This window comes from Borostomias antarcticus (assembly GCF_949987555.1).
Source record: "Borostomias antarcticus genome assembly, chromosome: 20".
Classification (NCBI taxonomy): Eukaryota; Metazoa; Chordata; class Actinopteri; order Stomiiformes; family Stomiidae; genus Borostomias; species Borostomias antarcticus.
In genome coordinates, this window is record NC_140253.1 from 17,858,390 (window position 1) to 17,930,478 (window position 72,089).

The 72,089-nt window shown below is 48.1% G+C and overlaps 1 protein-coding gene across 1 annotated transcript; it reads left to right on the forward strand.

The window, feature by feature from the left end:
* Positions 1-5,326: 5,326 nt before the first annotated feature.
* LOC311322285 (uncharacterized protein) lies at positions 5,327-60,584 on the forward strand (the record flags this gene model as incomplete). The annotated part of the gene is given in 13 exon segments (XM_084454352.1): positions 5,327-6,884; positions 11,107-11,280; positions 12,532-12,705; positions 13,947-14,120; positions 14,946-15,119; positions 15,945-16,118; positions 34,135-34,308; positions 35,561-35,734; positions 36,987-37,160; positions 41,683-41,856; positions 42,612-42,658; positions 60,479-60,531; positions 60,537-60,584. Coding segments are annotated over 13 exon segments (3,156 nt in total). The 5' UTR covers positions 5,327-5,442.
* Positions 60,585-72,089: the final 11,505 nt, after the last annotated feature.

The window sequence follows — 72,089 nt, forward strand, 5'->3', positions numbered from 1 at the left end:
GACATGTTAGTTATTCACTAAAGTGAAGTTAACAGGAAGATTTACATCAAACTCTTGAGTCATGTTTATCATAAAAATGAAGTGTGACAGATCTAGGGTGCAACCAATCCCTTTCAGAGAAAGAGTATAGCAGCTAATGTCATAAACTACCAATGATGTAATACTGTAGCTACCAATATTGTAATAATTTTAGCATTTGTAACGTACTAAAATGATCAGATGTCACGTCAGTTACACTCTTACTGATAAATCTAATCTAATCTATCTATCTATCTATCTATCTATCTATCTATCTATCTATCTATCTATCTATCTATCTATCTATCTATCTATCTATCTATCTATCTATGTCTCTGTCTATCTGTCTGTGTCTCTGTCTATCTGTCTGTCAGTGTCTATCTCTATATCTTTCTATATACGGATCTATCTATATATCTGTCTATCTATTTACGGATCTATATCTGTCTACAGCATCTGTCTGTCTGTCTGTCTGTCTGTCTATCTGTATATCTGTCTATCTATCTATTTACGGATATATCTATCCATCCATTCCTCTATCCATCCATCCATCCATCCATCACTCTCTCTCTCTCTCTCTCTCTCTCTCTCTCTCTGTATGTCTCTAAATCTGTTTCTGTGTGACTCCTTGTGTCTCTCTCTCTCAGAGCTGTTCAGCTGACTATACACCAAACCTGACTTCTGAATCCTAGCCCCATCTCTAGCAGCGCGTGCACACACACACACACACACACACACACACACACACACACACACACACACACACACACACACACACACCACTAGATGGCGCTTGATAGAGATATTCATAAATCCTTTTCACATGAGTCCAAAACCCCACCAACACCCACTCACGTGTGTTTAGTCTTCAGTGGTAAAGGGAACACTCATCATTCAGTCTCATGTCTGCTGACTCTGCAGTAGACACGGGTATTTCTCAGCTCCAGCTCTGATCAGCAGTGATGTAAACACCAACCCCGGGTAGACACGCTGATTTACACCCCTTGTCCTGAGCGGTGATGACCTGCGTTGTTGTTGTATGTGTCCTTGTCCAGATGAGCAGCTTTTGCCTCCTGCTACTTTGTAGATTGCAAGTGACCGTTTTGTTCATTTAATCACGTGTGGGCTGATGTCATCATGTGTAGGCTTGTATGGGGTGAAGTTACTTTCATATGGGCGTCTTTTTCATGGTTCATATTGATTTACATTTTCACTCCAACAAACACAGCAGTTCCAGCTGATAATACTCTGGTGATGTCTCTGTGTCTTTGACAGGATCAAACAGCAGAGACCAGCCTCACCTGGACCCAGCTGTGTGTCCATGAAGAGTGACAGGTCTATGGATCTTCCTCTCACGTTCAGTGATGGAAAGAACCCTGATGAGAAAAGGTAAATATGAACCACTGATGTTATTTAATAAAGGTGACATGTTAGTTATTCACTAAAGTGAAGTTAACAGGAAGATTTACATCAAACTCTTGAGTCATGTTTATCATAAAAATGAAGTGTGACAGATCTAGGGTGCAACCAATCCCTTTCAGAGAAAGAGTATAGCAGCTAATGTCATAAACTACCAATGATGTAATACTGTAGCTACCAATATTGTAATAATTTTAGCATTTGTAACGTACTAAAATGATCAGATGTCACGTCAGTTACACTCTTACTGATAAATCTAATCTATCTATCTATCTATCTATCTATCTATCTATCTATCTATCTATCTATCTATGTCTCTGTCTATCTGTCTGTGTCTCTGTCTATCTGTCTGTCAGTGTCTATCTCTATATCTTTCTATATACGGATCTATCTATATATCTGTCTATCTATTTACGGATCTATATCTGTCTACAGCATCTGTCTGTCTGTCTGTCTGTCTGTCTGTCTGTCTGTCTGTCTGTCTGTCTGTCTGTCTGTCTGTCTGTCTGTCTATCTGTATATCTGTCTATCTATCTATTTACGGATATATCTATCCATCCATTCCTCTATCCATCCATCCATCCATCCATCCATCCATCCATCCATCCATCCATCCATCCATCCATCACTCTCTCTCTCTCTCTCTCTCTCTCTCTGTATGTCTCTAAATCTGTTTCTGTGTGACTCCTTGTGTCTCTCTCTCTCAGAGCTGTTCAGCTGACTATACACCAAACCTGACTTCTGAATCCTAGCCCCATCTCTAGCAGCGCGTGCACACACACACACACACACACACACACACACACACACACACACACACACACACACACACACACACACACACACACACACACACCACTAGATGGCCCTTGATAGAGATATTCATAAATCCTTTTTACATGAGTCCAAACCCCCACCAACACCCACTAACGTGTGTTTAGTCTTCAGTGGTGAAGGGAACACTCATCATTCAGTCTCATGTCTGCTGACTCTGCAGTAGACACGGGTATTTCTCAGCTCCAGCTCTGATCAGCAGTGATGTAAACACCAACCCCGGGTAGACACGCTGATTTACACCCCTTGTCCGGAGCGGTGATGACCTTCGTTGTTGTTGCATGTGTCCTTGTCCAGATGAGCAGCTTTTGCCTCCTGCTACTTTATAGATTGCAAGTGACCGTTTTGTTAATTTAATCACGTGTGGGCTGATGTCATCATGTGTAGGCTTGTATGGGGTGAAGTTACTTTCATATGGGCGTCTTTTTCATGGTTCATATTGATTTACATTTTCACTCCAACAAACACAGCAGTTCCAGCTGATAATACTCTGGTGATGTCTCTGTGTCTTTGACAGGATCAAACAGCAGAGACCAGCCTCACCTGGACCCAGCTGTGTGTCCATGAAGAGTGACAGGTCTATGGATCTTCCTCTCACGTTCAGTGATGGAAAGAACCCTGATGAGAAAAGGTAAATATGAACCACTGATGTTATTTAATAAAGGTGACATGTTAGTTATTCACTAAAGTGAAGTTAACAGGAAGATTTACATCAAACTCTTGAGTCATGTTTATCATAAAAATGAAGTGTGACAGATCTAGGGTGCAACCAATCCCTTTCAGAGAAAGAGTATAGCAGCTAATGTCATAAACTACCAATGATGTAATACTGTAGCTACCAATATTGTAATAATTTTAGCATTTGTAACGTACTAAAATGATCAGATGTCACGTCAGTTACACTCTTACTGATAAATCTAATCTATCTATCTATATCTATCTATCTATCTATCTATCTATCTATCTATCTATCTATCTATCTATCTATCTATCTATCTATCTATCTATCTATCTATCTATCTATCTATGTCTCTGTCTATCTGTCTGTCAGTGTCTATCTCTATATCTTTCTATATACGGATCTATCTATATATCTGTCTATCTATTTACGGATCTATATCTGTCTACAGCATCTGTCTGTCTGTCTGTCTGTCTGTCTGTCTGTCTGTCTATCTGTATATCTGTCTATCTATCTATTTACGGATATATCTATCCATCCATTCCTCTATCCATCCATCCATCCATCCATCCATCCATCACTCTCTCTCTCTCTCTCTCTCTGTATGTCTCTAAATCTGTTTCTGTGTGACTCCTTGTGTCTCTCTCTCTCAGAGCTGTTCAGCTGACTATACACCAAACCTGACTTCTGAATCCTAGTCCCATCTCTAGCAGCGCGTGCACACACACACACACACACACACACACACACACACCACTAGATGGCGCTTGATAGAGATATTCATAAATCCTTTTCACATGAGTCCAAAACCCCACCAACACCCACTCACGTGTGTTTAGTCTTCAGTGGTAAAGGGAACACTCATCATTCAGTCTCATGTCTGCTGACTCTGCAGTAGACACGGGTATTTCTCAGCTCCAGCTCTGATCAGCAGTGATGTAAACACCAACCCCGGGTAGACACGCTGATTTACACCCCTTGTCCTGAGCGGTGATGACCTGCGTTGTTGTTACATGTGTCCTTGTCCAGATGAGCAGCTTTTGCCTCCTGCTACTTTGTAGATTGCAAGTGACCGTTTTGTTCATTTAATTACGTGTGGGCTGATGTCATCATGTGTAGGCTTGTATGGGGTGAAGTTACTTTCATATGGGCGTCTTTTTCATGGTTCATATTGATTTACATTTCCACTCCAACAAACACAACAGTTCCAGCTGATAATACTCTGGTGATGTCTCTGTGTCTTTGACAGGATCAAACAGCAGAGACCAGCCTCACCTGGACCCAGCTGTGTGTCCATGAAGAGTGACTGGTCTATGGGTCTTCCTCCCACGTTCAGTGATGGAAAGACCCTCAATGAGAAAAGGTGAATATGAACCACTGATGTTATTTAACAAAGGTGACATGTTAGAGCTATTCTGTTAAATGAAGTAAACATTAAGATTTACATCATAACATGTTCATCACAAAAGGATCTATCAATCCTTTTCAGAGTACTGGAGTATAGCAGCTAATAATGTCATAAACTACCAATGATGTAATACTGTAGCAAACAATACTGTAATAATTGTAGCTTTTTTATCATACTAAAAACTATCAATTAGTTACTTCAGTAACACTCTTACCGGTTAATCTAATCTACAGTATCTATTTTATCTATACTGTATCTATCTATCTAATCTAATCTACTGTATCTATCTATCCTTCTCCCTCTCTTTCTTCTCTTTCTCTGTCTCTCTGTATGTCTCAAACTATCTCTGTGACTCCTTGTGTTTCTCTCTCTCTCTCTCTCGTCTCTCTCTCTCGTCTCTCTCTCTCTCTCTCTCTCTCTCTCTCTCTCTCTCTCTCTCTCTTCTCTCTCTCAAAGCTCCCTGTCTCATAAAGCCACTTTGAAGAAGAGGTTTGAACATGTGATTGAAGGAATCATAAAAACAGGGAATGCAACCCTCCTCAACAGCATCTACACTGAGCTCTACATCACAGAGGGACAGAGTCAAGGGGTTAATAATGAACATGAGGTTTGGCAACTTGAGAGAGCATCCAGGAAACAAATCACCAGTGACACACCCATCAACTACAATGACATCTCCAAACCCCTGCCTGGTCAAGAGAGACCCATCACACCCCTGCCTGGTCAAGAGAGACCCATCAAACCCCTGCCTGGTCAAGAGAGACCCATCAAACCCCTGCCTGGTAAAGAGAGACCCATCAAACCCCTGCCTGGTCAAGAGAGACTCATCAAATCCCTGCCTGGTCAAGAGAGACCCATCACACCCCTGCCTGGTCAAGAGAGACCCATCACACCCCTGCCTGGTCAAGAGAGAACCATCAAACCCTTGCCTGGTCAAGAGAGACCCATCACACCCCTGCCTGGTCAAGAGAGACCCATCAGAACTGTGCTGACTGTGGGCGTCCCTGGTATTGGAAAAACCGTCTGTGTGCAGAAGTCAATCTTAGATTGGGCTGAAGGAAAGGCAAATCAAGATGTGGATGTCATGTTTGTGCTTCCTTTCCGGGAGCTGAATTTGATTAGAAATGTCCGGTACAGTTTACTCCAACTGCTGAATGTTTTCCACCCAGAACTACACATGGAAGATGCAGAGCAACTTGCTGTCTCTAAAGCCACGTTCATCTTTGATGGTCTGGATGAGAGCAGACTGCCCCTAGACTTCAGAAAGAACCAGACCTGCTGTCATGTCACAGAGTCAACCTCAGTGGATGTGCTGCTGACCAACCTCATCCAGGGGAGTCTGCTCCCCTCTGCTCTCCTCTGGATAACCTCCCGACCTGCAGCAGCCAATCAGATCCCTTCTGAGTGTGTTGACCGGGTGACAGAGGTACGAGGGTTCAATGACGCACAGAAGGAGGAGTACTTCATGAAGAGAATCAGTGATGAGAACCTGGCCAGAAGAATCATCTCACACATCAAGACATCAAGGAGCCTCTACATCATGTGCCACATACCAGTCTTCTCTTGGATTTCTTCCACAGTCCTTGAGCACATGCTGAGTACAGAGAAGCAGGGAGAGATGCCCAAGACCTTGACTGAGATGTACACACACTTCCTGCTCATTCAGACGAAGCTGAAGAATCAGAAGTATCGAGGGAAAAACGAGTCCAACCAAAAGCTCTTGAGGGCCGACAGGAAAGTTCTCCTGAAGCTGGCAAAGCTGGCATTTGACCATCTGGAGAAGGGCAACCTCATGTTCTATGAAGAAGACCTGAAAGAGTGTGGCCTCGATGTCCAAGAGGCAGCAGTGTTCTCAGGGGTTTGCACAGCAATCTTCAAAGAAGAGTCAGTGCTTTTTCAGAGGGCAGTCTACTGCTTTGTGCATCTGAGCATTCAGGAGTTTTTCTCAGCTGTCTACATTTACCATTGTTACGCAACCAAGAACATGGAGGCACTGGAGCCCTTCCTTGATGCTGATCCGTGGAGGAGGAGGAGGAGGAGGAGGAGGAGTGAGAAGCCGTCTCTGAATGAGCTGCTGAGGGGGGCGGTACACAAAGCTTTGCAGAGTGAGAACGGACACCTGGACCTTTTTGTCCGCTTCCTCCACGGCCTCTCTCTGGAGTCCAATCAGAGACTCTTACGAGGCCAGCTGCCTCAGATTGAGAGGAGTCCAGAGAGCATCCAGGAAACAAGCAGATTCCTCAAGAACAGGGGGGATGAGGAGGAGAACATCTCCCCAGAGAGGTGCATCAATCTCTTCCAATGCTTGATGGAGATGAATGACCATTCAGTTCAGCAGGACATCCAAGCTTACATGCAGAAGAAGACATCAACCCAATCCCTGAGTCCAATACAGTGCTCAGCGCTGGCCTACATGCTGCAGATGTCAGAGGGGGTTCTGGATGAGCTTGACCTGAACAAATACAACACATCACAGGAGGGGCGGAGGAGACTGATCCCAGCTGTGCAGGTCTGCAGAAAGGCTATGTAAGTATTCATCTTTCTATACAATTTGATCAATCTATTTAACCTTGTCTGTCCCATTGACCCAGAGGTATCTTCTGGAAGGGAGCCCTCCAAACAAAACATGATATAAAACTATAAACACAAAAATACAATTATAGATACAAAATACAATAATACAAAAAATCTAATACAAATTAATATAAAATACAGTATACAGAATGCACAGTGCTGAGTAAGGTGCTAAACACTTAATGAAAGCAATGATCAGAAAAGATCTGTCCTTTGAATTGGTCCCTGATCTGTCCTTTGAATTGTCCTAATGGACAAAGCTGTCTAATGGACAATTCAAAGCTGCCCTCCTTGTCTCTGTATGTGCAGTCTAACCAGAAATGTGTTACAATTCCCTGTTACTAAAACCCCTTACCCCTTACTAAAACAGTTCCCTGTGTTACTAAAACCCCTTACCCCTTACTAAAACAGTTCCCTGTGTTACTAAACCCCTTACCCCTTACTAAAACAGTTCCCTGTGTTACTAAAACCCCTTACCCCTTACTAAAACAGTTCCCTGTTTTACTAAACCCCCTTACCCCTTACTAAAACAGTTCCCTGTTACTAAACCCCTTACCCCTTACTAAAACAGTTCCCTGTGTTACTAAAACCCCTTACCCCTTACTAAAACAGTTCCCTGTGTTACTAAAACCCCTTACTAAAACAGTTCCCTGTGTTACTAAAACCCCTTACTAAAACAGTTCCCTGTGTTACTAAAACCCCTTACCCCTTACTAAAACAGTTCCCTGTGTTACTAAACCCTCTTACCCCTTACTAAAACAGTTTCCTGTGTTACTAAAACCCCTTACCCCTTACTAAAACAGTTCCCTGTGTTACTAAAACCCCTTACCCCTTACTAAAACAGTTCCCTGTGTTACTAAAACCCCTTACACCTTACTAAAACAGTTCCCTGTGTTACTAAACCCCCTTACCCCTTACTAAAACAGTTCCCTGTGTTACTTAAACCCCTTACCCCTTACTAAAACAGTTCCCTGTGTTACTTAAACCCCTTACCCCTTACTAAAACAGTTCCCTGTGTTACTAAAACCCCTTACCCCTTACTAAAACAGTTCCCTGTGTTACTAAAACCTCTTAACCCTTACTAAAACAGTTCCCTGTGTTACTAAAACCCCTTACCCCTTACTAAAACAGTTCCCTGTGTTACTAAACCTCTTACCCCTTACTAAAACAGTTCCCTGTTACTAAAATCCCTTACCCCTTACTAAAACAGTTCCCTGAGTTACTAAAACCCCTTACCCCTTACTAAAACAGTTCCCTGTGTTACTAAACCCTCTTACCCCTTACTAAAACAGTTCCCTGTTACTAAAACCCCATTGAAATGATCTCATCTTCACTACTTTGTCCCTCATCCATCTACAATATTTACTACTATTCTGAATTTATGACTGACTGAATAAGCCACAATTAAGTTACAAACACAATTTAATATACATATAAAGAGTACTTGCCTATGCTCTACAGCATGATATTTTAGGCAGAGTACTTTTCTCGCCGTCGGCTAGAAATATTGATGTATGCTTCACGCAACTCCTTAACTCTTCATGTCATATAGGAATGCTGTCATATAGGAATGCTATCATATAGGAATGCTATCATGCTATCATATAGGAATGCTATCATATAGGAATGCTGTCATATAGGAATGCTGTCATATAGGAATGCTATCAGATAGGAATGTTTTCATATAGGAATGCTGTCATATAGGAATGCTATCAGATAGGAATGCTATCATATAGGAATGCTATCATATAGGAATGCTGTCATGCTATCATATAGGAATGCTGTCATATAGGAATGTTATCATATAGGAATGCTGTCATGCTATCATATAGGAATGCTATCATATAGGAATGCTATCATATAGGAATGCTGTCATGCTATCATATAGGAATGCTATCATGCTATCATATAGGAATGCTATCATGCTATCATATAGGAATGCTGTCATATAGGAATGCTTTCATATAGGAATGCTATCGGTCAGTGTGTCATTAATGCCGTCCACCAGGAGAGCTGGAAAACACGTCTAGCCCGCTGACAACAGATTAAAGTTAAAGTCCCACTGATTGTCACACACCTGAGTGTGTGAAATTTGTTCTCCGCATTTGATCCATCTCCCGGGAGAGCAGTGAGCAGCAGCGGTGCCGCGCTCGGGAATCATTTGGTGATCTAACCCCCCAATTCCAACCCTTGATGCTGAGTGCCAAGCAGGGAGGCAATGTGTCCCATTTTTAGTCTTAGGTATGACCCGGCCGGGGATTGAACCCACAACCTCCCAGTCTCTGGGAGGACACTCTACCACTAGAATGAATGAATTCACTGAATGCCTCGCCCCGCTCTGTCAGGCCCACAGTTATTTACCTTTAGTCAGAGGAGGGAGGAAAGAACAAATATATAGAAGTATCAGACTCAAAATATATCCCAGCTACTGATGAGCCCCACACAATGCTCATTTAAGTTCTGTTATCATCCAAGGTTTTTTGGTTGAGTTGCCTACACAGCTTGAATGTTTACTCCCTGTCTAAAGCAGCGCTTATCTTGTTAGCTGACACTATGTGGACTTCACCGTGTCAGCATCTGGGAGAGCTGTGTGGTAGTTTCTCAGTGCTCTCGTGTTCTCCCGTGCTCTGGGAGAGCTGTGTGGTAGTTTCTCAGTGCTCTCGTGTTCTCCCGTGCTCTGGGAGAGCTGTGTGGTAGTTTCTCAGTGCTCTCGTGTTCTCCCGTGCTCTGGGAGAGCTGGGTGGTAGTTTCTCAGTGCTCTCGTGTTCTCCCGTGCTCTGGGAGAGCTGGGTGGTAGTTTCTCAGTGCTCTCGTGTTCTCCCGTGCTCTGGGAGAGCTGTGTGGTAGTTTCTCAGTGCTCTCGTGTTCTCCCGTGCTCTGGGAGAGCTGTGTGGTAGTTTCTCAGTGCTCTCGTGTTCTCCCGTGCTCTGGGAGAGCTGTGTGGTAGTTTCTCAGTGCTCTCGTGTTCTCCCGTGCTCTGCTGCTCTGTTGTTGCGTGTGATCACGCGTGCACCTCGCTCTGCACGAATGCTCTTTACTGAGCTCTGTGTGTCTCCCCTATATGTTATGTGTAATGAGTTTTATTCAGTGAGGCATTCTTATGCCCATCTATTCTCTGATCTTCTAAAATAGATTTTTGGTCTTTAACTGGTCAGAACCAGCTGGAGCTGACCCCCCTATAACTTTTAAAAACTGCTACCTCAGCGCTTGGCATGTTTCCACCTCCTCACATTGCACCATACATACATCCAGTGAGGAGTAACACGTTAGAAAGTACCCGTGCGCAATGCATCAACAATCCCTCGCCTACACGGCTGGCAGCTCTGTCTATGGCTCTGACAACGGGAGCTCTCTGCCATGGAAACACCGACACTATTTCTCCCTCCTCAAGATCAAGGACTAAATACTGGTCAAGTGTAATCTATGTATAGAGGCCCATAAGGTGTGAACCTGAATCAGTTATTCTGAAAGCACAAATGCCATGGAAACTGGTATTTTTCCTACCCTCATTCCTCGTTATTATTCTGGAAAAGGTGCAAATGCAGTCACCTCTGTCGTGGTGCAGCAAACTAGCCCAAACTAGCCTACTCCTGATTTCTCTAAATCGTATGCTACCAACGGACACATCACCTAGAAGCAGCGTCAGTTATCGATTCATATCATTGTGGATGGCCACAAGTTAAAAATGCCCTTTTTTGCAACATAGGACTTTAATTTCACTATTAATTTCATTTAGGCTCCTACACATGATTGAAAAGTGATCAGTAGTGACTATATTCTGTATTGGTCCATGTAGCCTACAGCATGCAGCGGGCTGAGAGCTGACTGTTCTATCATCCTCTAGGCCTGTACATCAACAGTGAGCTTAAAACCTGTAATTTTAGCTATGTTTTCATTTCCCCCATATCAAAATATAACATGCTGTAAACTGTAGGCTATCAAATTAAAAGTTTGAGAAGCTTCTCCTCTTGAGGTTGGCGTATTGGTTTGAAGGCTAGGAATGTTGTAGGTCGCTGGCCAGAGATGAGGTAGCCTACGAGTTATTGAAAGCTGGGTACCCTTTATTAAGCCTATATGATGTGGATATTAATGTGTATATTATACAAATCATATCATTAAGATTAACATGTCATTAAGGAACAAAAAGTCATACATGTTTACTTTGTAATTTCAGACTCTCTGGATATGTCCTCAACAAAGCCTCATATGAAGTGGTGGCCTCAGCTCTAAGCTCAAACCCCTCCCACCTGAGAGAGTTAGACCTGAGTAACAATGGCCTGCAGGATTCAGGAGTGAAGCTGCTCTCTGCTGGACTGGGGAGTCCACACTGCAAACTGGAGAAACTGAGGTCTGTATCCCTGAGCATATTCACATGTTAAATGATGGGATTTAAATGTCTAAGTAATTGTACATCTCTGTCCTTGAAGAGGGATATTTTGAGCATCAACATTCAGGTTGAGAAATTATCTTTGGACTACAGTACATACAGTAGAGTTGACAAAATAGGGAATATCATCTCAAAGCTTACATACAGACATATACAGACTGTAGGTGGTGGGTGGGTCCTTTATTGAAGGAACAAAGACACAATCAAGATGAAATACAAATGTAAATTGGGTACAAAATATACACAAAATCCCAATACACAAGAGTGCAAATAAACAAAGTGTATAAAAGTTTATTCCTTAGCATGCCTAGATGTGTAAAACATGCCCAGGTGTACATGATGAAGTATCAAGTAGTAAGAAGGCTATAGCATGTTGGTAAATGTACATGTCCTGTCCAAAGAGCCTTAGCACCCTCCAAGCTGACTCAGGTCCATAGTGTCCATCCAATCAGGACGCTGATTGGATGCTGAGTATTCATTAGAGCATGGGTTCCCAAACTCCATCAATGTGGTTCTCCCCTCTGAACACAGTGACACACCCACGCCCCCCCAACCCCCCAAATTTCTCCATTTTGCAAGGCAGCGTCAGCTAGCCCATAACGTTACACAGCTAAGTTAGCTCGGTGGCACCTGCTGCTAGTTAACGTTATGACGTTTTCACACAATATATTCATGCCTACAGGGGGAGGCTCTCTCTGCACTATCCACACATTTAGTATAATATTATAGTATCTCTCACATTATTTATTTCAATCTTCTGACCTTTAAAATCCCGTTTCATTCATAAAAACCATAGACATTTAAAAAATGAATAACATGTTTTTCCTTCTTTTTTTTCTAACCATCCCTCCGCGCCTCCCCTGACTTTCTTTGGGGCCCCCTGGGGGAGGCCCGCCTCACAGTTTGGGAATGCCTGCATAAGAGGAATTAAAAACCTGCTCATGACTAAAACATATTAGATGCAGCAGCACTCTCGCTCCTAGCTCCAGAATGAGTCAGTCTGTTTATAATTCAGTCTGAGAGAGGAAGACAATATAGCTGTCATTCCTCCTTTTCACCACTAGTGTAGCAGTGTTTGTCAGAAGGCTGAAGTGAAGAGTGAAGTTACGCCTTTAGTCAGAAAAAATGTTTTGCCTGCCAATGCAAACACGCTTTGTCAATACACTGATTACTGGTGAAAATGTTTGCTAATACTTGTCCTTGTCTCCTCAGGCTGAGTGGATGCAGATTAACAGAGACGTGCTGTTCTCTGCTGGCCTCATCTCTCAGCTCAAACTCCTCCCACCTGAGAGAGTTAGACCTGAGTAACAATGACCTGCAGGATTCAGGAGTGAAGCGGCTCTCTGCTGGACTGGGGAGTCCACACTGCAAACTGGAGAAACTGAGGTCTGTACCCCTGAGCATATTCACATGTTAAATGATGGGATTTAAATGTCTACATCTCTGTCCTTGAAGAGGGATGTTTTGAGCATCAACATTCAACTTGAGAAATTATCTTTGGACTACAGTACAAACAGTAGAGTTGACAAAATAGGGACTATCATCTCAAAGCATACATACAGACATATACAGACTGTAGGTGGTGGGTGGGTCCTTTATTGAAGGAACAAAGACACAATCAAGACTAAATACAAATGTAAATTGGGTACAAAATATACACAAAATCCCAATACACAAGAGTGCAAATAAACAAAGTGTATAAAAGTTGACTCCTTAGCATGCCTAGATGTGTAAAACATGCCCAGGTGTACATGATGAAGTATCAAGTAGTAAGAAGGCTATAGCATGTTGGTAAATGTACATGTCCTGTCCAAAGAGCCTTAGCACCCTCCAAGCTGACTCAGGTCCATAGTGTCCATCCAATCAGGACGCTGATTGGATGCTGAGTATTCATTAGAGCATGGGTTCCCAAACTCCATCAATGTGGTTCTCCCCTCTGAAAACAGTGACACACCCACGCCCCCCCAACCCCCCAAATTTCTCCATTTTGCAAGGCAGCGTCAGCTAGCCCATAACGTTACACAGCTAAGTTAGCTCGGTGGCACCTGCTGCTAGTTAACGTTATGACGTTTTCACACAATATATTCATGCCTACAGGGGGAGGCTCTCTCTGCACTATCCACACATTTAGTATAATATTATAGTATCTCTCACATTATTTATTTCAATCTTCTGACCTTTAAAATCCCGTTTCATTCATAAAAACCATAGACATTTAAAAAATGAATAACATGTTTTTCCTTCTTTTTTTTCTAACCATCCCTCCGCGCCTCCCCTGACTTTCTTTGGGGCCCCCTGGGGGAGGCCCGCCTCACAGTTTGGGAATGCCTGCATTAGAGGAATTAAAAACCTGCTCATGACTAAAACATATTAGATGCAGCAGCACTCTCTCTCCTAGCTCCAGAATGAGTCACTCTGTTTATAATTCAGTCTGAGAGAGGAAGACAATATAGCTGTCATTCCTCCTTTTCACCACTAGTGTAGCAGTGTTTGTCAGAAGGCTGAAGTGAAGAGTGAAGTTACGCCTTTAGTCAGAAAAAATGTTTTGCCTGCCAATGAAAACACGCTTTGTCAATACACTGATTACTGGTGAAAATGTTTGCTAATACTTGTCCTTGTCTCCTCAGCCTGAGTGGATGCAGATTAACAGGGACATGCTGTTCTCTGCTGGCCTCATCTCTCAGCTCAAACTCCTCCCACCTGAGAGAGTTAGACCTGAGTAACAATGACCTGCAGGATTCAGGAGTGAAGCTGCTCTCTGCTGGACTGGGGAGTCCACACTGCAAACTGGAGAAACTGAGGTCTGTACCCCTGAGCATATTCACATGTTAAATGATGGGATTTAAATGTCTAAGTAATTGAACATCTCTGTCCTTGAAGAGGGATGTTTTGAGCATCAACATTCAACTTGAGAAATTATCTTTGGACTACAGTACATACAGTAGAGTTGACAAAATAGGGACTATCATCTCAAAGCATACATACAGACATATACAGACTGTAGGTGGTGGGTGGGTCCTTTATTGAAGGAACAAAGACACAATCAAGACTAAATACAAATGTAAATTGGGTACAAAATATACACAAAATCCCAATACACAAGAGTGCAAATAAACAAAGTGTATAAAAGTTGACTCCTTAGCATGCCTAGATGTGTAAAACATGCCCAGGTGTACATGATGAAGTATCAAGTAGTAACTAGGCTATAGCATGTTGGTAAATGTACATGTCCTGTCCAAAGAGCCTCAGCACCCTCCAAGCTGACTCAGGTCCATAGTGTCCAGCCAATCAGGAAAGGCCTTACATACATTTCTATGGATGCTGAGTATTCATTAGAGGAATTAAAAACCTGCTCATGACTAAAACATATTAGATGCAGCAGCACTCTCTCTCCTAGCTCCAGAGTGAGTCAGTCTGTTTATAATTCAGTCTGAGAGAGCAAGACAATATAGCTGTCATTCCTCCTTTTCACCACTAGTGTAGCAGTGTTTGTCAGAAGGCTGAAGTGAAGAGTGAAGTTACGCCTTTAGTCAGAAAAAAAATTTTGCCTGCCAATGAAAACACGCTTTGTCAATACACTGATTACTGGTGAAAATGTTTGCTAATACTTGTCCTTGTCTCCTCAGCCTGAGTGGATGCAGATTAACAGGGACATGCTGTTCTCTGCTGGCCTCATCGCTCAGCTATAACTCCTCCCACCTGAGAGAGTTAGACCTGAGTAACAATGACCTGCAGGATTCAGGAGTGAAGCGGCTCTCTGCTGGACTGGGGCGTCCACACTGCAAACTGGAGAAACTGAGGTCTGTATCCCTGAGCATATTCAAATGTTAAATGATGGGATTTAAATGTCTAAGTAATTGTACATCTCTGTCCTTGAAGAGGGATGTTTTGAGCCTCAACATTCAACTTGAGAAATTATCTTTGGACTACAGTACATACAGTAGAGTTGACAAAATAGGGACTATCATCTCAAAGCATACATACAGACATATACAGACTGTAGGTGGTGGGTGGGTCCTTTATTGAAGGAACAAAGACACAATCAAGATGAAATACAAATGTAAATTGGGTACAAAATATACACAAAATCCCAATACACAAGAGTGCAAATAAACAAGGTGTATAAAAGTTGACTCCTTAGCATGCCTAGATGTGTAAAACATGCCCAGGTGTACATGATGAAGTATCAAGTAGTAACTAGGCTATAGCATGTTGGTAAATGTACATGTCCTGTCCAAAGAGCCTTAGCACCCTCCAAGCTGACTCAGGTCCATAGTGTCCAGCCAATCAGGAAAGGCCTTACATACATTTCTATGGATGCTGAGTATTCATTAGAGGATTTAAAAACCTGCTCATGACTTAAACATATTAGATGCAGCAGCACTCTCTCTCCTAGCTCCAGAATGAGTCAGTCTGTTTATAATTCAGTCTGAGAGAGGAAGACAATATAGCTGTCATTCCTCCTTTTCACCACTAGTGTAGCAGTGTTTGTCAGAAGGCTGAAGTGAAGAGTGAAGTTACGCCTTTAGTCAGAAAAAATGTTTTGCCTGCCAATGAAAACACGCTTTGTCAATACACTGATTACTGGTGAAAATGTTTGCTAATACTTGTCCTTGTCTCCTCAGCCTGAGTGGATGCAGATTAACAGGGACATGCTGTTCTCTGCTGGCCTCATCTCTCAGCTCAAACTCCTCCCACCTGAGAGAGTTAGACCTGAGTAACAATGACCTGCAGGATTCAGGAGTGAAGCTGCTCTCTGCTGGACTGGGGAGTCCACACTGCAAACTGGAGAAACTGAGGTCTGTACCCCTGAGCATATTCACATGTTAAATGATGGGATTTAAATGTCTAAGTAATTGAACATCTCTGTCCTTGAAGAGGGATGTTTTGAGCATCAACATTCAACGTGAGAAATTATCTTTGGACTACAGTACATACAGTAGAGTTGACAAAATAGGGACTATCATCTCAAAGCTTACATACAGACATATACAGACTGTAGGTGGTGGGTGGGTCCTTTATTGAAGGAACAAAGACACAATCAAGACTAAATTCAAATGTAAATTGGGTACAAAATATACACAAAATCCCAATACACAAGAGTGCGAATAAACAAAGTGTATAAAAGTTGACTCCTTAGCATGCCTAGATGTGTAAAACATGCCCAGGTGTACATGATGAAGTATCAAGTAGTAAGAAGGCTATAGCATGTTGGTAAATGTACATGTCCTGTCCAAAGAGCCTTAGCACCCTCCAAGCTGACTCAGGTCCATAGTGTCCATCCAATCAGGACGCTGATTGGTTGCTGAGTATTCATTAGAGCATTGGTTCCCAAACTCCATCAATGTGGGCCTCCCCTCTGAAAACAGTGACACACCCACGCCCCCCCAACCCCCCAAATTTCTCCATTTTGCAAGGCAGCGTCAGCTAGCCCATAACGTTACACAGCTAAGTTAGCTCGGTGGCACCTGCTGCTAGTTAACGTTATGACGTTTTCGCACAATATATTCATGCCTACGGGGGGAGGCTCTCTCTGCACTATCCACACATTTAGTATAATATTATAGTATCTCTCACATTATTTATTTCAATATTCTGACCTTTAAAATCCCGTTTCATTCATAAAAACCATAGACATTTAACAAATGAATAACATGTTTTCCTTCTTTTTTTTCTAACCATCCCTCCGCGCCTCCCCTGACTTTCTTTGGGGCCCCCTGGGGGAGGTGACGTGGGGGACGCCTTCGGTTCTGTTACAATCTTCAAATGGTCTTTGTTCAGTAAGCTGAGGTCGAATCAAACAGGCACTGGTAACTGGATTAAATGCAACAGGCTTTATTTGTTTGTACAATCAGTAACAGACAATTAAAACCGGTAAGCTCTCGAGAGATAATACACACGACTGATGTTTGACTGGGTCTTATATACCTTATCTGATGAGCAGTTTTGAGAACACCTGCTTTCTCACGCTATGTTGTTTCTTAGCCTGACCCGTTATCTGGTGTATAGCACCTGGCTCTTATGCTTTGTAGTTTCTTGGCCTCTTGGCTCGTTAACTGATACCGTTTCAACGTTCCTTTTGGGCCACAGCTGGTTTCCCACGGGAGCCACTGCTCTCGCCCCTCCCTTACAGAACAAACCTCGTGATAGCTGCTTTTCTGGCCTACTGTCTCGTCATGAAATGCTGCTTCTGGCCTAAACTGACTCTAAGAATAGACACATATCATATAATCTGGATTAGAACAAAGGGTCAAGCTTAATTAGGCAAATTAATACACGACATTTCCCCCCTTTGTGACTATAGAGTCACAGATCAATATTCATACAACAGAATGATTCAAAAAACATAATAACAAAGTTAAGTATAAGAGTTACCAAACTAGAGGCCAGATAAAACTTCATTCACAATGATTTATATAGTCTAAAAACAATCACATAGTAATAGTATTGGCCTCAAAATATCAAAGATACAAACTAATATGATATAGCTTACTTTTAGATGCTCATCAGTTACTTTGTAGGCAAAAAATGGTTTATTCTAGCACGCCTTCTGGCCACACTTAATGCCATTAGGCAGATTAATGATCCTCCATTGCCCAAAAACAATCACTCCTTACCATCAAGCGTTTCACTGACGGAGCCGCGCGGGTTTGATTCCTAAGAACCCACCATTGCCCGGAAACCCCAGACAGCTACGGCAACCTTTCAGCGAGAAGCCTCATAAACCACAAAGTAACTGAAGTTACAGTGCTTACATTGTAACCTCCAGTGTGAATACAAGATTAAACAGTGTAATACCAAACAGCCTTAACGGCAATCACAGTACGCTCTTAATGCATGTCATGTATTATAGTAGGCACAACATCATTGGCAGTGTTTTACTTAATGATTGACAAACTTATTGTAAACAACTTAAAAAACATTGTGCACTAAAAATGACTCATGTGTGGTGGTGGAACTGCCACGCTATAATACACATTGAATACTGAAGTGGGGTGTAGTGAGGTTACATGAATATAGTCCCACAATTACCCATTACTGGGTGATGCTCTTCAGATTGGGCCGATTTTGCCCTTCAGCCGACCATCTCTCGTCTGGATGACCCGCTTGATTGACTGGACGTCCCCCTTGATTGACTGAACGTCCCCCTTCATTGACTGAAAGCCCCCCATGATTGACTCGACCCCCTTCACCGAGGTGATGAGCTCTTTGAGGACTTCAATCACTCTGTAAGTCTCTCTGGCTGGCTGCGCTCGATAATTTTGACGTGCCTTCCCTCGGCCACGCATATAACGCACCTTTTTCTTGCCTGCTTCACCAGGGATCCTCCTAGTGAACTCGACGAACCTGGATTTTGGCAACTCGGCCAAGGCCTCTCTGACTTCCCAGGTGTCGGGAAAGTCATCCATATCCACTTCCCCTTCTGACATAAGTGCTGTGTGCACCCCATACTCAGATTCGTCATCTGTGTCAGAGTGGTGTGGAGTTGTGGGAACTGGTGAAGTGACGGGGCTTGTGGGGGTCCAGATGGGAGAGGGAGGGGTCTGAGTTGGCGCTGGGGTCTCAGATGGCGCTGGGGTCTCAGATGGCGCTGGGGTCTTCCTGAAGTCCCCCCCCCCTCTTCCCTGCAGTGCAGTGTAGTTACGAGCTCTCTGTTGAGTTGAACCGCTCCCAGCGGTCGGGACCTCCTTAGTCAGCAGTTGGTACAGGATGGACTCCGTCTCTCTTTGGCCCAGACGGGACGGGTAAGGGGCCATCCTTGATGGACCTGGTGCAGATCTCGGGCTGGTTGAACCGGTGCCACCAGCGCTCCATGTGGTTCTCCCTGTAACGGTGTAGGAATGCCTACCATACACTGCTTCTATCTGGACTGGGGGCGTTACACCAGGACCGACAGGTGCTGGTGTGTGTGGCAGGAATTCTCCCTGAACTGGGGAAAACTGACCCGTAGAACCCTGAGCTCGGGCTTGGTAATAGCTATTCTGACTCATGTCTGGCAGATATTGGCCTATACTAGGAAATGTGGGGATTGGCCAGAACTGCGGATCTTCCTGGGGAGCAAAGCTAGATGTAGAAGTGGGGTATTCTATTTTGCGCACTGGCGGCAGGTTGTGGTAGACAGCCGGTGTTAAGGATACAGTTTGGGGCCTGATCGGACTGATATCTATCTTGGGTGCTGGTAGGGGTTGGGTCTGCATGGCCTGGGACTGGACCGGCTGGCCAAAGGGCTGCTGGGGTAAGCCAACGTTGTCCCTCCAGTAGTTGCCCTGGTCCATGATTTTCTATCAAACAATTACTCAGAGATTACTCAGAGTTAGATTTGCAGTCATTGGTCATACACAGATATATCCATCATTCTGACCCATTAATCTAAGCCCACCATTGGTCGAGCTCTTCCATATTGGAATACAAATGGTCACATTCTTGTGGTTGGACTATAGCATCGTCTGATTGTAAGATTGACATTTGATCTATTTGGCTTTCTTCCTCCAACCTAGCTCTGCGCTGTTGGACCTGTACCATAAATTGACCAATGGTTATTTTTGATACCTGTTTAAACGCTAGGCTAGCAACAGGCACTACGCAACATGCTGTTATTAATATAATCAAAAGGATACAGGCTACCACTATCCCTACACCCCTCAAGACCTTGCTCCATGACAGATTTTTAAGCCAATCCCACCATTGTTCAGTTTTGGTGTTCCAGTTAGAATTAATCACATGTTCATCACGTAGTAGTTTGAGTTTGGACAAAGCCGTTGTAAGGTTCCCTCCTTCTCCAGTGTGCATAGGTATTACTGAACAGCATTCTTCACCTATTTGTTGGCATACTCCCTGATCTTCGGCTAGGAGTGTTTCAATTACAAACCTATTTTGCAGAGCCATAAGAGATACAGCATGCAGTTGTTCTCTCACACCCTCAAGCGCGCGTATGGTGTAATTAATAAACCTCTGTTGGTTGTACCACATGTAATTGATCCACCTACTGTTACGAGCGAGGTACTGCGCGTTAATTATTTGTCCATAAAACGGTACTGACCCTGCGATTTGCCCTGAAATTATCCAGGACTCGCTTATGGCTTTATGGTCATCGGGCGCACCAAACGGTTCTTGATTCCATGCTATGTAAACCTTATCATCTGTTTTCCATTTTTGGCCAATGTCTCTCTTTTTCCTCTCCCCTGATAATGTTGATGGGGCTTAAACAGTTATTTTCCCTGTTAGCATTGTGGGTGCACAGATCCCTTCCCAGCTGTTTGGAAGGTGAGTGCGAATTTGCTCATCTTTTTCACATATCCAAAACATGTCCCCTATTGGGACGGTTCCCCCAGAATAATCTGGAATTGCGTATTGTGAGATTTGCGTCTCCTCTAGCTGATAGATAACCTTTTTCCCATTTACTACTAGTTGTTGACATTGGAAATTTGCCTTCTTTGTGGTATTACATAGTTTGAGGTACTCTGTTTTGTTTCCGTTTCCACTTTTGCCGCTTGGGTACCATGTTATGTTTCTACACTGCACTAGACCCTTTCGGTCGGTTAGTTTTGGAGTTGTACGTGTGACCGTTTGTCGCAGCTTTTCTCCTCTCACTATACAGAAAGGAAATACTAGGTCCGGTGGAATTCTCACTACCGGAGGTAGAGGGTATTCTTCTTTTGACGCGGCGGATATATTTAATCTAACCGGACATACTTGTGTATCTTGGCTCCAACCGACGGTCTTTTGATTGTGGCGTCCTGCCAAAAACATGGCACATGGTGCAAAGCAATGTTCAATTTTTGGACATTCTCCTATTTGACTTCCTGGAATTGGTCTTAAACTAGGCAACCTTTTAGCATTATAGCATGCCACACATGTTTCATTACTCACTTGTCTGGCAGAGAAGTTTAGCCACTGGTAGAACATATTTGAGCCCCATTGTGTTGTTTTCACCCTGTTGATGGTGACAGCCCTACCCCCTGACACATCCCTTCTCTGCCTGTAAGTCCCAGTAAGCTTGACTACTCTCTTAGCTTTTGCCAGCATCATGATTCTCCCATTGAGTGTGTCCTCACAGTGCGCTGGCAGGCGGCAGATGACCGTAATGGTTATTGACCCTGTTGTGGGGCATTTGTCTCCTACTGCCCAACTATAGATTCTGGTTTTCTCTGAGGTTACAGTCAGTGCCAGATGTCTTGGGACAACTTTCGTGTATGTCAGATTTGTCTTTTTCCCCATGACAATTTTCCCTTGATCTGCAGCCAATACCCCTGTGGCCAGAGCACATCTTGCCAATGTCTCTTTTTCTTCCTTGGTGTATGTGTGGTTTAGGAATCTGTCAGGCATGGGTTTTTTGGTGGATTCCTGGGATGGCCTGCTGCTCTGAGGTGGGTCAACATAGTGCATTCTGTATGCCAGTATCATCAAGCATATTGCTGATATTAACATAAAGAGGCTACCCCCCAATACCCACAGGTCAACCTCATCCTGCTTTCCCTTTCTCATCCCCTGCCTGTTCTGTTTCTTCCCTGGCCTAGGTTTCGACATTATTTTTAACTCTATTTTAAGTGTCTGTCGTTCATCGTCTTTCTGGTCCACTGCTAGTGGATCGACTGCTGGTGGCGCTGTTGGTTGAAGTGCTTCCAGTTGAAGCGCTCCCATTTTCTCCTCGTCCGGCCAGTCTTTGAGATCGCCTGACTCCCTGAGGGGAGGCATCGCCTCCCCCGTCCCGGTGTTGTTCATGCTCCTGCGGGGCGGTGTCACCTGCCCCTTTCAACCCCGGAACTGTTGCTCTTCTTCTAAAGGCTTCCTGTGTCCTTTCAGGATCTTCTGCTCTGCAGCAATGATTTAGGTGGAACCAAAACTTCTTACCGTCAACTTTTACGGCTGTTCTGGTGGCTAGTCGGACTTTGAATGGTCCGTCTCGTCTGGGCTCGTTCCACTTTCTTTTGAACACCTTCACGTATACCCAGTCTCCTGGAGAGATTTTCTGCAGTTCCTCAGCGATCTCCGCCTCTCTCTCCTCTGTGGCTCCTTTCACCTGTTGGAATACAGCTTTATGGATTTGAGTTAGCTGCTGTAGGTAGCTTTTCAGCTCCCTTTCCAATTTTTCAAGAGAGGGCCCATCGATGGGGCCCCTCGTGTGCGGCACTGGCATGGGTCGACCCGTTAGCATTTCATGCGGGGTTAAGTGTGTTATTCGGTTAGTACTTGATCTCATACTCATTAGTGCTATTGGTAAAGCTTGCAACCAGTTCAGCTGGCTGTCTTGCATAATTTTTGCTATCTTTGCTTTCAGCGTGCCATTCGCACGTTCTACACTACCTTGGCTCTGTGGGTGATATACGCACCCATATCTCTGCCTGATTCCCAGCATCCTGAAAGCTATTCTGGCTATATCTGCCACAAAGGCTGAACCGTTGTCTGAACTTAATGTGTCCGGGATGCCAAACCTGGGGAATACTTCTTTACACAAAAATTTTGCCACCGATCGTGCATCTTCTCCAGCTGTTGGAACTGCTTCTATCCACCTACTAAATCTGCAAACTACTACAAGAATGTATCTCATTTTCTGTATTCGCATCGTCATGTCTACGTAATCAATCATTAAGTGCCGAAAAGGTCCATCCGGAACTGGAATATGTGCTATTGGGGCTGTAAAAGTTTTTCTAACATTTAATCTTGCACAGACGTCACATTGTGCTAAAGTTCTGTCTACCGTGGCCGCTAAATACGGTGACCACCAGTTCTCTTGTAGACATTTAATCACTTCCCCCCTTGCGCAATGGCTAATGCCATGCGCATTTCTAATAGCAAACCCAAGTAACGAGATAGGCAGCACAAAATGTCCCTGATAACTGCGCCATAGTCCTTGTAGAGGACCAGGTGAGGCTTTGTATGAAGCCCCTCTTTTGGCCCATATAGATTTCTCCTGAGGAGAAGCCCTACCTTGTGCTAATATAAGAGACGGAATGGTTACAAGTGGTTCTATGTCTTCCGCCAAGATTACAGGCCCCATCGTGATACCACTACCTGTTGCGGCTTGCCTGGCTGCTTCATCAGCCTTGTTATTGCCAATAGCAATGATTGAATTTGTTTTTTGATGTGCTGGGCATTTAACAATAGCTAACGCGGTGGGTAAAAGCATGGCTTCTAACAACTGTGAAATGGCATCTCCGTGAATGATGGGAGTACCGTCAGCTCTTTGAAAACCTCTCTGTTTCCATATGTTGCCGTAAATATGACAGACTCCGTACGCATAGGCTGAGTCCGTATATACGTTTAATCTCTTACCAGCAGCTAGTTTACATGCGACAGTCAGTGCCTTAATCTCTGCCAGTTGTGCAGAACATGGTTGTGCTATGTGTAAGCTCTGAATGTCTCTGAATGATTCACCATCATCTTCTAATTGAACCACACCATAACCGGCGTGATTTCCAGTAGCATCACGGAAACATGAACCATCTACAAACAAAGTAAGATCAGCTGGGATCGGTGTGTTATGTAAATCATCTCGGGCACGCATAAACGTGTTTGTTGCTAAAATGCAGTCATGTGGCGTACCATCTGTCGGCAGTACCATTCTGGTGGCCGGATTCACTGTACTACATCGCTGAATTGTCAGTTCTGGTGCAGAAAGTATTACCTCATAACCGGTGCGTCTGGCATGTGTCAGTACGAATCGTTGGCTAGTGAGTAAAGCATGTAGCTGGTGGGAGGTGTATAAAATCACTGGATGTCCCATAGTAACAGAGGAAGCTTTCTGAAACGCAAACGAGGCTACCGCTAACCCTTGATAACATGGAGGTAATCCGGCCTCAACATTATCTAATTTAGTACTATAGTATGCTATGGGCTGCTTCCCTATCGGGGTGTCCTGCATTAACACGGCATTAGCATATCCTGCTCTTTCAGCTACATACAAATGAAAAGGTTTAGAGTAAACTGGGTTTCCCAAGGCTGGTGCAGACTGCAGGTCACCTTTTAGGGCCATGAACGCCCCTTCAGCTTCTTCTGTCCACTGTAACTGACTTTTTTGGTCCTGTTGACCAGCAGCACGTATAAGAGCACGAAGTGGAGCTGTTTTAAATGCATAATCACAAATCCAGGGTCGACTGTATCCAGCCATCCCCAGAAAAGACAACAGGTGCCCTACTGTCTGTGGTTTGGGAGTTTTTATTATGGCCTCTATCTGAGATTTAGCTATGTGTCTCTTGTCACCACACAATTGTCTTCCTAGATACTCTACACTAGGCTGACAAAACTGTAACTTATCCTTACTAACTTTATGCCCTCCTTCAGCTAGTCGTGTCAGTATTGTTATAGAGTCCCTTTCACACTGCTCTTTAGTATCACTGCAGATCAGTAGATCATCTACATACTGTAATAGTGTACTTGATACATGCAGATCCTGTAAGTCTTGTGCTAACACTCTGTTAAACGCTGATGGGGAATCTGCGAATCCTTGAGGAAGTCGCGTATAGGTGAACTGCGAATTTCGATACGTAAATGCGAATAAATGTTGCGAATCTTTTTGTATTGGGACACTGAAAATGCAGAACATAAGTCTATGACTGTGTACACTTTTGTGTTCGGTGGGATGTTTGATAATAGTGTGTGCGGGTCAGGGACAACGGGTATGGGAACCTCCACAACTGAGTTGACAGCTCGCAAATCATGCACCAATCGGTAATCATTTGAATGTGGCTTCTTTATTGGAAAGATAGGTGTATTACAGGCGCTTCTTGTTTTTATTAGTACGCCTGCATTCACCAGACCTTCTATTATAGGGCCTATACCCTCCGTGGCATGTTGTTTAAGAGGATATTGTCTTTGGTATGGCAAACGTGCTCCCTCTTTTACCTTGATTAGTATGGGTTGTGCAGATTTTACTAATCCTACGTCTGTTTTGTGTTTGGACCATAAACATTGGGGCACCTGGGCCAAAAGACCCTCCTGTTCTATAGTTAACATCTGATGCACGGGCGCCTTAACTGTAACGAGAACTAGTTCTGCTGTCCCTACGTCATATATTTTTGAAGATATTCTTAAATACTGTGCATCTGGGGATACATGGATATACTTGTTGCCGGTTTTCTCCCACTCCGGTATCTGCATGGCTGTTCTAACCATAGGGCCTAGCTCATGGGACTGATATCCCTCAGATACCATTAATGTGACGTGTGGGGTGGAGTTATTCACCTGAAACCATTCTTGTAATTCTGGTGGGAGTGTAACTCCTGCTGCTGCCCCCTGGGGTCCTATATAAATGTCATTGCTAATTAGTGAATACTGCTGTTTGTTAGTCATTTCCTGAAAACACCTATCATAGTCAAACTCTGCAGGAGTTAGTTCAGTGAGATATTGAAGTGTACAGTGCAGGGGCAGTTCTGGGCTTTTAGCTTGCCCTACCTTGGTGCGTATCCACGGTTCCCATTCTATCCACCGCTGTTTCAGTGCTGATTCCTGTGGGGTAAGCTTTACCCAATAAACTACTGGGTGTTTGTCTTTGTGTATGATTACGCGACCCTGTACAATTCTACCGGGCCTGTATTTGTAATCATGATCTGTTGTCAAAGTCATCATTTCGCTTGAGTCTTTCGGACCTCCCACCCAGGGCGCAGTCCCGGGCTAGACCCCGTTCCGTCCGAGGCCCCAAGCCAGGCTCTCCTGGAATGAGAGCTCAGCCTTCTGCTTCCCGGTGTCTTCTTTTCAAAGCCCACCGATCACAGAAGCACTACTCGCCTACTAACGCATTCGCTTTTGGCTTGTAGTGGCCTGACTGTACATTGAGCCGAGCGCGGCGGCCATCTCGTGGTCTTACTGCCATCTGCGACCCGACCGGCCGGTGACCCAGTCGATAGCGATCCCAGACACCGTAGTGGTTACCAGCCACCCAGTTAGGAACCGACGGTCTGATCCTAATTCCACTTGGCTATGAATATTAGAACTTTGACCGTTTTCACCAGCCTTGCCTATTCACAGAGGTCTTCTATCTCGCCCCTCTGCTAGGTGTGGACTGTCATCCACGTACCACACAGTGCCAACCCCTTAACGGCGACACAGTGCTGACTAGACGGTACCAGAGCAGTATGTTAATTCATACTTCATCAGACACGGGGGCCTTCAGTCTTCTCCCCAGCACTATACCACGATTTAGCGTGCCCTTGGGACCTTGCGGTTCCGCTCCCGTCTGTTTCACGCTAGGTCCAGGGGTGCCCAATCCCCCTCCCTAGCGTGAGTGGTTCTTCGGGGAAGGTAATACTTAGTCCATCTTCTGCACATGTGATGTTTGCCCCTAGAGGGCACAAAATGTCTCTTCCTAACAGATTGACGGCTGATTGAGCAGCATATAGTATGGGTGCCATAACTTCTTTATCGGCTATGAGCATCGTGATTGGCTTGGTGAGGGGTACAACTTGTGTCTTCCCAGAGAAACCTACTGTTCTTATTGATGAGCTAGAAAGGGGCAATTTACATCCGTCACTTCCAATACACGAATATGTTGCCCCTGTATCTACCATGAATGTGTGGTGTTTACCAAGTATTGTTACTGGTATATTGGGCTCGTCATGCGGTTTTAACGAGATAATTGGTGTCATGGTGTTCCCCTCCGGTTTCTCTAGGCACCCCTAATCCCAGTCTGCCGCAGGGCCTAACCATGGATTTGCTGGGCAGTTTCTTCTGAAATGGCCCATTTCCCCACACTGCCAGCATTCTCTTGACGGTCTTTGGGGTTCTTCTGCCATATTTGGTGTTGACTGCGGGCGTCTGGTTTGTTGTTGACGCTGTTCACCTTGTTGCTCTTCTGCCTGTGGATTTTGCTGTTGTCTTTGGGGTGCATAGTTTCGTTGGCCGTACCGTTGCTGTTGGCCTCCTCTCCATCCTCCGCGTCCTCGCTGCATTGGCCTGCCTCGGCCTCCCAGATCCTCGCGACGGTATTCTGCTGCTGGGTTGACATGCACGTGGATGGGAGGATATGCAGATTAAGTTGTGGGAGGACCGCGTGGCATCGTCTGAGTGGGGGGTCCTGGACCTATTTGTGGTTGAGTTAGAACTTGGGATATGACTGGGGCCTGAGTGAGGGTTTCTTCAGTCCCCGCCATCAGTGGGGTCTGAGCCTTTGCTTTTTCTTTCTTTTGTTTCTGAGTTAGCTCTCCCAGTTGCAGTGCTGTGAGTTTGTTGGCCAACACTTTGCTCAGTTCTTCTACATCTTGCTTTTCTTTTCTGTACATGTCCACATGATGGACGATGTGTTCTGAGAATAGTGGCCACTCCATCTTCGCCAGTCCTACTACTCCATCCAATTTCCTCTGTACTTCGCCTGGCATGGCCTTTTTAACCATCAGTTTGAATAGGCTCTGACAGGTGCTGTTAGCGTTCCAAGCACTCCCTGTCTCGTCAAGCCATTTTCACTGGAAGTCATGTAGGAACTTGGTTGGACATTCGCCATCTTTCAGCTTCTCTCCTTCGAGCTTGGTTGGATCCATCTTCTCTGGATATTTCTTTCTGAGCTCTGCCCATACCATGGTGCGATGTCCTCCGAACCCCACTCCGTTGTAGGTGGCTCCGGCCATTACTCCTGGTAGTTGGGCTCCTTCGAAGATCTCGTCCGTGGCTTGTTTTCCAGCCACGTTCATCAGTAATGCCTTAATGTCCCCCAGGGCCAAAGTTACTCCTGCTGTACTTTCTTCTAACGCTGTTATCCATTTATTTGCCCCTTCCGTGACGTTCGGTAGTCGTGCGACCAGACCTATCAGATCCATGAATCCCCATGGTACGTATGCAGGAGCCTGTCCGGGTCCTTTGATTACTAGTGGGCAAATTCTCTCAGTCGACCACTGTGTTTCGATTTGCGGGTCACTCTCTCCCCTTCTTATGAGCCGTAGTCCTGGGTTTCTCTCCCAGCTTGAACTCCTAGTTCCTTCCGTTCTCCTACTCCGGGGCTTGGGTACTCTCTGACGCTCTTCCTCTTCAGAGTCAAACTGTGGCTGTTCTGTTGGGCGCAATGGCTTCATGATGCCTGTCAGGCTTACTTCCATTTCTCCACGATGGTCGGGATGCTTCTTTTTTCCTGAACGAGGTCTGTGGAAGCTTGTGGTCGGGGATGACGGTGTGAACAGTTCTTCCAACTCGTCACAATTCCTTTCAGCTACTTGTATTCGTCTTGCGTGATCTAAAAGGAGTTCTTGTACCTTGTTTATGTTAATCGTCTGTCTGTCATTTGCTGGTATCCCCGTTGAGCTCTCCAGGTACAGGGCATCTCGATCTTCCTGTTGACTTGATGGTGGTATGTGGTTTACCTCATCTTGGTCATTTCGTCTTTGTCCAGTGGGGGTCGTGTTTGGCGGACCGGGCCCCAGACTGCTTTCTGGACGTCGTGATGAGGTCTTTGGTGGAGCTTGTTGAGACTCCCTCCTTCTCTCTCTCTGGTGTTGTTGCTGTTCTTCTTCTTGTAGCAATCTATACAACCGTCTATCTTCTTCCTCCTCGGGTCTTTCTCTCTCAGTTCTTTGGTGGGTGGATGCAGCCGCTGTCGTTGGTTCTGCTGGAGCAGGCGCAGGTTCTCTTATTGTCAGGACGAAGTCCCCTTTGATTGCACAATTCAATTCTTCTCTGGCCTTGTCTTCTCCCGCTGGTATCACTGGATAGAGCCCTGCTCTGAATGGGTTTGGGCGGCCGAATGGGTTCAGTCTGCCTGGATACGGGGGAGGGTCGATGTACGCCGTGGGAGCCGTGGGGGTCGTGGGAGTTGTTGCTGGACTCCCTTTTTTATTGTTGTCTTCTGCTTTTGGTGTGGTATTGGCTGTCATTTCTTGCTTGACTGCCTCCATCTTTTTTACTCCTCCCTCCATCCTGAACCATTGTAGCACCTCCCTTTCTTTGGATCTTTTACCTGTCCTTTTGTCACTGTTATCTTTTGCCTTGTGGTGTTTTATGTTTTGCGCCATCTCGTCACAAATTGCCACTATATAGGTACCACCTTTCGGCCACGCTGGATTTCTCGCATGCCATTTCCGCATGTATTTTAGAATTTGTTTTTTGTGTGTCGGGTGCTTTGTCACCACTAGCTCGACTGGGGTTGTTCCCTTGTTGCCCCTGTCCTTCCCAATCACTGTTCCTTGGCTCGCCCCCATGTATCCCTGTCTCGCTTGATTAGCTAGGGATCTAGGGATTTCTGCTACTCCTGGTTCGTTTGTTCTAATTAGCACTATTATCTTTCCTACTGTTACCCCTACTTTAACCTTTGGGATCTGGTGTGGGTTGTATTCTAATTTAGTTGATCCGTCTCGCTGTGGTGTTTGCTTTATGTATACAAACTTGCCTGTATCCCACTTGACTCGCCTGGGGGTGATTGTAATACAGATCCGTGGATCTATTGCCTCCCGGTATATTCCTCCTAATAAGAAACCTTCTGGTAACCTAAAAAATGACCTTAGAGAAACCTCGGCCTCTGATCCTGGGTTATCACACAATTGACTTAAAACTTGGTTTAAGCTTAGGGGATCCCACAGTCCCCTCAATAACTGCCTCCAAGGTGCAGTTGGAAATTCTTCTTCTACTTGTGTTAAATTGAGAAACTTAGTTATACGCCAAAGTTTTAATCTAACATCGTCTTCTGTTTGCCACACTTCGAAACCGTCTTCGTCTATGTAGGTGCGTTCTAACCAAAAATGTGTTATGCCTTTGGTTTCTGGGTCACCTTCAGTGGTATGATCTGTGTTAAATATCTCGTCACCGTCTACGTTCTCATCCATAAATGTGCCTTATATCGACTTGTACTGAGATGCCACCACGCCTCGTTATTGTTCGCTCTATATGAACACAAGTGTGTGGAGGACAAACAGGTACGCCCCTTTCTGTCTGGTAAAAGCGTGTTGTAGTTGCCAGAGTCTGTATGTTTTCGTGGATGGTTGTGTTCGTGGTTATTGATACCTCTGGATGTATACACACAATTCTCTGAGTGGTTCCTCTTATGAGTCTCCGTTCTGGTGAAAATACAATATACGTAATTGAACCTGTGTCGGGGCTGTCACAAACCAAGCCGTGTATGGCCGCGACAAAGGAGGGGGACGCACACCAAACCAAGGATTAACAATAAGGTTTAATTAAACTAAGCTCAAACAAGACATAAAGTACATAAATCAAACATGGGATGTGCGGTCAGTTATCAGTGGTGTAAGTGAGTGCATGAGTGAGTGAAGGGTGTATGAATGCACACACAGGCAGGCAAATGGGGTAGGCGGGGCCGTCACAGGGCCCCTTTAAAAATAAATGGGATATCTATACTGTACGTATGTGTCCGTGATTGTGTGGGTATGTGTGTGTGAGGAGAAAGTTTGTGTGTGTGTGTGTGTGTGTGTGAGGAGAGAGTTTGTGTGTGTGTTTGTGTGTGTGTGTGAGGGAGTGTGTGTGTGTGTGTGTGTGTGTGTGAGAGAGAGAGAGAGAGAGAGAGAGAGAATGAGTGTGTGTGTGTGTGTGTGTGTGTGTGTGTGTGTGTGTGTATGTGTTTAAAGTGTTGTGTGTGCGTGTGGGAGTGTGTGGGTGTGGTGTGTGGGTGTGAGTTTGTGTGTGTGTGTGTGTGTAGTGTGAGGGAGTGTGTGTGTGTGTGTGTGTGAGAGAGGGAGAGTGAGTGTGTGTGTGTGTGTGAGAGAGGGAGAGTGAGTGTGTGTGTGTGTGTGTGAGAGTTAGAGAGAGAGAATGAGTGTGTGTGTGTGTGTGTGTATGTGTTTAATGTGTTGTGTGGGTGTGAGAGAGTGTGTGTGTGTGTGAGGAGAGAGTTTGTATGTGTGTGTGTGTGTGTGTGTGTGTGTGTGAGGGAGTGTGTGTGTGTGTGTGTGTGTGTGTGAGGAGTGTGTGTGCGTGGGTGTGAGAGAGTATGTGTGTGTGTGTGAGGAGAGAGTTTGTATGTGTGTGTGTGTGTGTGTGTGGAGAGAGAGAGAGAGAATGAGTGGGTGTGTGTGTATGTGTTTAATGTGTTGTGTGTGCGTGGGTGTGAGAGAGTGTGTGTGTGTGTGTGAGGAGAGAGTTTGTATGTGTGTGTGTGTGTGTGTGTGTGAGGGAGTGTGTGTGTGTGTGTGTGAGGAGAGAGTTTGTATGTGTGTGTGTGTGTGTGTGTGTGTGTGAGGGAGTGTGTGTGTGTGTGTGTGTGAGGAGAGAGTTTGTGTGTGCGTGTATGTGTGTGTGTGAGGGAGTGTGTGTGTGTGTGTGTGTGAGGAGTGTGTGTGCGTGGGTGTGAGAGAGTATGTGTGTGTGTGTGAGGAGAGAGTTTGTATGTGTGTGTGTGTGTGTGTGTGTGTGAGGAGTGTGTGTGTGTGTGTGTGTGAGGAGAGAGTTTGTGTGTGTGTGTATGTGTGTGTGAGGGAGTGTGTGTGTGTGTGTGTGAGAGAGGGAGAGTGAGAGAGAGAGAGAGAGAGAGAGAGAGAGAGAGAGAGAGAATGAGTGTGTGTGTGTGTGTGTGGTTCGTGTGAGAGAGAGAGAGAGAGAGAGAGAGAGATTGTGTGTGTGTGTGTGTGTGTGTGTGGTTCGTGTGAGAGAGAGAGAGAGAGAGAGAGAGAGTGAGAGAGAGAGAGAGAGAGAGAGAGAGAGAGAGAGAGAGAGAGAGTGATTGCGTGTGTGTGTGTGTGTGTGTGTGTGTGTGTGTGTGTGTGTGTGTGTGTGTGTGTGTTTTAAGGGAGAAAAATACTTGAACAATGCTTTTAACCACGCGTATATATATTTGCAACCAGCTGACCCTTATGCTTTGCTAAAAACCCAAACTTTTAATACAGTGTTTTACCACGATGTGCCAGCACTGTCTTGTAATCTTAAACACTACACTTATTTTATAAAAGTAAGTAAATGACGTCTCTTAACGTCTCTTTTTCTACCAGCTCAGTGTAGCTCTCTGAGCTAGCCGGGCCGTTCTACCAGCTCACTCTTCAAAAGCTTCTTCGCTCTCTCTTTCTGGGCCTCTGTCCAACCACCGGGCCTTATCTAAATTTGGCGTCACTCCCAGACACCACTCCTTATCTGGTGACGTTCACTTTTAACTCTGTTAATTGTCTTGAGCTAAAAATACCTCACTTAATGCTTACAAAATATAGAATACTTATAATATACTACAGTTCTAAGATGCACACATTGATATCTACAGCTGTATAATACAAAAATTACCTTGAATTAGGTCTTGAAAATCGTCTCACTCATGACAAGGCGGTCATTAATAACTAATGCATTAATTACCCTGAAGTAGGTCTTGACAATCCTCTCACTCCTGACGAGGCAATCTTTAATGATAGCTTATCTACAAAATGGCCAAAAAAATGCCTCTCTGGGCTGCGCACTCGCTTTTCACTCAGCGATGTATGCCTCTCTCTGGGCAGCGCTTAATCGCTTTTCACTCAGCGATGTACAGCATTCTTTACTGCTTTCTTCTCGAGGAATCACATGTAAATAGCCTACCGTAATAGGAGCGCTTTTTCTCTGCTGCTTAGTACTAAAAAGAAATAGTCTACCGTACCTGGGAGCGCTTTTTCTCTGCAACACTTTATCTCTGAACTGCTTACAGTTCCCTGTTTTCTAGGTAAGGTGAGGCTAAAAAACTACGCATACATTAGTTTTAGGGCATGCACATTTTCTCTCATAATTAGTCATTCATTCTTCTCCGCACCATGGTGTTTAAAGATAGGAAAAGACAGACATATATATTGCATTAAATCATCAACAGTGCCTGTATGGATTAGAAATTGGTAAAACTGTACTACTCCTTTAATATATTTATCTAGGTTCTTTAGAGAAAGGCGGGAGTATCTGTCACCTGGGCGTACCTGATCACTCAGTCACACATATAAAATTGGCAGAATTTGAAATGGCTCTGCTTACCTTTTATTTAGACGCGTTTGTGTGCTGAAGCGAAGCAGGACCCCGGTGTGTCAGACCTCGATGCCGTCTCTCCTGGCTTTGGCTCGCCACTTGACGTGGGGGACGCCTTCGGTTCTGTTACAATCTTCAAATGGTCTTTGTTCAGTAAGCTGAGGTCGAATCAAACAGGCACTGGTAACTGGATTAAATGCAACAGGCTTTATTTGTTTGTACAATCAGTAACAGACAATTAAAACCGGTAAGCTCTCGAGAGATAATACACACGACTGATGTTTGACTGGGTCTTATATACCTTATCTGATGAGCAGTTTTGAGAACACCTGCTTTCTCACGCTATGTTGTTTCTTAGCCTGACCCGTTATCTGGTGTATAGCACCTGGCTCTTATGCTTTGTAGTTTCTTGGCCTCTTGGCTCGTTAACTGATACCGTTTCAACGTTCCTTTTGGGCCACAGCTGGTTTCCCACGGGAGCCACTGCTCTCGCCCCTCCCTTACAGAACAAACCTCGTGATAGCTGCTTTTCTGGCCTACTGTCTCGTCATGAAATGCTGCTTCTGGCCTAAACTGACTCTAAGAATAGACACATATCATATAATCTGGATTAGAACAAAGGGTCAAGCTTAATTAGGCAAATTAATACACGACAGAGGCCCGCCTCACAGTTTGGGAATGCCTGCATTAGAGGAATTAAAAACCTGCTCATGACTAAAACATATTAGATGCAGCAGCACTCTCTCTCCTAGCTCCAGAATGAGTCAGTCTGTTTATAATTCAGTCTGAGAGAGCAAGACAATATAGCTGTCATTCCTCCTTTTCACCACTAGTGTAGCAGTGTTTGTCAGAAGGCTGAAGTGAAGAGTGAAGTTACGCCTTTAGTCAGAAAAAATGTTTTGCCTGCCAATGAAAACACGCTTTGTCAATACACTGATTACTGGTGAAAATGTTTGCTAATACTTGTCCTTGTCTCCTCAGGCTGAGTGGATGCAGATTAACAGAGACATGCTGTTCTCTGCTGGCCTCATCACTCAGCTCAAACTCCTCCCACCTGAGAGAGTTAGACCTGAGTAACAATGACCTGCAGGATTCAGGAGTGAAGCTGCTCTCTGCTGGACTGGGGAGTCCACACTGCAAACTGGAGAAACTGAGGTCTGTATCCCTGACCATATTCACATGTTAAATGATGGGATTTAAATGTCTAAGTAATTGTACATATCTGTCCTTGAAGAGGGATGTTTTGAGCATCAACATTCAACTTGAGAAATTATCTTTGGACTACAGTACATACAGTAGAGTTGACAAAATAGGGACTATCATCTCAAAGCATACATACAGACATATACAGACTGTAGGTGGTGGGTGGGTCCTTTATTGAAGGAACAAAGACACAATCAAGATGAAATACAAATGTAAATTGGGTACAAAATATACACAAAATCCCAATACACAAGAGTGCAAATAAACAAGGTGTATAAAAGTTGACTCCTTAGCATGCCTAGATGTGTAAAACATGCCCAGGTGTACATGATGAAGTATCAAGTAGTAAGTAGGCTATAGCATGTTGGTAAATGTACATGTCCTGTCCAAAGAGCCTTAGCACCCTCCAAGCTGACTCAGGTCCATAGTGTCCATCCAATCAGGACGCTGATTGGATGCTGAGTATTCATTAGAGCATGGGTTCCCAAACTCCATCAATGTGGGCCTCCCCTCTGAAAACAGTGACACACCCACGCCCCCCCAACCCCCCAAATTTCTCCATTTTGCAAGGCAGCGTCAGCTAGCCCATAACGTTACACAGCTAAGTTAGCTCGGTGGCACCTGCTGCTAGTTAACGTTATGACGTTTTCACACAATATATTCATGCCTACGGGGGGAGGCTCTCTCTGCACTATCCACACATTTAGTAAAATATTATAGTATCTCTCACATTATTTATTTCAATCTTCTGACCTTTAAAATCCCGTTTCATTCATAAAAACCATAGACATTTAAAAAATGAATAACATGTTTTTCCTTCTTTTTTTTCTAACCATCCCTCTGCGCCTCCCCTGACTTTCTTTGGGGCCCCCTAGGGGGAGGCCCGCCTCACAGTTTGGGAATGCCTGCATTAGAGGAATTAAAAACCTGCTCATGACTAAAACATATTAGATGCAGCAGCACTCTCTCTCCTAGCTCCAGAATGAGTCAGTCTGTTTATAATTCAGTCTGAGAGAGCAAGACAATATAGCTGTCATTCCTCCTTTTCACCACTAGTGTAGCAGTGTTTGTCAGAAGGCTGAAGTGAAGAGTGAAGTTACGCCTTTAGTCAGAAAAAATGTTTTGCCTGCCAATGAAAACACGCTTTGTCAATACACTGATTACTGGTGAAAATGTTTGCTAATACTTGTCCTTGTCTCCTCAGCCTGAGTGGATGCAGATTAACAGGGACATGCTGTTCTCTGCTGGCCTCATCTCTCAGCTCAAACTCCTCCCACCTGAGAGAGTTAGACCTGAGTAACAATGACCTGCAGGATTCAGGAGTGAAGCTGCTCTCTGCTGGACTGGGGAGTCCACACTGCAAACTGGAGAAACTGAGGTCTGTATCCCTGACCATATTCACATGTTAAATGATGGGATTTAAATGTCTAAGTAATTGTACATATCTGTCCTTGAAGAGGGATGTTTTGAGCATCAACATTCAACTTGAGAAATTATCTTTGGACTACAGTACATACAGTAGAGTTGACAAAATAGGGACTATCATCTCAAAGCATACATACAGACATATACAGACTGTAGGTGGTGGGTGGGTCCTTTATTGAAGGAACAAAGACACAATCAAGATGAAATACAAATGTAAATTGGGTACAAAATATACACAAAATCCCAATACACAAGAGTGCAAATAAACAAGGTGTATAAAAGTTGACTCCTTAGCATGCCTAGATGTGTAAAACATGCCCAGGTGTACATGATGAAGTATCAAGTAGTAAGTAGGCTATAGCATGTTGGTAAATGTACATGTCCTGTCCAAAGAGCCTTAGCACCCTCCAAGCTGACTCAGGTCCATAGTGTCCATCCAATCAGGACGCTGATTGGATGCTGAGTATTCATTAGAGCATGGGTTCCCAAACTCCATCAATGTGGGCCTCCCCTCTGAAAACAGTGACACACCCACGCCCCCCCAACCCCCCAAATTTCTCCATTTTGCAAGGCAGCGTCAGCTAGCCCATAACGTTACACAGCTAAGTTAGCTCGGTGGCACCTGCTGCTAGTTAACGTTATGACGTTTTCACACAATATATTCATGCCTACGGGGGGAGGCTCTCTCTGCACTATCCACACATTTAGTAAAATATTATAGTATCTCTCACATTATTTATTTCAATCTTCTGACCTTTAAAATCCCGTTTCATTCATAAAAACCATAGACATTTAAAAAATGAATAACATGTTTTTCCTTCTTTTTTTTCTAACCATCCCTCTGCGCCTCCCCTGACTTTCTTTGGGGCCCCCTAGGGGGAGGCCCGCCTCACAGTTTGGGAATGCCTGCATTAGAGGAATTAAAAACCTGCTCATGACTAAAACATATTAGATGCAGCAGCACTCTCTCTCCTAGCTCCAGAATGAGTCACTCTGTTTATAATTCAGTCTGAGAGAGGAAGACAATATAGCTGTCATTCCTCCTTTTCACCACTAGTGTAGCAGTGTTTGTCAGAAGGCTGAAGTGAAGAGTGAAGTTACGCCTTTAGTCAGAAAAAATGTTTTGCCTGCCAATGAAAACACGCTTTGTCAATACACTGATTACTGGTGAAAATGTTTGCTAATACTTGTCCTTGTCTCCTCAGCCTGAGTGGATGCAGATTAACAGGGACATGCTGTTCTCTGCTGGCCTCATCTCTCAGCTCAAACTCCTCCCACCTGAGAGAGTTAGACCTGAGTAACAATGACCTGCAGGATTCAGGAGTGAAGCTGCTCTCTGCTGGACTGGGGAGTCCACACTGCAAACTGGAGAAACTGAGGTCTGTATCCCTGAGCATATTCACATGTTAAATGATGGGATTTAAATGTCTAAGTAATTGTACATCTCTGTCCTTGAAGAGGGATGTTTTGAGCATCAACATTCCACTTGAGAAATTATCTTTGGACTACAGTACATACAGTAGAGTTGACAAAATAGGGACTATCATCTCAATGCATACATACAGACATATACAGACTGTAGGTGGTGGGTGGGTCATTTATTGAAGGAACAAAGACACAATCAAGACTAAATACAAATGTAGATTAGGAACAAGACAGGGGCGCTGCTAGGATCCCAAATCATTAGGGCAGGGGTGGCCAACCAGTCAGAGACTAAGAGACACAACAATGACTGTGGTACCACCAAGAGCCACACCATATATACCAGCGTTTCTCAACCTTTCTTTCAGTCACCGCACCCTTCATACGTACTTAAAATCCCAAGGCACCCTAGTCTTATATAAGAAGTTAAACGTTATAGTCCATTAAATATACATTTAGGCTAGGCTGGACTGGGTTAGGCTGGACTGGGCTGGGTTAGGCTGGACTGGACTGGGCTGGGTTAGGCTGGACTGGACTGGGTTAGGCTGGACTGGACTGGGTTAGGCTGGGCTGAGATGGGCTGGCCAAGGTGAAAGCAGATGGAAGATTGGGGCAGTGTGTTATTTCTTGTCTAGGCTAGCACTCATTTACTCACTCTCACTCACTCACTCACTCACTCACTCACTCACTCACTCACTCACTCACTCACTCACTCTCTCTCTCTCTCTCTCCCCCTCACTCACTCACTCACTCACTCTCTCTCTACCCATGTTTGTCTGTCTGTCTCTCACTCACTCACTCACTCACTCACTCACTCTCTCTCTCTCTCTCTCTCTCTCTCTCTCTCTCTCTCTCTCTCTCTCACTCACTCTCTACCCATGTCTGTCTCTCACTCACTCTCTCTCTCACTCACTCACTCACTCACTCACTCACTCACTCACTCACTCACTCACTCACTTACTCTCTCTCTCTCTCTCTCACTCTCTCTCTCCCCCTCTCCCCCTCACTCACTCACTCACTCACTCACTCACTCACTCACTCACTCACTCACTCACTCACTCACTCACTCACACTCTCTCTCTCTCTCTCTCTCTCTCTCTCTCTCTCTAACTCTCTCTCTCACTCACTCTCTACCCATGTCTGTCTCTCACTCACTCACTCACTCACTCTCTCTCTCTCTCTCTCTCACTCTCTCTCTCTCTCTCTCTCTCTCTCACTCACTCACTCACTCACTCACTCACTCACTCACTCACTCACTCACTCTCTCTACCCATGTCTCCAGAAAATAGTCTGCAGAAGTCTTACTCAATAACAACATTATATGCTTATTCTACATAAACAAATACACTTAAAACGATTACATTAATAAACGTGTCATATTTTTGTCATACACAGATGTGCAATGATGATTGCTGGGAAATACTGTATGTTCTTGTCCAATGTTAAGTCTCTATTTGATCAGACACAAGACAGTATGGTACACTAGGCGCAAAAGGTGAACTGTTGACGGGGCGGCTGTAGCTCAGTTGGTAGAGCGGGTCGTTCAATGATCGAAGGGTCAGTGGTTCGAATCCCATCTCCGACTGTCCACATGTCGAAGTGTCCTTGAGCAAGACACCTAACCCCAAATTGCTCCCAATGAGCAGACTAGCACCTTGCATGGCAGCTAACCCCATTGGTGTGTGTGTGTGAATGGGTGAATGAGAGGCCATTGTAAAGCGCTTTGAGTGCCGCTAAGGTGGAAAAGTGCTATATAAGTGCAGTCCATTTACTATTTGAACCTCAATTGATTGACAAACATTCAAAAATGTGAACCTCAATTGATTGACATTAAGTCCAAACAATAACATTAGGCTATTGTTAGATGTACTGTACATTTCACGACTTTATATATACATTATGGTAGGCTTAATTTTCAGAGTCCAAGAGTTGAATATTAAGGACATTGTCTTCAATTTTGCTCAATGCAAGAATAGTGGAATGCCATTCAAATAGGTGAGTAATGTTAGCCTACAAGTGTTTCTCAAGGGGATTTGGGGTAGGCCGTGCCCCTGCAGGTTGTTATCATGGAGTGAGGTCGCTGCTCAGCGCCTGTTTCATTGTGTAGCCAACGTGTTTTTCAGATGTTTTTAAGAATATTAGCTAAGATCAGCTAATGAAGGCATCTCTGTTGTGTGAAGCCGACAGCAACAAGCCCTGGTTAAACTGAGTGCAGAAAGTTTATGGATGTCAATAGTAAACTTATCGTTAGCTCTTATCCACAGCTCAACTATTTACAGTAGTTTATAGGCGAGTTATCCAGAGTAGCAACTTCCTTGCTGATGTGTTGTTGTTTTTGCCTAAACCTTCCCAGCCATAGTTATGTAAAGTTGACTTGATTTGATTGAGCCTCTGTTTGTTACTGCGTGAGCGCATGGTTCTGATAGCTTTCTGACCTCCACTTCGCCAGTACAATAGCCAACGTAGGCTAGCTAATTCAACAGCACACTGTTGTTAAAATGTGTATAGACTACAGTGTGTGTGTGTGTGTGTGCTTCAAGTAGTGTGCACTAATAGGGTTCATCATAATAAGCTCACTCTGGGGCCATCATAACTACATTATGCCACTGGCCTCATCATATCACATCATATCCCTTGTTAATAGAGTGTGCTACGAAGGACGCACAAATGGGCAATTATTTTTCTTTCTTTCAAAATTATTTTTATTGATTTTTAGCAAAAGGACAAAAACACGAAACCCTACTCACCCACTTTCCTGCCCACATATCCAAACCCTGACAAAGCACTTAACAATACTGAAAGCAGGGATGTAGTAAATAAATGAATGATAAACTGTAAATAAAGATGAGACAGACACACAAAACCAAACAGTACAGAAAAGGGAAGGGGGGTAGATGAGGTAGAGGGGGGGGGGGGGGTCAGCATCTAGTCATCTGGGGGGATAGTAGTATTGTTCAAATAGTCAATAAAGGGCTTCCACGTCTTGTCAGATGAAAGTTTGGAGTTAGTGATTGAGATTCTTATCTTCTCCAGCGTTATGTGATTAAGAACCTCTTTCAACCAGCTACTGTGTGAGGGGGGGGGGCGGGGGTGTTTCCATTTGAATAGGATGAGACGTCTAGCTAGCAAGGAGGTGAGAGCCAGCACTCGCTGCTTTGCTGATGAGAGAGTGGGTGTTATTTGGTAGAGATCCCAAATATGGCAGTGAGTGGGTCGGGTCTGAGGTCTGTGTCGAGTACTGAGTGTACCGTAAATTTCGCACCAGAAATCTGTCAACTCATGGCAGGATCAGAACGTGTGTGTGTGATTAGCAGGTGATTGCTTGCACCCATTACAGGTGTCATCAGTCTCTGGGTATATTTTTGCCAGTCTGGCGTTCGTGTAATGCACTCTAAAGATAACTTTGAACAGACAATTATTTAACACACAAACTCCAAATGTGCTCTCCCTGGCTCAGAAACAGCCTATCATATCCCTTGATAATAATAACATTGTTAAAGTACTGGTGTGTTTGTGTAACATTGTTTAAGTATCGGTTATAGTGTGTGTGTGTGTGTGTGTGTGTGTGTGTGTGTGTGTGTGTGTGTTGGTGTGTAGTCGGGGGTGAAAGGTTGCAGGGTAGTCAAGGGAAAAGGGACAGGCTGGAGATTCTGGGTGAGCTGGATTGAGATGATCCATGATCCACTGTCCATTATCCATGGGTCTGATTCAGGGTCCATCGTTCATAGTCTTGGCATGAGGGGATGATGGTGGGAAGCTGCTGAGACAAAGCCTGTGTTTAAAACAGCTGGAATAGCTGGGTGAGCTGGACTCCCAGCTGTACAGCACACTCCTTCAGAACCCTGCCTCTGAACCTGTCTGCTCCAGGGGACTGCATAGACAGGACATCTCTCCTTATACATCATGTGTTCATTGCAAATGAAGCAGTTTGGTGATCTTCATCATCATCATCATCTCCCTACAGACTGAATGGATGCAGACTAACAGAGAAATGCTGCCAGAGCTTTTTAAACCAGAGTTTCTCATCTTTGGAATGAGACTCTTATGAATGACATGATGGGAGATATTATGAACTGTTACAATCATAGCAGATGATCAGCTGAATGTTCCCACTAGAAACAGCTAAACTACAGTAACTACAGATAAACTACAGTGTAAACCTACCTGAACTCTCATGGGGAGTTTCATTGGTTGGATTGGAATGTCTCAGTACTACAGAGACCAGGCTTTTCCATTTCTATAATAAACCTGGAGTCTCAGAGCATTCTTATTTAGCATGGGTTACAAGGAAGAGAAAGCATATCAAAAATATTGACTGACAAAAAAAGATCACTTTGTATTCAAGAATCTGACAATGTGTGAACCAGGGCAGATCCAATGTTCAAATATTTGTCTGTAGGAAGATGGAATATAATCCTTCAACTCTCTCTTTTCACCAGCAGAGGGTAGTAATGTGTTTGTATCGATCTGTTTCTACAGTCTGTCGGGCTGCCTGGTCACAGAAGAAGGCTGTGTCTCTCTAGCCTCAGCTATGAGGTCAAACCCCGCCCACCTGAGAGAGCTGGACCTGAGCTACAATCACCCAGGAGACTCAGGAGTGAAGCTGCTCTCTGCTGGACTGGAGGATCCACACTGGAGACTGGAGAAACTCAAGTAAGAGGAGAGTTTTAAATCAAGTGGAAGAGAATCACCCAGTGTCTCTTATGTAGCCCCCCTCTCTGAACTAGATGGTCTCAACTTTCACAGCCTACGAGTCTCTTGACAGAACAGACACAAATCACCCTATAACCAGAAGGGCACTTTGAGAGTGCAGACCTCCACCCATGATGCATGTTGTCAGCATGTGCAGTAGCATTAGAGAACCTAGAGGAGACGAATGCCAACAATATACTGGTGGTGCATCAGCTGGGGTTGGTCCAACAGGTGCTCTTCAGCTCTGCTCTCTGATGTATTTCAGCTACCTAGATAGCTACATATGACAGGACCAACAGCAGTCATCTGGCTAGCTATGAGCATAACTAGCTAATTCAAAGCAGTTGAGCTTTGCCTTCATGCCATGATTCAATTATTTTGGTCCTAATACCCGCAGAAAATACAGGGATAAACAGCCATGGATGTATTAAACATGGCAAAGTACCCGTAGGTGCTGGTCTGGTCTCTCTGGCATGGTCAACAAAAGTGAAAAATGATTTTTCAATGAATTTGGATCCTCCCCGTGATTCAGATCCGCTCTCTCTAATTGAATGGGTTCTTCCTTGGCTCATGCTACAGTCACCCTTCCACGGGAAAATAGGTCTGGTAGTTTTTATATAATCCTGCAATCTACCTGTAACTAACAAACACATAAAGCCCAAAAGTGGTGACGTCTCATTGCATCATCCTCATCATTCCTCTGCTTATTCCTACAGTGTGGATCATGGTGGAGAGATCAGGATCCGACCTGGACTTGGAAAATGTGAGTATTGACATTGACATTGATTATTCATGTATCTTAACTGAAGCTGAGTTCACCACCATTATCTACTTGGGCCTAGAAAACAGGGGTCATATAAAATACAATACAATCTGTCACAACTGTTCAAACACCTAAGAGCTGCTTACACTTGAACTATATTCATAGTGATGGGTACATACGCACACACACACACACACACACACACACACACACACACATGCTGCACACACAGCACACACACATACACGCACACACACACACTCACGCACGCACACACACACAGCACACACACATACACACACATATGCACACGCACACACGCACACACGCACACATACACACACACACAGCACACACACGCACACACATATGCGCACGCACACATACAAACACACACACACACACACGCACATATATGTACACACACACACACACACACACACACACACACACATATGCACACACACACACACACTCATAATTGTTGGATGAGCACCACGTCATGTCCAGTCCCTGATCAGAATCCGGTGAGAGGAGAGGTTTTTAGAGCCCTCTTAAGTGGTAATGACGGGGATCTGCTCCCACTAAGCTTTTGTATCAGTGTTGGATCCTCTGATGCTGTTGTTGGTATCCATAGAGTACAGGTGGATGGAATGATGTTAATACTCTGCTCATTTGTTCTGAGGAAGTTGGTGATAATCTCACTCTTCTAATGGTGCTAATGTTTCCATAACAGTGCTTTTCAGTGGCGTGTGGTGCGAGTAGCCAAGGGAGGCAGTGCCTCCTCCCAAATCTTAGGTGAAACAAATAATTGATAAAGCAAGATTAAAATAAGAAAAACTGTAAGAAATATATCTACATTTAACATTCATGGATTACCCAAAACATTTTATCCTGGACAGTAGTGTTGCACGATATACCGGTACGGAACGGTCTACCGCGGTGCCAAAACGTCACGGTGCCAACTATACTATAAGCTCTATACAACGGTACTACCGTGGAATACGCTACTACCGTTGAACACGGCAGGGGGACAATGTTACCTCTGTTCCCAAATTCACTGGTTTCTGCTATTGAGAAGACTGGCTCGCGACACCATATATGTATTATATATACGTATTATATATGTCTATGCGCGACACCATTGTGGAGCTCCCAATTTGTTGGCTCGCGCACACATCTCCGCAGTCACTCGCGACACCGTTGTGACAGCTCCCAATGTGTTGGCTCGCGCACACATGCAATATTGACGTTATCTGTATGTCTGGGCGCAAGCCAGTCGTTCTCAGTAGGCTATCGTAACGGCAGAAGTGTTCCCTAGCTCCGGGTCCGCTCCATCAAATGTAACATTATTGAAGAAACATAACTTAAGGTTTAACATGGAACTATTTCGGTTTTAAACCAGATAAAGTAAGCTATAGATGATGGCGTTGTGCAGGCGATGCAGCAATGCCGTACAGGCAAAATGAGGCAACACATCAAACTTAAAGGACAATGCTCGTTTTTGACAACCTGGACCTTATTTACGACATATTATAAGACGTTTGACTCACCGAGATCACTTTGGTGTAGTTCGGAGGCATGTAGAAGAAATTTAAAATCCAGCGCGAGCCAGTATATCCATGTAATGGCTGTGGTCGGGGCACTCAATGCAGTTTCTAAAAATCTATTTTCTGCCGCGAAACGGTTGTTTTCATCAATCTGTCTTGATGAATCGCTAGTTGTGCTTACATAGAGCATAGGCCTGTTGTGGTTTTCACATGCCATGATCTTTCGAAACGTCTTTCGAAACGAAATAGCTTCCTCACTTGCTCCAGCACTAATGCGCACAGCGCGCAATCGTTGCTCCAGCACGCTGTGCGCATGCGTGCTGGAGCAAGGGAGGAAGCTATTTCGTGTCTAAAGACGTTTCTAAAGATCATATTACAGAGGCATGTGAAAAACCACAACAGGCCTATGCTCTCTGTTGGAAAGGGGTTTATTGATGATTGGCCTACACTGCATGTCAGTGTGGTTGTGCTGGTGACTGTTATCTGGTGTGCTGGTGACTGTCATCCATGGCAGAAGAGTTCACAGTGCAGTGGGACTCAGAGCTGTCATTATTGCTAATCTGGAACCTTGTGAGACCATCCTGGTCCCTGGAGAGAAACAGACTGTGAGCTTGTGGGGTCAGGATGGTCTCTTGAGGTTATAGGTCACAGCTTCCTTGTCTGTTTTGGTGTGTTTGTGTCTTTAAGTGATTCAGACGAAGGGAAGGAGGAATGTGAGTTAAGTTGGGCTACAAGGTGAAGAAGCCTCCCCCCTTGGCTCTCCTGACTTGGTCTGTCCTTTCCATAGGGCATGAACTAGACAGGGAAGCCTAGTGTGAAGTGTGTGTGTGTGTGTGTGTGTGTGTGTGTGTGTGTGTGTGTGTGTGTGTGTGTGTGTGTGTGTGTGTGTGTGGTTGGGGGTGATAGTGTAGGGTAGTGAAGTGAAAAGTTGTCACTAATATGACTTAATGATCATTTATTGTCTCCACAGTCTTTCTCTCTGTACCCAGACTTGGGTCTGATTCCCACAGGCGTCTTTTTAGAATGTTTCTGCTTGTCCTTGGGTTTACGTCTGACCTGGTCCAAAGTCCATTCATGTATATTCATGTTGAAAGACAGAGAGAGAGAGAGAGCGGGGGGGTGGGGAGAGAGGGTGATTTGGGGATGTTTGTGTGTGTAGAACCTGGGAAGTGTGTGTGAGAGAAAGATGTGTGTGTGTATGCAGGTGAATTGGTGTCAGGGGAAAGAGGAGAGTGTGTTTTGTACCAGTGTGTCTGTATGCAGGAACATTAGTTGTGAGAGGGAACTACCACAGTAGTTAGTTGGACTAATGAGCCACAATGACGAGGAGGCCTATAGAAGGGAAGTGGAAGATCTAACACTGTGGTGCCATGACAACAACCTCTCCATAAATGTCCCTAAGACAAAGGAAACCATTGTTGACTTCAGAGAGAACAGAGGGAATCACACTCCCATCTCCATCAATGGGACATCTGTTGATATTGTTGATGGCTTCAGATTCCTCAGCACACACATCTCAGACTCACATGGTCTCTCAACACCAAGTGCATCCTCTAGAAAGCACAGCAGAGATTGCACTTTCTGAGGCGTCTCTAAAGCTTCGGAATGAGCCAAGGTTATAATAATTTAACTATGATAGAGGGGTAGAGAGGATGAGAACTGGAGAGAGAGAGAGAGAGAGAGAATAGAGAGAGAGAGAGAATAGAGAGAGAGTTAGGGTAGAGAGGGTGGTGGAGAGAGAGAGGGTAGGGCAGAGAGGGGGTATGAAGAGTAGATGGATGGATGGATGGATGGATGGATGGATGGATGGATGGATGGATGGATGGATAGATGGATATATAGGTAGATAGGTAGATGGATAGATGGGTAGATAGGTAGATGGATAGATAGGTAGATACGTAGATGGATAGATAGGTAGGTAGATAGGTAGATGGATAGATAGGTAGATAGGTAGATGGATAGATAGGTAGATATATGGATGGATAGATAGGTAGATAGATAGATAGGTAGATAGGTAGATGGATAGATAGGTAGATAGGTAGATAGGTAGATAGGTAGATGAATAGGTAGGTAGATAGATAGATAGATAGATAGATAGATAGGTAGATAGGTAGATGGATAGGTAGGTAGATGGATAGGTAGGTAGATAGATAGATAGATAGGTAGGTAGAGGGTCGGGCAGAGAGAGAACTTGAACTTGATATGAGGAGTAGATAGTGGAGAGTGAATTAGTAGGGGAGGAAAAAGCAACAGGAGAAGGAGAGGAAGACTGATTGAGGGAAGAGAGAGAAGGGGAGGAGAGAGGGGAGGTAGGGGTGAGAGAATAAGAGAGAGATGGGGAGGAGAGAGGGGAGGTAGGGGTGAGAGAAGAAGAGAGAGAAGGGGAGGAGAGAGGGGAGGTAGGGGTGAGAGAAGGGGAGGAGAGAGAGGAGGTAGGGGTGAGAGAAGAAGAGAGAAAAGGGGAGGAGAGGGGGAGGAGAGAAGGGGAGGAGAGAGGGGAGGTAGGGGTGAGAGAAGGAGAGACAGGACAGGGGGAGGGAGGAGGATCAGGTGAAACTGGTGGGAGGGGAAAAGAGAGAGAGAAGGGGAGGAGAGAGGGGAGGTAGGGGTGAGAGAAGGAGAGAGAGAAGGGGAGGAGAGGGGAGGAAGGGGAGGAGAGAGGGGAGGTAGGGGTGAGAGAAGGGGAGGAGAGAAGGGGAGGAGAGAGGGGAGGTAGGGGTGAGAGAAGAAGAGAGAGAAGGGGAGGAGAGAGGGGAGGTAGGGGTGAGAGAATAAGAGAGAGATGGGGAGGAGAGAGGGGAGGTAGGGGTGAGAGAAGAAGAGAGAAAAGGGGAGGAGAGAAGGGGAGGAGAGAGGGGAGGTAGGGGTGAGAGAAGGAGAGAGAGAAGGGGAGGAGATAGGGGAGAGAGAAGGGGAGGAGAGAGGGGAGGTAGGGGTGAGGAGAGAGAGAAGGGGAGGAGAGAGGGGAGGTAGGGGTGAGAGAAGGGGAGGAGAGAGGTGAGGTAGGGGTGAGAGAAGGGGAGGAGAGAGGGGAGGAAGGGGAGGAGAGAGGGGAGGTAGGGGTGAGAGAAGGGGAGGAGAGAAGGGGAGGAGAGAGGGGAGGTAGGGGTGAGAGAAGAAGAGAGAAAAGGGGAGGAGAGAAGGGGAGGAGAGAGGGGAGGTAGGGGTGAGAGAAGGAGAGAGAGAAGGGGAGGAGATAGGGGAGAGAGAAGGGGAGGAGAGAGGGGAGGTAGGGGTGAGGAGAGAGAGAAGGGGAGGAGAGAGGGGAGGTAGGGGTGAGAGAAGGGGAGGAGAGAGGTGAGGTAGGGGTGAGAGAAGGGGAGGAGAGAGGGGAGGAAGGGGAGGAGAGAGGGGAGGTAGGGGTGAGAGAAGGGGAGGAGAGAAGGGGAGGAGAGAGGGGAGGTAGGGGTGAGAGAAGGAGAGAGAGAAGGGGAGGAGAGAGGGGAGGTAGGGGTGAGAGAAGAAGAGAGAGAAGGGGAGGAGAGAGGGGAGGTAGGGGTGAGAGAAGGAGAGAGAGAAGGGGAGGAGAGAGGGGAGGTAGGGGTGAGAGAAGGGGAGGAGAGAGGGGTGATAGAAGAAGAGAGAGAAGGGGAGGAGAGAGGGGAGGTAGGGGTGAGAGAAGGGGAGGAGAGAGGGGAGGTAGGGGTGAGAGAAGGGGAGGAGAGAGGGGAGGTAGGGGTGAGAGAAGGAGAGACAGGACAGGGGGAGGAAGGAGAACGAGGAGGATCAGGTGAAACTGGTGGGAGGGGAAAAGAGAGAGAAGTAGATACATGTGAGGGAGAGAAGGAGGGAGGAGGGAATGTGACAGAAGAGAAAGAGAGAGAGAGGGATGGAGTGAGAGAGGAGAGAAAGGTGGGAAAGAGACACTGAGAACTGATAGAACTGGAGAGGAGGAAGAGATGGACAGAGTGGTAGAGAGAGAGAGGAGACGGGAGGGAGGAGGAGATGGACAGAGTGGTAGAGAGAGAGAGGAGGCGGGAGGGAGGAGGAGATGGACAGAGTGGTAGAGAGAGAGAGGAGACGGGAGGGAGGAGGAGATGGACAGAGTGGTAGAGAGAGAGAGGAGACAGGAGGGAGGAGGAGATGGACAGAGTGGTAGAGAGAGAGAGAGAGGAGGGAGGGAGGAGGAGATGGAAAGAGTGGTAGAGAGAGAGAGGAGACGGGAGGGAGGAGGAGATGGACAGAGTGGTAGAGAGAGAGAGGAGGGAGGGAGGAGGAGATGGACAGAGTGGTAGAGAGAGAGAGGAGACGGGAGGGAGGAGGAGATGGACAGAGTGGTAGAGAGAGAGAGGAGGGAGGGAGGAGGAGATGGACAGAGTGGTAGAGAGAGAGAGGAGACAGGAGGGAGGAGGAGATGGACAGAGTGGTAGAGAGAGAGAGGAGACAGGAGGGAGGAGGAGATGGACAGAGTGGTAGAGAGAGAGAGGAGACAGGAGGGAGGAGGAGATGGACAGAGTGGTAGAGAGAGAGAGGAGACAGGAGGGAGGAGGAGATGGACAGAGTGGTAGAGAGAGAGAGAGAGAGGAGACAGGAGGGAGTAAGAGATGGACAGAGTGGTAGAGAGAGAGAGGAGAGGACGGGAGGGAGGAGGAGATGGACAGAGTGGTAGAGAGAGGAGGGAGGAGGGAGGAGGAGATGGACAGAGTGGTAGAGAGAGAGAGGAGACAGGAGGGAGTAGGAGATGGACAGAGTGGTAGAGAGAGAGAGGAGACAGGAGGGAGGAGGAGATGGACAGAGTGGTAGAGAGAGAGGAGACAGGAGGGAGGAGGAGATGGACAGAGTGGTAGAGAGAGAGAGAGGAGAGGACGGGAGGGAGGAGGAGATGGACAGAGTGGTAGAGAGAGAGAGGAGACGGGAGGGAGGGAGGAGGAGATGGACAGAGTGGTAGAGAGAGAGAGGAGACGGGAGGGAGGAGGAGATGGACAGAGTGGTAGAGAGAGAGAGAGAGAGAGAGGAGACGGGAGGGAGGAGGAGATGGACAGAGTGGTAGAGAGAGAGAGGAGACAGGAGGGAGGAGGAGATGGACAGAGTGGTAGAGAGAGAGAGAGGAGACGGGAGGGAGGAGGAGATGGACAGAGTGGTAGAGAGAGAGAGGAGGGAGGAGGGAGGAGGAGATGGACAGAGTGGTAGAGAGAGAGAGGAGATGGGAGGGAGGAGGAGATGGACAGAGTGGTAGAGAGAGAGAGGAGACGGGAGGGAGGAGGAGATGGACAGAGTGGTAGAGAGAGAGAGAGAGGAGACAGGAGGGAGGAGGAGATGGACAGAGTGGTAGAGAGAGAGAGGAGACAGGAGGGAGGAGGAGATGGACAGAGTGGTAGAGAGAGAGAGAGGAGACGGGAGGGAGGAGGAGATGGACAGAGTGGTAGAGAGAGAGAGGAGACGGGAGGGAGGAGGAGATGGACAGAGTGGTAGAGAGAGAGAGAGGAGACGGGAGGGAGGAGGAGATGGACAGAGTGGTAGAGAGAGAGAGGAGACGGGAGGGAGGAGGAGATGGACAGAGTGGTAGAGAGAGAGAGGAGACGGGAGGGAGGAGGAGATGGACAGAGTGGTAGAGAGAGAGAGGAGACGGGAGGGAGGAGGAGATGGACAGAGTGGTAGAGAGAGAGGAGGGAGGAGGGAGGAGGAGATGGACAGAGTGGTAGAGAGAGAGGAGGGAGGGAGGAGGAGATGGACAGAGTGGTAGAGAGAGAGGAGGGAGGGAGGAGGAGATGGACAGAGTGGTAGAGAGAGAGAGGAGGGAGGGAGGAGGAGATGGACAGAGTGGTAGAGAGAGAGAGAGGAGACGGGAGGGAGGAGGAGATGGACAGAGTGGTAGAGAGAGAGAGGAGAGAGGAGGGAGGAGGAGATGGACAGAGTGGTAGAGAGAGAGGAGACAGGAGGGAGGAGGAGATGGACAGAGTGGTAGAGAGAGAGAGGAGACGGGAGGGAGGAGGAGATGGACAGAGTGGTAGAGAGAGAGGAGGGAGGAGGGAGGAGGAGATGGACAGAGTGGTAGAGAGAGAGAGGAGACGGGAGGGAGGAGGAGATGGACAGAGTGGTAGAGAGAGAGAGGAGACGGGAGGGAGGAGGAGATGGACAGAGTGGTAGAGAGAGAGAGGAGACGGGAGGGAGGAGGAGATGGACAGAGTGGTAGAGAGAGAGAGGAGACGGGAGGGAGGAGGAGATGGACAGAGTGGTAGAGAGAGAGGAGGGAGGAGGGAGGAGGAGATGGACAGAGTGGTAGAGAGAGAGAGAGGAGGGAGGGAGGAGGAGATGGACAGAGTGGTAGAGAGAGAGAGAGAGGAGACGGGAGGGAGGAGGAGATGGACAGAGTGGTAGAGAGAGAGAGGAGGGAGGGAGGAGGAGATGGACAGAGTGGTAGAGAGAGAGAGGAGACGGGAGGGAGGAGGAGATGGACAGAGTGGTAGAGAGAGAGAGAGAGGAGACGGGAGGGAGGAGGAGATGGACAGAGTGGTAGAGAGAGAGAGGAGGGAGGGAGGAGGAGATGGACAGAGTGGTAGAGAGAGGAGGGAGGAGGGAGGAGGAGATGGACAGAGTGGTAGAGAGAGAGAGGAGACGGGAGGGAGGAGGAGATGGACAGAGTGGTAGAGAGAGAGAGGAGACAGGAGGGAGGAGGAGATGGACAGAGTGGTAGAGAGAGAGAGAGAGGAGACGGGAGGGAGGAGGAGATGGACAGAGTGGTAGAGAGAGAGAGGAGACGGGAGGGAGGAGGAGATGGACAGAGTGGTAGAGAGAGAGAGAGGACAGGAGGGAGGAGGAGATGGACAGAGTGGTAGAGAGAGAGAGAGGAGGGAGGGAGGAGGAGATGGACAGAGTGGTAGAGAGAGAGAGAGAGGAGACGGGAGGGAGGAGGAGATGGACAGAGTGGTAGAGAGAGAGAGGAGGGAGGAGGGAGGAGGAGATGGACAGAGTGGTAGAGAGAGAGAGGAGGGAGGAGGGAGGAGGAGATGGACAGAGTGGTAGAGAGAGAGAGGAGACGGGAGGGAGGAGGAGATGGACAGAGTGGTAGAGAGAGAGAGAGAGAGGAGGGAGGGAGGAGGAGATGGACAGAGTGGTAGAGAGGGAGAGGAGACAGGAGGGAGGAGGAGATGGAAAGAGTGGTAGAGAGAGAGAGGAGAGGACGGGAGGGAGGAGGAGATGGACAGAGTGGTAGAGAGAGAGAGGAGACGGGAGGGAGGAGGAGATGGACAGAGTGGTAGAGAGAGAGAGGAGGGAGGAGGGAGGAGGAGATGGACAGAGTGGTAGAGAGAGAGAGGAGAGGACGGGAGGGAGGAGGAGATGGACAGAGTGGTAGAGAGAGAGAGGAGACGGGAGGGAGGAGGAGATGGACAGAGTGGTAGAGAGAGAGAGGAGACAGGAGGGAGGAGGAGATGGACAGAGTGGTAGAGAGAGAGAGGAGACGGGAGGGAGGAGGAGATGGACAGAGTGGTAGAGAGAGAGAGGAGACGGGAGGGAGGAGGAGATGGACAGAGTGGTAGAGAGAGAGAGGAGACGGGAGGGAGGAGGAGATGGACAGAGTGGTAGAGAGAGAGAGGAGACGGGAGGGAGGAGGAGATGGACAGAGTGGTAGAGAGAGAGGAGACGGGAGGGAGGAGGAGATGGACAGAGTGGTAGAGAGAGAGAGGAGACGGGAGGGAGGAGGAGATGGACAGAGTGGTAGAGAGAGAGAGAGGAGGGAGGGAGGAGGAGATGGAAAGAGTGGTAGAGAGAGAGAGGAGACGGGAGGGAGGAGGAGATGGACAGAGTGGTAGAGAGAGAGAGAGGAGACGGGAGGGAGGAGGAGATGGACAGAGTGGTAGAGAGAGAGAGGAGGGAGGGAGGAGGAGATGGACAGAGTGGTAGAGAGAGAGAGGAGACGGGAGGGAGGAGGAGATGGACAGAGTGGTAGAGAGAGAGAGGAGGGAGGGAGGAGGAGATGGACAGAGTGGTAGAGAGAGAGAGGAGACAGGAGGGAGGAGGAGATGGACAGAGTGGTAGAGAGAGAGGAGACAGGAGGGAGGAGGAGATGGACAGAGTGGTAGAGAGAGAGGAGACAGGAGGGAGGAGGAGATGGACAGAGTGGTAGAGAGAGAGAGGAGACAGGAGGGAGGAGGAGATGGACAGAGTGGTAGAGAGAGAGGAGACAGGAGGGAGGAGGAGATGGACAGAGTGGTAGAGAGAGAGAGAGAGAGGAGACGGGAGGGAGGAGGAGATGGACAGAGTGGTAGAGAGAGAGAGGAGACAGGAGGGAGTAGGAGATGGACAGAGTGGTAGAGAGAGAGAGGAGAGGACGGGAGGGAGGAGGAGATGGACAGAGTGGTAGAGAGAGAGAGAGGAGGGAGGAGGGAGGAGGAGATGGACAGAGTGGTAGAGAGAGAGAGGAGACAGGAGGGAGTAGGAGATGGACAGAGTGGTAGAGAGAGAGAGGAGAGGACGGGAGGGAGGAGGAGATGGACAGAGTGGTAGAGAGAGAGAGGAGACGGGAGGGAGGAGGAGATGGACAGAGTGGTAGAGAGAGAGAGAGAGAGAGAGGAGACGGGAGGGAGGAGGAGATGGACAGAGTGGTAGAGAGAGAGAGGAGATGGGATGGAGGAGGAGATGGACAGAGTGGTAGAGAGAGAGAGGAGACGGGAGGGAGGAGGAGATGGACAGAGTGGTAGAGAGAGAGAGGAGACGGGAGGGAGGAGGAGATGGACAGAGTGGTAGAGAGAGAGAGAGAGGAGACAGGAGGGAGGAGGAGATGGACAGAGTGGTAGAGAGAGAGAGGAGACAGGAGGGAGGAGGAGATGGACAGAGTGGTAGAGAGAGAGAGAGGAGACGGGAGGGAGGAGAAGATGGACAGAGTGGTAGAGAGAGAGAGGAGACAGGAGGGAGGAGGAGATGGACAGAGTGGTAGAGAGAGAGAGGAGACGGGAGGGAGGAGGAGATGGACAGAGTGGTGGAGAGAGAGAGAGGAGACGGGAGGGAGGAGGAGATGGACAGAGTGGTAGAGAGAGAGAGGAGACAGGAGGGAGTAGGAGATGGACAGAGTGGTAGAGAGAGAGAGGAGACAGGAGGAGATGGACAGAGTGGTAGAGAGAGAGGAGACAGGAGGGAGGAGGAGATGGACAGAGTGGTAGAGAGAGAGAGGAGACAGGAGGGAGTAGGAGATGGACAGAGTGGTAGAGAGAGAGAGGAGACAGGAGGGAGGAGGAGATGGACAGAGTGGTAGAGAGAGAGAGGAGACAGGAGGGAGTAGGAGATGGACAGAGTGGTAGAGAGAGAGAGGAGACAGGAGGGAGGAGGAGATGGACAGAGTGGTAGAGAGAGAGAGGAGACGGGAGGGAGGAGGAGATGGACAGAGTGGTAGAGAGAGAGAGGAGACGGGAGGGAGGAGGAGATGAACAGAGTGGTAGAGAGAGAGAGGAGACGGGAGGGAGGAGGAGATGGACAGAGTGGTAGAGAGAGAGAGGAGACGGGAGGGAGGAGGAGATGGACAGAGTGGTAGAGAGAGAGAGGAGACGGGAGGGAGGAGGAGATGAACAGAGTGGTAGAGAGAGAGAGGAGGGAGGGAGGAGGAGATGGACAGAGTGGTAGAGAGAGAGAGGAGACGGGAGGGAGGAGGAGATGGACAGAGTGGTAGAGAGAGAGAGAGGAGACGGGAGGGAGGAGGAGATGGACAGAGTGGTAGAGAGAGAGAGGAGACGGGAGGGAGGAGGAGATGGACAGAGTGGTAGAGAGAGAGAGAGGAGACGGGAGGGAGGAGGAGTGAATAAGTGAGTTCTAGAGAGGTGAAGGAATGAGAGAGAAGGGGAGGAGAGCAGGAGGAGAGGAGAGGGATGGTGGAGAGAAATAGAAAGTGCTGGAAGGAGACGAGGAAAGAGAGATACAGAGGGGAGGGAGGGAGGGGAGAGGGGGAGGATGCAGCGGACATTTTCACACCTGCTTTTCATTTAGTCAGTCTTCATCTTCCTGATTGAAACACCTGTACGTTTTGGTGACATCCTGAATTTGACAAGATCTCTTTGATCTTAGTATCTTTGTTAAACCATAATAGACATTAAAACGGACTTCTGGGCTACATGTGCAGCTTCCATAGCCTCGTCCTGTTTGAATGTGTGATGACTGTATCACTCAGTCTACCCCATCACTCTCATCACATATCTGAACAGTCAATGACACATTAAGCAGCAGGGTCAGTCCTACCTCTCAGGGTGGCCATCTTCAAAAAGACAGGTTGATCCTGGAGACGACAGGAGACTACTGCTGCAAAACAAGACAGGCTTGAGAGAGGGGTCAGGAAAAGGGAGGGAGAGAGGGGGAGGAAAGGAGTGAGGAAGGGAGAGGTGGAGGGATTGAGAGAGAAGGAGAGAGTTGGAATAGAGGGGAGGAGAAGGGAGAGAGAAAGAGGGAGAGAGAGTAGAGGAGAGAGAGAAAGAGGGAGAAAGAGGGAGTAGAGGAGAAAGAGGGAGAGAGAGAGGGAGTAGAGGAGAGAGAGAAAGAGGGAGTAGAGGAGAGAGAGGGAGAGAGGGAGTAGAGGAGAGAGAGAGAGGGAGTAGAGGAGAGAGAGAGAGAGGGAGTAGAGGAGAGAGAGAAAGAGGGAGTAGAGGAGAGGGAGGAGAGAGAGAGACAAAGAGGGAGTAGAGGAGAGGGAGGAGAGGAAAGAGAGAGAGAGGGAGTAGAGGAGAGAGAGAAAGAGGGAGTAGAGGAGAGGGAGGAGAGAGAGAGAGAAAGAGGGAGTAGAGGAGAGGGAGGAGAAAGAGAGAGAAAGAGGGAGTAGAGGAGAGGGAGAAAGAGGGAGTAGAGGAGAGAGAGTGGGGGAGAGGGAGGAGAGGAGAGAGGAGAGGGAGAGGGAGGAGAGAGAGAGAAAGAGGGAGGAGAGGAGGGAGAGTAGAGGGAGGAGAGAGAGAAAGAGGGAGTAGAGGAGAGGGAGAGAGGGAGAGAGATAGTGGGAGGAGAGGAGAGAGAGAGTGGGGGAGAGGAGGGAGAGAAAGGGGAGGGAGGAGTAAAGGGAGGAGCAGCAGAGGGAGAGAGAAAAGGGGGAGAGAGGGAATGGAGAAGGAGTGAAACAGGAGACATGGAGGAGAAGGAGAGAGGTAGCACAACAGAGATGGAGAGAGAGACAGGAAGACAGGGAGCGACAGAGAGATAAAGGAGGAGAGGGACAGAGTTGGGTGTGGAGGGAGAGGAGGATGAGACAGAGGAAGAGAAGGGAGAGAAAGGGAGAGGAGTTGAGGAGTAGAAGATGAGGGGAGGATCTCAGGGTAAAGAAAGAGGCGGAGGAGGGGGAACAGAGTGGGTGTGGAGGTAGAGAGGGATGAGAGAACGGAGGAAGAGATGGAGAGGGGAGGGATTGATAAAGGAGTGTGGAAGTGACAGACACAGGAGAGGGGAATGAGGGATGGATGGAGGGAGGAGTGAAGGAGAGAGAGAGGTAGATTAGGAGCAACTGAGAGGTTGAGAGGACTAGGAATGGAGGAGAGGGATGGAGATGGGGTGAACAGGAGGGAGGGAGTGAAGGAGGGAGAGAGAGGAGAGAAATGCAGAGGGAGGAGCAGGGGAGGGAGAGAGAAAAAGGGGAGAGAGGGATGGAGAGGGAAAGAGGGAGGAGACAGAGGTAGTCTGGGTGAGAGAGACATTGGAAGAGAGAGAGAGGGATGAGAGGGGTAGTGGAGGTAGAGGTGGAGAAAGCAGAGAGAGGGAGAAGGAAGGAGAGGGGAGGGAAGACATTGGATGGTTCCTACGTGATGCAGCGTCGACCCCAGGGTCTCTTCCCCTAGCCCTTCTACCGAGGGAAGGAAAGACAACGAGACCACAACACCATAAAAACTCTACTAGGTCAAACACAAGCAGCACACGCCCAGAAGCAAACACAATCACCCCTCCCCCGCACCCTACACATGCACCAAGCCACAATATATAGGAGACAGGAAGACAGGTGATTGGACGAGACAGCTGGAACACAGGTGGACTTGATGGACAACAATTAGCAGAGAGATCAGCAGCCTGGACAGAGGACACAAGAACACCTGGGGAGAGGGGGACACAACACAAGACCACACACACACACACACACACACACACACACACACACACACACACACACACACACACACACACAGACGTAACTCTCCTCCCCATGAAGAGCAAACCCAGGGTTTGTGATACCACAGGAGCACTGAACTGGGTCAGAGAGAGAGAGAGAGAGAGAGAGAGAGAGAGAGATAGAGAGAAGGAGAGAGAGACAGAGAGAGAGAGAGAGACAGATAGAGAGAGAAATAAGGAGAGAGAGAGATAGAGAGAGAGAGAGAGAGGTGAGGAGAGAGAGATAAGGAGAGAGAGACAGTGAGAGAGAGAGAGAGAGAGATAAGGAGAGAGAGAGACAGAGAGAGATAGATAAGGAGACAGAGACAGAGAGAGAGAGATAAGGAGAGAGAGAGAGAGAGAGAGAGAGACAGAGTGTGTGTGTCTTTAGCTGTGTGTGTGTCCATGTTTAGCTGTGTGTGTGTGTGTGTGTCTGCCTTTGTATATGTGTGTGTTAAGCTGTGTGTGTGTCTGCGTTTGTGTGTGTGTGTGTTTAGGTGTGTGTGTGTGTCTGCGTTTGTATATGTGGGTGTGTTTAGGAGTGTGTGCATGTGTGAGGAGAGTATGTACTGTATGTGTGTTTACATGTGTGTGTGTGTGTGTGTGTGTGTGTGTGTGTGTGTGTGTGTGTGTGTGTGTGTGTGTGTGTGTGTGTGAGGAGAGAATATATTGTGTGTGTTTAGCTGTGTGTGTATCAGTTTGAGTCAATAGCTATGTGTGTGCGTCAGTGTGTGTGACAGAGAGAAAGAGTATGTATTTTGTGTGTGTGTGTGTGCGCGTGTGTGTGGGGGAGAGAGAGAGTGTGTTTGTGTGTGTGGGAGAGAGTGTGGGGAGAGAGAGTGTGTGTGTGTTCGTGTGTGGGATAGAGAGAGAGTGTGTGTGTGGGGGGGGGGGAGGTGAATAGTGTGTGTGTTTGTGTTGTGTTTGTGTGTGTAGGAGAGAGCGAGTGTGTGTGGGGGATAGAGAGAGAGAGTGTGTGGGGGATAGAGATAGAGAGTGTGTGTGGGGGGGGTGTGTTTGTTCTTGTGTGTGGGACAGAGAGTGTGTGTGTGGGGGGGGTGCGTGTGTGTTTGTGTGTGTGGGAGAGAGAGAATGTGTGTTTGTGTGTGTGGGAGAGAGAGTGTGTGTTTGTTCGTGTGTGGGATAGAGAGAGAGTGTGTGTGTGTGAGGGAGGGGGGGTGAATAGTGTGTGTGTGTTGTGTTTGTGTGTGTGGGAGGGACAGTGTGTGTGTGGGAGAGAGAGAGTGTGTGTGGGGGATAGAGAGAGAGAGTGTGTGTGGGGGGGTGCGTGTGTGTTTGTGTGTGTGGGAGAGAGAGAGTGTGTGTGGGGGATAGAGAGAGAGAGTGTGGGGAGAGAGAGTGTGTGTGGGAGAGAGAGAGTGTGTGTGGGGGATAGAGAGAGAAAGTGTGGGGAGGGAGAGTGTGTGTGGGAGAGAGAGTGTGTGTGTGTGTGTTCGTGTGTGGGATAGAGAGAGAGTTTGTGTTGTGTTTGTGTGTGTAGGAGAGAGCGAGTGTGTGTGGGGGATAGAGAGAGAGAGTGTGTGTGGGGGATAGAGAGAGAGAGTGTGTGTGGGGGATAGAGAGAGAGAGAGTGTGTGTGGGGGGGGGTGTGTTTGTTCTTGTGTGTGGGACAGAGAGTGTGTGTGTGGGGGGGTGCGTGTGTGTTTGTGTGTGTGGGAGAGAGAGAATGTGTGTTTGTGTGTGTGGGAGAGAGAGTGTGTGTTTGTTCGTGTGTGGGATAGAGAGAGAGTGTGTGTGTGTGGGGGAGGGGGGGTGAATAGTGTGTGTGTGTTGTGTTTGTGTGTGTGGGAGGGACAGTGTGTGTGTGGGAGAGAGAGAGTGTGTGTGGGGGATAGAGAGAGAGAGTGTGTGTGGGGGGGTGCGTGTGTATTTGTGTGTGTGGGAGAGAGAGAATGTGTGTTTGTGTGTGTGGGAGATAGAGAGTGTGTGTGGGGGATAGAGAGAGAGAGTGTGTGTGGGGGGGTGCGTGTGTGTTTGTGTGTGTGGGAGAGAGAGAATGTGTGTTTGTGTGTGTGGGAGATAGAGAGTGTGTGTGGGGGGTAGAGAGAGAAAGTGTGGGGAGAGAGTGTGTGTGGGAGAGAGAGAGTGTGTGTGTGTGTTCGTGTGTGGGATAGAGAGAGAGTGTGTGTGTGTGTGTGTGTGTGTGGGAGACGGTGTGTGTGTGTGGGGGGGGGTGTTTGTGTGTGTGTGGGAGAGGGAGTGTGTGTGTCGGGGGGAGGGGGGGTGAATAGTGTGTGTGTGTTGTGTGTGTGTGTGGGAGAGAGAGAGTGTGTGTGGGGGATAGAGAGAGAGAGTGTGTGTGTGTGTGTGGGGGGGGGGAGAGGGAGTGTGTGTGTGTGGGGGAGGGGGGGTGAATTGTGTTTGTGTGTTGTGTGTGTGTGTGGGAGAGAGAGAGTGTGTGTGGGGGATAGAGAGAGAGAGAGTGTGTGTGTGTGTGTGGGGGGGGGGGGGGAGGGAGTGTGTGTGTGTGGGGGAGGGGGGGTGAATTGTGTTTGTGTGTGTGGGAGAGAGAGTGTGTGTTTGTTCGTGTGTGGGATAGAGAGAGAGTGTGTGTGTGTGGGAGACAGTGTGTGTGTGTGTGTGGGGGGGAGGGGGGGTGAATAGTGTGGGGGATAGAGAGAGAGAGAGTGAGAAGAGAGAGTGTGTGGGGGATAGAGAGAGAGAGTGTGTGGGAGATAGAGAGAGAGAGAGTGTGGGGGGGATAGAGAGAGAGTGTGTGTGTGGGGGATAGAGAGAGAGTGTGTGTGTGGGGGATAGAGAGAGAGAGTGTGTGTGGGGGATAGAGAGAGAGAGTGTGTGGGGGATAGAGAGAGTGTGTGTGTGGGGGATAGAGAGAGAGTGTGTGTGTGGGGGAGAGGGAGTGTGTGTGTGGGGGATAGAGAGAGAGTGTGTGTGGGGGATAGAGAGAGAGAGTGTGTGTGGGAGAGAGGGAGTGTGTGTGGGGGATAGAGAGAGTGTGTGTGGGGGATAGAGAGAGAGAGTGTGTGGGGGATAGAGAGAGAGACTGTGTGTGGGGGATAGAGAGAGAGTGTGTGTGGGGATAGAGAGAGAGAGTGTGTGTGGGGGATAGAGAGAGAGTGTGTGTGTGGGGGATAGAGAGAGAGAGTGTGTGTGGGGGATAGAGAGAGAGAGTGTGTGGGGGATAGAGAGAGTGTGTGTGTGTGGGATAGAGAGAGAGTGTGTGTGGGGGATAGAGAGAGAGAGTGTGTGGGGGATAGAGAGAGAGTGTGTGGGGGATAGAGAGAGAGTGTGTGTGGGGGATAGAGAGAGAGAGTGTGTGGGGGATAGAGAGAGAGTGTGTGTGGGGGATAGAGAGAGAGAGTGTGTGTGGGGGATAGAGAGAGAGTGTGTGTGTGGGGGATAGAGAGAGAGAGTGTGTGTGGGGGATAGAGAGAGAGAGTGTGTGGGGGATAGAGAGAGTGTGTGTGTGTGGGATAGAGAGAGAGTGTGTGTGGGGGATAGAGAGAGAGAGTGTGTGGGGGATAGAGAGAGAGTGTGTGTGGGGGATAGAGAGAGAGAGTGTGTGGGGGATAGAGAGAGAGTGTGTGTGTGGGGGGGAGAGTGTGTTTGTTCTTGTGTGTGGGACAGAGAGTGTGTGTGTGGGGGGGGTGCGTGGGTGTTTGTGTGTGTGGGAGAGAGAGAATGTGTGTTTGTGTGTGTGGGAGAGAGAGTGTGTGTTTGTTCGTGTGTGGAATAGAGAGAGAGAGTGTGTGTGTGGGAGACAGTGTGTGTTTTGTGTGGGAGGGGGGTGAATAGTGTGTGTGTGTGTTGTGTGTGTGGGAGAGAGAGTGTGTGTGTGGGGGAGGGGGGGTGAATAGTGTGTGTGTGGGAGAGAGAGAGTGTGTGTGGGGGATAGAGAGAGAGAGTGTGTGTGGGGGATAGAGAGAGAGAGTGTGTGTGGGAGAGAGAGAGTGTGTTTGTTCTTGTGTGTGGGACAGAGAGTGTGTGTGGGGGGGGATTGTGTGTGTGTGTGTGTGTGTGTGTGTGTGTGTGTGTGTGTGTGTGTGTATTCATGTCTGTACAAACTCTGACTTGTCATGAAAATCCCTCAAACACTAAACAGCTCACATTCACACACAGACTCAGACTGATGAATCAATGAAGTTGATCAATATTCTTAGTGAATCTCTGGATGAATGAAACAGTGAGCAGTTCTCATGTAATGATGGTGATTAGTAACATGTTGTGTCTTGGTTTCCTCCATCAGATGTCTGTGATCTCACACTGGACCCAAACACAGCAAACAGACGCCTCTCTCTGTCTGAGGAGAACAGAACGGTGACACTGAGGTCGGAGAAGCAGCCGTATCCTGACCACCCAGAGAGATTTGAGGTCTGGTCCCAGGTTCTGTGTAGAGAGGGTCTGTCTGGGCGCTGTTACTGGGAGACAGAGAGGAGAGGAGGGGTTTATATATCAGTGACATATAAAGGGATCAGCAGGAGAGGAGGGGGTCGTGACTCTGGGCTTGGATTCAATGATAAGTCCTGGAGTCTGAGGTGTCATGGTAACCGTTACACTGCCTGGCACAATGATAAGAGCACTGCCCTACCTGCCCCCCCCTCCCCCTCCAGCAGAGTAGGAGTGTATCTGGGACTGGCCGGCCGGCACTCTGTCCTTCTACACAGTCTCCTCTGACACACTGACCCACCTGCACACATTCACCTCCACATTCACTGAGCCCCTCTATCCAGGGTTTAGGGTTCATGACTATGACTCTCCAGTGACCCTGTGTCAGGTAGAATAGCCTTCAGTATGATCAACACACACACACACACACACATACATAAACACACACACGCACACACACACACACACACACGCACACATAGACACACACACACGCACACACATACACGCATACACACACACACACACACACACGCACCCCCCCCCCCTCTCTCTCTCTCTCTCTCTCTCTCTCTCTCCACCACCCCCCTCTCTCTATCTCTCTCTCCATCCCCCTCTCTCTCTCTTTATCTCTCTCTCTCTCTCCACCCCCCCCTCTCTCTCTCTCTCTCTCCATCCCTCCACCCCTCTCTCTCTCTCTCTCTCTCTCTCTCTCTCCATCCCTCCACCCCTCTCTCTCTCTCTCTCTCTCTCTCCATCCCTCTCTCTCTCTCTCTCTCTCTCTCTCCATCCCTCTCTCTCTCTCATCCCTCCCCTCCTCTCTCTCTCTCTCTCTCTCTCTCTCTCCATCCCTCTCCCTCTCTCTCTCTCTCTCCATCCCTCACCCCTCTCTCTCTCTCTCTCTCCATCCCTCTCCCTCTCTCTCATCCCTCTCTCTCTCTCTCCATCCCTCACCCCTCTCTCTCTATCTCTCTCTCTCTATCTTTCTCTCATCCCTCTCTCTCTCTCCATCCCTCTCTCTCTCTCTCTCTATCTCTCTCTCATCCCTCTCTCTCTCTCTCTCTCTCCATCCTTCTCCCTCTCTCTCCATCCCTCCCCCCTCTCTCTCTCTCTCTCTCCATCCTTCTCCCTCTCTCTCTCTCTCTATCCTTCTCCCTCTCTCTCCATCCCTCTCTCTCTCCACCCCTCCATCCCTCTCTCTCTACCCCTCTATCCCTCTCTCCTTCTCTCCATCCCTCTCTCCTTCTCTCCATCCCTCTCTCTCTCTCTCTCTCTCTCCTTCTCTCCATCTCTCTCTCCTTCTCTCCATCCCTCTCTCTCTCTATCTCTCCTTCTCTCCATCCCTCTCTCCTTCTCTCTCTCTCTCCATCCCTCTCTCTCTCTCCATCCCCCTCCCGCCTCTCTCCCTCTCTCTCTCTCTCTCCATCGCTCTCCATCCCTCCCCCTCTCTCTCTTTCTCTCCCTTCCTCCATCCTTCTCCCTCTCTCTCTCCATCCCTCTCTCTCTCCATACCTCTCTCTCTCCACCCCTCCTTATCTTGTCTCTCATCTCTCTCTCTCTATCCCTCTCTCCTTCTCTTCATCCCTCCTTCTCTCCATCCCTCCCTCTCTCCATCTCTCCTACACACCTCACATTTTCTCTTCCTGACATCTTGCCTCTATCTCTCCCTCTCTCTCTCACTCAGGCACTTAGCGTGTGTGTGTGTGTGTGTGCGTGTATGGAAACACACTGTGCTGTGTGTGTGTGTGTGTGTGTGTGTGCGTGTATGGAAACACACTGTGCTGTGTGTGTGCGTGTGTGTGCGCATGTGTGTGTGTGTGTGTGAAGAGGAGAAGTGTCTACTGTGGGTTTGTGTCATTCCTCACACAGATATCATCACCAACCTCTCTCTCTCTCTCTCTCTCTCACACACACACACACACACACACACACACACACACACAACACAGGGTGCGTCAATACAAAGCAGAGATGTGTGTGACAGCTTTTGCCTAGTTTTGCCTCAAACACTCACTGACATCGATTCAAAAGACCCTCATAGACTCAGAGAGAGAGAGAGACAGTCACACACACTTAAACACATGTAAAGACCCTCATAGACTCAGAGAGAGAGAGACAGTCACACACACTTAAACACATGTAAAGACCCTCATAGACTCAAAGAGAGAGAGAGACAGTCACACACACTTAAACACATGTAAAGACCCTCATAGACTCAGAGAGAGAGAGACACACACACACTTAAACACATGTAAAGACCCTCATAGACTCAGAGAGAGAGAGACAGTCACACACACTTAAACACATGTAAAGACCCTCATAGACTCAGAGAGAGAGAGAGACAGTCACACACACTTAAACACATGTAAAGACCCTCATAGACTCAGAGAGAGAGAGACAGTCACACACACTTAAACACATGTAAAGACCCTCATAGACTCAGAGAGAGAGACAGTCACACACACTTAAACACATGTAAAGTCAGTAGAATGTAAATGATGTTAAGGAAGTTGAGTAAAGGAGTGTTTAATCTGTAATAGGGAGGAGGGTGAAGGTGATGAGATGATGGGGAAAGGGGGGTTCAGAGGGTCTAGTTGTGTTTGTTTTCATGACTGTTTGATTGTCTTTGTTTTGATTGTGTATTTGTGCTGGTAGAGGGTTGGACATTGATCATCTTAGCTTCTTCCATCCCCTTTTCAAACTGTTCATGAGTTTGTTGCTGTATTTCATTGTTCATGTTATTTGTTTTCTTCTGTGGTGTTATGGTGCATGTGTGATGTTATTTGGTGTGTGTGTGTGTGTGTGTGTGTGTGTGCACATATGAATACAGGTATATGAGTATAACTAGAAAGGGTGCTCAGAGAGCACAGGCCTCTGTGCATGAATGTGTTTTGTTGTGTAACTGAGTTGAAATGGTTCAAGTCCCACCTCAGTTTATATCTAATAGACCACAGGATCCAGCTAAGAAAATGTCATTCTTCCTGATAGCGTGTTTATCTCATTTGTTTCTCATTAATCAGATATTATTTTGTTTTACATGCATAGAAACATAAGATCATATTGTTTGCTTAAACAGGAAATAAATAAAGTTAATATCTATATCTAAAGCTGATTTGACTCCTTATTGTAACGAAGAGCAAACGTTCTTATAATAATAATAAACAAATATTCATCAGGATTAGAACCCAGACTCCTGATTATAAGAACAATCTTCATCAGGATTAGAACCCAGACTCCTGATTATAAGAACAATCTTCATCAGGATTAGAACCCAGTACTCCTGATTATAAGAACAATCTTCATCAGGATTAGAACCCAGACTCCTGATTATAAGAACAATCTTCATCAGGATTAGAACCCAGGGCTCCTGATTATAAGAACAATCTTCATCAGGATTAGAACCCAGGACTCCTGATTATAAGAACAATCTTCATCAGGATTAGAACCCAGACTGTTACGGCTCGCATGCCCTCGCCTCCACAACCGTCTCCCTCTCTCCCCTCTGGGCCCGCTGCGCGCTCGGGGCGTCCTACGCGCTCTACCGCACGTCGCATCAGCCCGGGCATACAACGCTCTGGCTCTCCGGAGTTTCCCCCCACTGCCGGGCGTTCCCCGTCTCCGGCCAGCTCCGCGGACTCGGCAGTCTCCTCCCTCTCCGGTGACGAAGAATCGGATCCCGACATGCCCAGCACATCGGCCCGTGCGCAAAGACAAGAACGGCGCGCTCGTCTCCGACGATGACGCTGGCGCGGCTCTACTCACCGGTTCCCAATTATCATCACCACACCTGTCCCTCGTTCTGCAATCACCTTCAACCTCTACAAGAACCTGGTCTACACTCCACTCATCGCCAGATCTTACCATAATACTCTTGTGGTAAAGTATAGCCTAGCCTACAATCTCCTTACCCGTATTTTGTAGTGTTTTTTCCCGTTCCCCGTGATTACTCTCACTCACCCTGCCTCCCCTCCTCATCTCTCCAGTTCCTGCCTGACCCACGTCTGTACGATTACCCCGCTCCTGCCTGACCACCGCCTGTACGACCCCGCTCCTGCCTGACCATCGCCTGTACGACAACCCCGCTCCTGCCTGACCATCGCCTGTACGACAACGCTCCTGCCTGACCATCGCCTGTACGACAACCCCGCTCCTGCCTGAACATCGCCTGTACGACAACCCCGCTCCTGCCTGACCATCGCCTGTACGACAACCCCGCTCCTGCCTGACCATCGCCTGTACGACAACCCCGCTCCTGCCTGACCATCGCCTGTACGACTACCACGCTCCTGCCTGACCATCGGCTGTACGACTACCACATCCCCTTTTTTTGATCTTATTAAATCGCCCCTCCGGGCTTTACCGTTCCTTGCCTCCTCCTTTCCTGTTGCGCCTGGGTCCCAAAACCAAACCCTCACAGTAAGATCTGGCCAGTTTGGACCCAGCCAACATGGAGGAGAGACCTGCACCTCCCGGACTACTCCAAGCCCTCCCACGGACCCAAGCTGAGCAACGGCAGCAGGTATCCGCCCAACAGCACGCCCAGGACGAGCGACTGAGGGGCCTCGCTACTCTGGTCTGCACCCTGTCCGACCAGGTCACCGCGGTCAGTGCCCGCCTGGCTCCGTTCCTGAACCCCACCGCTCCACCAAACCGGGAGCCCCATCTCGCCTCCCCGGCCCTCTACGACGGGACGTTCACCCTCTGCCGGGAGTTCCTCATGCAGTGTGAGTACGTGTTTGACCTCCAGCCAAGCATGTACTCCACTGCGTCGGCTCGGATAGCCTACATTGCCAACCTGACCACGGGACGGGCTCGCCGTTGGGTCATGGCGGGTCGCGAGGGCGCAGCTGCCTACATGCAGGACTACACTGCCTTCGTGGCAGAATTCAGGACTGTGTTCGACCACGACGTCCACGGACAGGACGCGGACGCTGCTCTCTCCGCCCTCACCCAGGGTTCCAGCTCAGTAGCGGACTACGCCACGGAGTTCCGCATCCTCGCTGCCCGTTGCTCCTGGAACGAGTCTGCCCTATACAGCGCCTTCCGACGGGGTCTGGGGGACGCCATGAAGGACAGCCTGGCTGGAGGAGACAGACCAGCGACCCTGAACCAACTCGTCTCCCTCTCCATAGCCATAGACGAGCGCCACCGGGAACGCAGGCGCGAGCGGGCGCACCAACACCACAGCGCACCCAGACCGTTTCCGCCTCCCTCTGCCGGTCTCTCTCGGCCTGCCCCGGCCTCCCTCGCCCCCCCAAACACCGCTGGAGAGGAACCCATGCAACTGGGTTGGACCCGACTGACCCCTGCAGAGCGTGAGCACCGGGCACAGAACGGACTATGCATATACTGCGCTAGCCCAGCGCACGCCGTCGACTCCTGTTCCTCTGCACCTCCCCGGGCGGCAAAAAGAGTAGGCTCGCTCGCCAGGGGGTACCGAGTAAGCCGGCTCATCCATCCCCAATCCCGGACCCGTGCCGCCAGGTTCACTGTTACCCTCGCCTGGCAGGGGCACATGCTCTCCGTCCCTGCTCTCATCGACTCCGGTGCTGACGAGAGCTTCGTGGACGTCCAGTTCGCCCACAAAGCGGCGCTCCCTATCTCCCCTCTGGAGAGGCCCCTCTCGGCTTTCGCCCTGGATGGCCATCCCATGGGTCCCATCACGCACCGGACCCTGCCCCTCACTCTCACAGTCTCGGGTAACCACGTGGAGAACGTCCGCCCCTTCGTCATCCACTCTCCCGACGCTCCGTTCATCTTAGGGAGGCCCTGGCTGGAACTCCATACCCCTCATGTCTGCTGGAGCTCGGGGCGCATCCTCGGCTGGAGCACCACCTGCCACGCCCGCTGCCTCCGAGCTGCTCAGACCTCCACTCGGGTTGACCGGCCCCGTCCCGCTCCTCCTGACCTCTCCACGGTCCCTTTGATGTACCATGACCTCGGGGAGGCCTTCAGTAAGGAGCGCGCCCGCACACTTCCCCCTCATCGACCCTACGACTGCGCCATCGAGCTCCACCCTGGCGCCCCACTCCCGGCCAGTCGTCTCTACAACCTCTCCCTCCCGGAGAGAGCTGCCATGGACACCTACATCTCCGAGTGCTTGGCCGAGGGCCTCATCCGACCATCTCGTGCCCAGGTGGCAGCGGGGTTCTTCTTTGTAAAGAAGAAGGGAGGAGACCTGAGGCCGTGCATCGACTACAGGCTGCTCAACAACATCACGGTGAAGAATAAATACCCACTCCCCCTCATGAGCTCCAATTTTGAACCCCTCATCGGTGCCACCATCTTCACCAAGTTGGACCTCAGAAACGCTTATCACCTGGTGCGTATCCGTGAGGGGGACGAATGGAAGACCGCCTTCAAGACCTCCCGTGGCCACTACGAATACCTCGTCATGCCCTTCGGCCTCACCAACGCCCCCGCCGTCTTCCAGGCCCTGATGAACGACGTGCTCAGGGACATGCTGGACGTATTTGTGGTTCTCTACCTGGACGACATCCTGGTGTTCTCCAGGAGCGCTGAGGAGCACGTCCAACACGTCCGCATGGTAATCCAGCGTCTCCGGGAGAACCGCCTATACATCAAGGCGGAGAAGTGCACCTTTCACTCCGCGTCAGTGGAGTTCCTGGGGCTCATTGTGGAGGGAGGCCTGACGCGACCCGACCCCCGCAAAATCAAGACCGTGGTTGAATGGCCTCAACCCTCTACCCGGAGGCAACTCCAGAGCTTCCTTGGCTTCGCGAACTTTTACCGCCGTTTTATACGGGACTACAGCCGGGTAGCAGCTCCCCTCACCCACCTCACCTCATCCCTGCGTCCGTTCATCTGGACACCGGCTGCCAGCGCCGCCTTCTCTGCGCTCAAGGAGCGCTTCACCACCGCTCCGGTCCTTCTCCATCCTGACCCCTCCAGGCAGTTCGTGGTCGAGGTTGACGCGTCGGACACCGGCATCGGTGCTGTTCTGTCCCAGCGGTCAGTGGAGGACCAGAAGTTGCACCCCTGTGCCTTCCTCTCCCGCCGGTTCACCCCGGCTGAGGTGAATTACGACATCGGGAACAGGGAGTTGTTGGCGGTGGTGGGGGCCTTGGAGGAGTGGCGCCATTGGCTTGAGGGCGCGGAACACACCACCCTCGTCTGGTCGGACCACAAGAACCTGACCTTCATCCGGGCGGCCAAGCGCCTCAACTCCCGCCAGGCGCGGTGGTCGCAGTTCCTGGGAAGGTTCGACTTTACCCTCACCTTCCGGCCCGGCTCCCGCAACGCCAAGGCCGACGCGCTGTCCCGCCTCCACGCGCCCGAGGCGCCCCCCGCGGAGCCTGAGACCATCCTGCCGACCTCGCGTGTCGTAGGGGTGATCACTATGAACATTGAGGCGGTGGTGAGGCAGGCCCAACGCGCCCAACCCAGTCCAGCCAACGTTCCTCCTCGCCGGCTCTTCGTGCCGGACTCGGTCCGGTCCCGGGTGCTCCAGTGGGGCCATGCCAGCCGGTTTGCGTGCCATCCCGGGGTTCACCGCACCCTCTCCTTCCTGAGCCGACGGTTCTGGTGGCCCTCCATGAGGTCCGACGTCCGGGAGTTTGTGGTCGCCTGTCCCGTCTGCTCCCGCAGCAAGGCGTCCCACCAGCCCCCGGCTGGCCTCCTGCGTCCTCTCCCGGTCCCCAGCCGTCCCTGGTCCCACATCGCCCTGGACTTCATCACCGGTCTTCCCCCCTCCAGGGGCAACACGGTCATCCTCACCGTGGTGGACCGGTTCTCCAAGGCGGTCCATCTGGTGGCGCTCCCCAAGCTCCCGTCCTCTGCGGAGACAGCTGAGCTCCTCGTCCAGCATGTCTACCGGCTCCACGGTCTCCCCGGAGACATTGTCTCGGACCGTGGGCCTCAATTCACCTCCCAAGTCTGGAGGGCCTTCTGCAAGGAGATAGGCGCCACCATCAGCCTCTCCTCTGGCTACCACCCGCAGACCAACGGCCAGGCCGAACGGGCCAACCAGAGCCTGGAGTCCGCTCTCCGCTGTGTGTCGGCTCTCCACCCCACCTCCTGGTGCAAGGACCTGCCCTGGGTCGAATACTCCCTCAATGCCCTGACCAGCGCTGCCACTGGCAGGTCTCCGTTCGAGTCATCCCTCGGGTACCAGCCCCCGCTGTTCTCTCTCCAGGAGTCGGAGGCCTCCGTCCCCTCCGTCCAGGCCCACCTCAGCCGCTGTCGCCGTGTCTGGAGGGAGGTCCGCAGGGCCCTGCTCCGCTCCAACGAGCGCTCCTGCCGCGGTGCCAACCGCCGCCGCACTCCTGCTCCGGCGTATCGGCCCGGTCAACGTGTCTACCTCTCCACTGCTGATCTTCCGCTCCAGGTCCCCTCCAAGAAGCTGGCTCCGCGCTTCGTTGGGCCCTTCGAGATCGACCGTGTCCTGAACCCGGCTGCGGTGCGTCTTAAGCTCCCTGCTTCCATGCGGGTACACCCTGTATTCCATGTGTCCAAGATCAAACCTGTCTCCTCGAGTCCTCTCATGCCTTCTGCCCCAGCTCCTCCGCCTCCCCAGATGGTCGACGGGCATCCCCAGTGGACGGTTCGGCGGCTGCTGAAGGTGCGCCGCCGGGGTCGGGGGTTCCAATACCTGGCGGATTGGGAGGGGTACGGCCCCGAGGAGTGCAGCTGGATCTCCAGGCAGCTCATTATGGACCCGTCTCTCCTCCGGGACTTCTACCGGGCCCATCCTGACGCCCCCGGTCGGTCGCCAGGTGGCTCCCCTCGGGGGGGGGGTCCTGTTACGGCTCGCATGCCCTCGCCTCCACAACCGTCTCCCTCTCTCCCCTCTGGGCCCGCTGCGCGCTCGGGGCGTCCTACGCGCTCTACCGCACGTCGCATCAGCCCGGGCATACAACGCTCTGGCTCTCCGGAGTTTCCCCCCACTGTCAGATTTCAATGTATGAGACCTCATTTGAAAGCTTACAATCTGCACTTTCATAATCTGTAATAAACTGAAAACTGAAAATGCCTAGTTGAGGACCAAATTACCAGCGGCGGTCACATATAGTAACGGGTATATAACATATAAACAACACAACTTCTATCTAGGACCGGACCAACCCAGACAAAGACTTTTCTACCTACTTCCCAAAATACATAAAGACCCAGAAACCTGGACCATTCCCTTTGAGGTTCCTCCTGGCAGACCAATAGTATCAGACTGTAGCAGCGAATCAAACAACATATCACAATACATAGATCACTTTCTCAATCCCCTCTCCAGCAGACACCCCAGCTACTTAAAGGACACATACGACTTCATCCATAAGATCAGGTCCATGGTCGTTCCCTCCCAAGCATACATATTCACAATAGACATAGATAGCCTGTACACAAACATCAACACACAAGCCGGACTAGCTTGCCATAAACAAAGCATTTCAACGGTACCCAGACACACATAGACCGGATAAAGAAATATTAGAATTACTGGAAATGAGCCTCACCTGCAATAACTTCACATTTGATAATAAACAGTATTTACAGGTACAGGGAACGGCCATGGGCCAGAGATACTTACGCAAAACATATACATGGCTGAGTGGGAGAGAGAGGCGCTAGCAAAATGCACACATCTACCCACCCTTTACTACCGGTTTTTAGACGACATCATAGGAATCTGGCCTCACCACATATTTATTTACAGATTTTGTCAACACCCTGAACACTCACCATACATCCATTAAGATTAAACACACCATACACACACATGAAATCATTTTTTTTAGATACCACAGTTTACTTCCATACACATAGTCCCACACATAAAATATGAAGAACTAAAGTTTATTTCAAACCCACAGATACACATGCACTATTACATAAACACAGTTATCACCCAAAGCATACATTACAAGGCATCATCAAATCACAAATCATACATTACCATCGAATATCATCCACACAACAACACCTACAGGAAGCAATAGATACACTTTTCACTGCACTTTTTGATTTTCACATTGATTTTCACATTAATCCTCTTTCTCAAAAACATGCGAGCTATGTGAAGGATACATATGATTTTGTTAATAGGCTAAAGGAGATACAGGTCCCTGACTCAGCTTTTTTATTCTCCATTGACATTAACTCTCTCTATACTAATATAGACACCCAGCTGGGACTTCAAGCAGTTAGGGAGGCCTTTTAAGTACCCTGACCCTAATCGCCCTGATGGAACTATCCTTCAACTTCTGGAATTGAGTCTTCTGAGAAATGATTTTGAGTTTAATGGGAAATTTTATTTGCAGATCCGGGACTGCGATGGGTAAAAAGTTCACCCCTGCCTTTGCCAACTTGTACACATGTGTATGTGGGAGGAGACAGCCTTTCCTAAAAGTAAAACCACACCACTGTTTTATCTCAGATATTTAGATGATCTGTTTGGGATATGGGGGGGTTCCAGGGAGGACTTTTCAGAGTTCATTAACATCTTGAACTCTCACCATCCTGCCATCTCAGTCACTTTTAACCTGCAGACAGAGGCCTTAGAATTTCTAGATACACAGGTTTATTTTATTCCTGGTGGAGAGGGATCTAAGAGAGTGGGTACGAGAGTTTGGTTCAAAGAAACAGATCGCCATGCTCTCCTACACAAAACCAGTTTCCATCCTAGACACACTTTTAGAGGCCTGGTAAAATCCCAGTTAATTAGATTTTATAGAATTTTGTACAGACTCTAGTGATATGGAGAAGGCCACACACATTTTGTTTAAAGCTCTAAGACCCAGAGGGTACTCCAGACGTAGTCTGAGAATGATTAAAGCTGAAGTCAGAGAGGTTTTCCAGAAGGAGGGACGATATCAGAAGGAAGCGGACACACGCACGTGCATACCATTTGTGGCGAAATTTTCAGACACTGTTTTACAGTTTAGCTCTGAGATTAAAGTGCATTTCGAACAGGCCAGTAGGGAGAATGTAGCATTGGAAACCTTTAGAGTAATCTCTGCCTATAAAATAAATAAAAACTTGAAGGATATCCTTGTCCACTCTAAGTTGAGGAAAGCTCCTGAATCTCCTTTGGAGACCAGAGCAATTTATCCCAAGTACCTTTCCAATACATTGTCTGGGGCTTGTCATAGAATTTTACAACTAGTCTCAAGACTATTCAGATAGCTTTCTGTTCTTTAAAACCTATTGATCCAGTCCCCTGCCTTTTGCTATTGTAAACACCTTAAACCTTTGTTCCTCTCTCTCTTTTGTAATTCCAAACACCTCCTGAACCGGTGACAGACCCCTGTTGTTGTTTCCTCACCAGGACAGGAAAGGCCTCACACCTCAACCTTCCCGTCCTGGCTCAGGCCTTTTGATCCTTTGTCTATATTCAAAGTGTACCGCGCTTTTCTTTTCATCCCTCGACCACTGTTTGATATCCGTCACCTTACTATGACGTATATAGATGAGTCAGCCAACCAAATGTCGGCTAGCATCACATCCTTGTTTGAGCA